This window comes from Panthera leo, chromosome F3 (genome assembly GCF_018350215.1).
Source record: "Panthera leo isolate Ple1 chromosome F3, P.leo_Ple1_pat1.1, whole genome shotgun sequence".
Classification (NCBI taxonomy): Eukaryota; Metazoa; Chordata; class Mammalia; order Carnivora; family Felidae; genus Panthera; species Panthera leo.
The window spans coordinates 48352867-48424955 of NC_056696.1; the positions used below are offsets into that span (position 1 = coordinate 48352867).

Here is a 72089-nt window from a genome sequence, read left to right on the forward strand (position 1 = left end):
TCCCCCCCACTCTCTCAAAATAATTAAATAAACATGAAAAAAAAATCATAGCTTATATCTTTTGAGGGACTCACAGTCTAATGAAAGGATAGGTATATATCTAAATGTAATGTGATAGTGGTTGAACAGTCCCTGTTTAGTCCTGGCATGTGGTCATTCCCTTCTACTTCATCTGACATCAGGGTGGCAAATACATTCATTCCTTTCAGGGTACGAGGCAGGGCTATGAGTATTCTGGGCCATTGAAGAGGTAATTTCCAATGCAGTACAATTAAGAAAGGGCCATCCTGGGGAATGGAAAACCCACACCCAAAGTAATGGAAAGAATGGCTAACTAGTTCTCACCTCAGTGAGAAGTGGTATTCTCTGACGTTTTGAGGAAGGTCTGAAGACTTGGGTCACCTTGTAAGCAACAGCCTTATATGGTAATGGATGGCTCCCTACTTCTCTATATGTAATTGTGCTAACCCTGGTGGGGTTGGAGAGGATGCACAGAAATTAGAAAGCCAACGTGTGCTCTAAAGAAAGGAGGTGGACTAATTGTGTCATCTTGGAACATAATTCTGTGCTACTTCCTTTGGGTCTAGTTTTTAAAATTTCCTCTAAAGTGGTGGTTCTGTGCTGTGGAAACTCTGTGGCTGTCTAGTGTTTCTCAGATAAATAAATGCATAAATAAAACATACTGCATTGCAAAGGAAACCAATTATATTAAAATGTAGGAATCAAAATATTAAAAAAAAAAAAACAGTGATAGAGGAGACTTCCACTTCCTGGAAGATGGAATACATTTTCTTTTCCTTATTCCTCCCACTAAATACAACTAAAAGCCTGGGCATTATATATGCAACAAATTAAAAAAAAAAAAAAAGACTCTGAAAGGTGGAGAGAAGTAGAAAGACCAGGTAGAGACTTTAGATACCAAAGAATGATATGATGGTGAGTTTCCTAGATTGTCTTTTTGCCTTATATTCCAGACCTAGAGCTAAAAAGCTGGCAACCCAGAAATGTCAAGGCATGCAGACAAAAGAGTCCCAACAAAAGTCTTCTTTCTTTATAACCAAAAGACCAGGAAAGGGAAAGCCTATCAAGACAGAAAACCTTTAAACAATATGCACTCCACTCTGGCCAAATGCCATAGGAAAAAAAAAAAAAATCTGTGGCCCCACCCACACCTGTTCTGGCAAAGGCTGAGTGGGGAGTGTAGTGGAGATGTAGTGTGGAGCTGTGACTCCTACCCCTGCCCAGCAGTAATCACAAGCATCTCTCCCCTTCAAGAAGCAACAGAGGCCAAGTGGGAAACTTAGAGTTCTTTTTTTTTTTTTTCAATATATGAAATTTATTGTCAAAATGGTTTCCATACAACACCCAGTGCTCATCCCAAAAGGTGCCCTCCTCAATACCCATCACCCACCCTCCCTTCCCTCCCACGCCCCATCAACCCTCAGTTTATTCTCAGTTTTTAAGTCTCTTATGCTTTGGCTCTCTCCCACTCTAACCTCTTTTTTTTTTTTTTTCCTTCCCCTCCCCCATGGGTTTCTGTTAAGTTTCTCAGGATCCACATAAGAGTGAAACCATATGGTATCTGTCTTTCTCTGTATGGCTTATTTCACTTAGCATCACACTTTCCAGTTCCATCCACGTTGCTACAAAGGGCCATATTTCGTTCTTTCTCATTGCCCTGTAGTACTCCATTGTGTATATAAACCACAATTTCTTTATCCATTCATCAGTTGATGGACATTTAGGCTCTTTCCATAATTTGGCTATTGTTGAGAGTGCTGCTATAAACATTGGGGTACAAGTGCCCCTATGCATCAGTACTCCTGTATCCCTTGCATAAATTCCTAGCAGTGCTATTGCTGGGTCATAGGGTAGGTCTATTTTTAGTTTTCTGAGGAACCTCCATGCTGTTTTCCAGAGTGGCTGCACCAATTTGCATTCCCACCAACAGTGCAAAAGGGTTCCCGTTTCTCCACATCCTCTCCAGCATCTATAGTCTCCTGATTTGTTCATTTTGGCCACTCTGACTGGCGTGAGGTGATATCTGAGTGTGGTTTTGATTTGTATTTCCCTGATGAGGAGCGATGTTGAGCATCTTTTCATGTGCCTGTTGGCCATCCGGATGTCTTCTTTTTTTTTTTTTTTTTTTTTTTCAACGTTTTTTATTTATTTTTGGGACAGAGACAGAGCATGAACGGGGGAGGGGCAGAGAGAGAGGGAGACGCAGAATCGGAAACAGCCTCCAGGCTCCGAGCCATCAGCCCAGAGCATGACGCGGGGCTCGAACTCACGGACCGCGAGATCGTGACCTGGCTGAAGTCGGATGCTTAACCGACTGCGCCACCCAGGCGCCCCCGGATGTCTTCTTTAGAGAAGTGTCTATTCATGTTTTCTGCCCATTTCTTCACTGGGTTATTTGTTTTTCGGGTGTGGAGTTTGGTGAGCTCTTTATAGATTTTGGATACTAGCCCTTTGTCTGATATGTCATTTGCAAATATATTTTCCCATTCCGTTGGTTGCCTTTTAGGTTTGTTGGTTGTTTCCTTTGCTGTGCAGAAGCTTTTTATCTTCATAAGGTGAAACTTAGAGTTCTAACTCACCTAAAATAATAAGGCAGGGCCCCTTCTCCTACTGGAGTAGTGTCAGATGAAGCCAGCTAAAACAGAAAGTTTCAATGCAACCCAGAGTCTAATAACAAGCTATTCAGAATTTCCAGATTTTTATACAAAATCAGTTGTAATCTCAGGGTGCCTAGGTGGCTCAGTCAGTTAAGTGTCCGACTCTTGATTTCGGCTCAGGTCATGATGTTGCCGTTCCTGATTTCGAGCCCCATGTCAGGCTCTGTGCTGACAGTGTGGAACCTGCTTGGGATGCTCCTTCTCTCCCTTTCTCTCTGCCTCTGCTCCACTCACATCCTCTTTCTCTCTCAAAATAAATAACTAAACATTAAAAAAAACCAGGCTGATCTCAGCTCAAATGAAAAAAAAAAAAAAAAAGACGATCAGTAGATGCCAACAAGGAGATGACAGAGATGTTAAAATTATGTGGCAAAGATATTAAAGCAACCTTTATAAAAACACTTCAGTAAGAAATTATGAATGAACTTAAAAAATAAGAAAAGTAGAAAGTTTCAGCAAAGATATCAAAAAGAACCAAATGGAAAAATTAGTACTGAAAATATCCAAACCTAAATAAAAACACTCACTGGATCGGCCCAACAGCAAAATGGCTGAGACAGAGGAAACAATCAGTGGCCTTGAAGATAAAATAGAAATTATCCAATTTGAAAAAATAGAGAAAATGGAGAAAAAAATGAATAGTGCCTTAGGTACCTGTGGGATTATAGCAACAACAACAGAAATTGAACATTTTGTGTCTTAGGGTTCAGAAAGGAGAGGAGAAAGCATGACAGTAAGGCTGGAAAAGTGATGGCTGAAAACTTCCCAATTCAACAAGAGAGCTAAACCTACATAATCAAGAAGGTGAATAAATCACAGAGGATAAACACATAGAAATTGACATCAAAATATATCCTACACAAACTTCTAAAACTAAACGCAAAAACAAAGTCTTGTAAGTAGTGAGAGAGAATGACCCCACCTATAGGGGAAAAGCAATTTGAATGATAACAGATTTATCAGAAATCATGGAGGCCCGAAGGAAGTAGCATGTTATTTTGAAGTGCTGGAAGAAAAGAATTACCAACCCCAATTTCTATATCCAGTGCAAATGTCCTTTAGAAATGAACTGGGAAATCAAGATATTCTCTGATGAATGAAAACTAAGACCGTTTGTCACTGTTAGAAATACTTACAGTTCTTATCTCATGAAAGCAAGGGGAAGATAGGTATACCCATAACCAACTCAAAGCATTAAGTAGCAACAGAGAGTTTTATATTAAAACTCAGGTGTTGGGGACACCTGAGTGGCTCAGTCAGTTGAGCGTCTGACTCTTGATTTCGGCTCAGGTCATGATCTCACAATCATAAGATCAAACCCTGTGTCAGCTCCGTGCGGGGCATGGAGATTGCTTAAGATTCTCTCCCTCTGTCCCTCTCCCACCTATTTCAGCTTTCATAGTAAAATAAATAATTCAATCAAAATGAGCAAAATGACATGAACAAAAGACATGAGCAGACATTTCACCAGAGAGAATATCCAGATGACAAGTAAGCTCATGAAAGTAAGCTCAACATCATTTCCCTTTAGGGAAATGCAAATTAAAACTATAGTGATACCTAGCTGGATGGCTAAAGTAAAAAGTTGTTTTAGCACAGAGTGCTTGTGAAGATGAGAAACAACTGGATCACTCAATGAAAACTTATGTTGACACAGCAACCTGTAAATGAGTGTTTACAGCAGTTTTATTTATAATAGTCAAAACTGGAGGCAATCCAAATGTATTCCAATGGCTAAATGGTTAAACAGATGGTGGTAGATTCACACTATGGAGTAGTACTCAGCAAACAAAGGAGAAACCACTGATATGTGCAACATTTTTGAGGAATCTCCGCATCATTATTCTGGGTGGGAAAGCCAATCCCAAAAGGTTACACACTATAGGATTCCATTTATATGACATTCTAGAAATAACAAAATTGTAGAAATGAAGATATTAGTGGTTGCTAGGGTTTTAGGATGGAGTGGGATGGGAGGGAAGTATATGTGACTATATGAGGGCAATACAAGGGGTCCTTGTGGAGATGGGAATGCTCTGTATCTTGGTTGTATTAATGTCAATATCCCAGTTGTGATATTTTACTATAGTACTGCAAGGTGACACCATTGGGGGAAACTGGGTAGAGAATATACAGTATCTCTCTGTATTGTTTCTTACAATTGTATGCAAGTCAACACTTTCTCAAAATAAAATATTTACTTAAAAAACTGTAATAAAATGGGGCACCTGGGTGCCTCAGTCCACTGAGCGTCAGCTCAGGTCACGATCTTGTGGTTAGTGAGTTCGAGCCACACATCGGGCTTGCTGCTGTCAGTGCAGCCCACTTTGGATCCTCTGTCCCTGCTTCTCCCTGCTTCTCTCTGTCCCTCCCCCACTTGCACTCTCTCAAAAATAAATAAACATTAAAAAACTGTAATAAAATAATATATGTACTTATTCATTAACACTTTAAAAAAGGTATACTGGTAGGTCTAATTACTACTGAAATTTAGAAGTAATGATGAAAGTAAACAATGTTTTAAAATATCTCTTACATTGTGATGTGACATAAAAATATCTGTGCTTTCTATCTGTGACAGAGTGACATGGCTTGCTACTGCTATTGTAGTTTTTTGCTTAGATTCACAATGGAAGGAAATGCTAAATTTATTTGGAAGTTAGTGAAAATAGTGATGTAATGCATGCAATTCTTTCCTATCCAAGGGCATAGATCCCCCTAAAGGTCTGAAGACAGGTTTTGAACCTCTGCTCTAGAGCATATGTTAAGTGTTAAAAAATAATAAGCAAACAAACAAGACACTGATCAAAATATAGAGTTCTCTTCCCTCCACTGGAATGATCCTACATCTTGCCCAAGCAATCAGAATGCTTCTGGCAGAGGAAATGTCTCTACAAGCAAGTACAGAAAAGATTAATTTTGGGGGATAGATATTATGTCAATAAAAATGCTATATTCTCTGAGCTTGGACCTAGTTTGTCGGAATATTGCTAAAATGCACCAGAAGTTCAGAATCATTGGTAATAGGGGATTCATTATGGTGTCTCCCTCAGGAAAATGGCAAAGAAAATTAAAATAAGCAGCATGCCAAGTACACTTGCTTCTTCTGTGGCAAAACCAAGATGGAAAGAGGAACTGTAGGCATGTGGCACTGTGGTTACCAAATGGAAACAGTAGTGGGTGGTACCTGGTCCTACACCACCGGCTCTGCCATCACAATGATGTCTACCATCAGAAGACCGGAAGAATTGAAAGACCAGTAGGAGCTCCACCATCTGAAACATTGCTAACTTATAATAAATGGGTTTCTTTATGTAACAACAACAAAACTATAATGGCGGTGTGAACCAAATAACTTGGGAGATCAGAAGAAGTATTCACTCGGCCTGGGGTTTGTCTGCGAAGTTTTAAAGAAATCAATTTTATCAAGAATTTGAAGAAGGAATAAGGAAATCCCCATCAGCGGAAAGAAGGACATTTCAAGCAAGAAAACAATATGTGCCAAGGCCTGGGGTGTGGAGCCACCTGAGAAGCTTGTTCTGTCAAGGAATGTTGAGATGTCTGCTTTGATGCGTTAGTGGAGAGTGAAGAGCACAATTTAAGAAACTATCAAAGAATGCTGGAAAAGTACTAATAGATCTGGAACTGATTGTATCAATGACACGGGGTTGCTGAACAGGCTTTCTTAGATGGAGAAGTGAAGTGACTTGACTTTAGGAAGGGAAGGGGAGTTAAATTTAGATGCCTCTATGTGCCAGCACAGTGGTAGGTACAATGCCTGCAATGCTTCTTAGATTTCTTAAAACTGTTTATGAAGCTGATATAATTTACAAGGAAAAAAGCAATCTGAGAGAGGTTCAGTGTTGTGCCAAAGGCTGAACGACTAATAAAAACTGTGGAATCGAGTCTGATTATTCTTTTAGCCTCATGCTCTTTCCACTCCTTTCCTCAGGATGAACTGGAGCGGGTCCAGTCTGAAGTTGGGAGAACTTTCAGGAGAAAGTTGTAGTCAGGAATTCAGCTGAGAGGTGGCGAGAGCCTACCCAAAGGCAGACTGTCTTCATGTAGTGTTTTTTGTTTGTTTGCTTTTTGTTTTTTGTTTTTTTTTTTTTTTAGAAAAATGGTGTTACCCTGGAACACTTAAATGCTATTGTTGTTGGTTGTCTTCATGTAAACTTAAGGAGTAGAGTTCTGAGGAGAATTTCTGAGGTTTAGTGACTCAGTAATATGAGTGGGTGAGTTTCTAACTTTCACAAAAAGTGTACATAGTGGCAGGTTTTTGGTCCAGAGGATGGTGTGGGTGATGATGTCAGCAGCATGATAGGGCACTAGCAAAAGAAGCAGGATGCTACCTAAGGAGATAAACCATTAACAATTAATCAGAAGGATGAGAGCCATCTAGAAATCTTAGCCTGGAATGTCAAAATAACATTAGCAAAAAAATTTGGATAAACCTGGTATCTTTAGTGATTTGAGAAATACCTCAATGGACGTGTTATTTTTTAAAACTTAAAAAATACCGAATGTCATATGTTGGTGAAAAAAATTATCCTTTTTATGGATAACTATTATTTTGGAATTAGTAAAAGTTATGGCTTAGCTAAAAAAGTTGTATGGGTCTTATTTAAGAGGATTTGTTGTTGCAAAGCAGAATCAGGCTTTGGTTTAGTTAACCAGTCAGTCAACACAAGTTCAGGGAGCATCTAACAACACTACACAATCCTCCCTGTCTCACCACTTAGTTTATTTCTTTTACAGGCATTTGTCATAATCTAGAAGCATCTTGCTTATTCACTTGTTCATTATATATTGACTCCGGTGGAATGTCAGTTCCACAGAGGCTGGGAACCTCTCTCTTTTATTCAGTGTGGTGTCCCCAGTGCTTTGCACACAGTAGGCACTCAGGAAATTTTTGTTAAATGAAAAATTGGAGGCAGAGATAATAAACTGGTGTGCTGTGGGAACATGAGTTGGTTCTTGAATAGGATATGGGTAGAATAAATGGAGTAGGGGGGCCTGTCCAGACCGGAGGTCAATATGAGTGAAATGATGGTGGCTTTGTGTTATGGGGACTGAGAGCAGAGCAGATGGAATAAACCAATGAGTATGTTAGATTGTTTGGGGAAAAATTTAAAATTGTTAGGGTAGAGATAAATTTCAAGGAATATCCAAAGCTAAGCAGGATTTTAGAGCTGAAAACTTTAAAGTTCCAGTCAATTCCTTACACATGAAATAGTTGAGAGATGACAATCCCCATGTTAACCAGTTAGTTAATGCTGTTAGAACCAGAATCTCGTCTGTGGCCTTCCAATCCAGTGCTCTTTCTATGCTACTTAGGAAATAGAGGGAAATGAAACTGTTTTTTTGTTTTGTTTTGTTTTGTTTCTTTAGAAAAAAAAGCACTAGTGCTAGCAGGGAAGGGGCAGAAAGAGTTGGGGGGAGGGAGAGAATTTTGAGCAGGATCCGCATCCAGTGTGGAGCCCAACTTGGGGGGCTCAATCTCACAACTGAGATCTCATGTGAGATCATGACTTTAGCTGAAATTAAGAGTGGAACACTCAACCGACAAAGCCACCCAGACGCCCTGCAATGAAACTTTTTGAATGGAACACAATACATAGTTAAATAAACTGATGTTTATGAGGGATAATCTGCTTCCATATGTAGGGTGAATTGGAAAGAGGAAATTCTAATTCCAAGAGAACAGGCAATAGACTGAAGCAATATTGGCCTGACACAAAGGAGATAATGATGGTAGAGGAGGAGAAAAGGGCAGATAATCACTGAAAGACAAACAGGCTGAACTAGATTAAATTGTGCTACTTCTAAAATGAACCTTTATGTGATAAAATATTCAACACTTACCCTTAGAATATTTTTGTTCAGGGGCACCTAGCTGGCCCTGTCGGTAGAGTGTGTAACTCTTGATCTTGGGGTTATAAGTTCAAGTCCTATGTTGGGTATAGAGGTTACTTAAAAACAAAATCTTTAAAAAAAAATTTTTTTTTGTTCAATCCCACCTAGAATATTTACATGTTTTGCTTTTAATCTTTGCAGAATGCATTTTGAGTGAAAAAGTGTTTATTTTTTTTTAACAGTTTATACAGATTCAAAAGAAATGTATGTAATTGTCTACATAGTAGCTATGAAAAATCATATGTCAACATAGGCCTTTATTAAATCATATCAACAGTAACTAAAGACTTGTCAAATCAAATATACAAGATTGAGAACTGCCTTCGCCAAAACTTGCTGTTTAGCACTTGAAAGTTTAAAATTTTCCTGTTAATGATAATAACATGATTTCTATTTTGCATTTAAAGCTTATGAATTTCCTTTACACAAGTTATATCCTTTGATCCTCTCTAGGACTTGAGGTTAAGAGATGAGCTGAGTGAGAAAACTGTGGGTCATAGAAGTGACATTTCCACACACAAAATTGTAGGAAGTGGAGTTGCAAATCAAATATCTAAAGCTGTTCCTTGTGTTATTTGCTCATTTAATACTTTCCAGCCTATTTGAACTGATAAAGACAACAATGCATGCAGTCAGGATAAAATCATTTGCGTTCTGGGTTTCATTTTACAGTGACCCATTTTGTGAAATTCCCAAGCGTGTACTGAGTCACAGACTGTCTCTTCAGTGACTTTAGAACACTATACCATTATAAGTTCCTCTCAGCGTTGTGTAACAGACACTGCTGATTGACCACACAGTTTCACCTCCTCCTTTCTAACAAAACCCTAAATTTTTTCAGCTTACCCATCCCATCCCTAGGCATGAGCCCACCCCTAGACTAAAGTGTGGTATTGGATCCTGGTGATTCTATACCCTCTACCAATGCTCATTCAAAAATCCAGCTGTCCGCCAATGGGCACTTGATTTCTTCTCTGGACTGCTACAGGTTGACCTAATTAGACTTAAGCAATCAACTTTTTTCCCTAGAGTTGGAGGGGCAATCTTTTGGTGTCCATTGCTCCTCGTGCTAGTGGCAACCATTTTGTGACCACAATGGAGGCCAGTCTCTTGACAAAACTGAAGTACAGAGGACTGAGTGGAAGGGAATGCTGAGTAACAGCAGGAGCTCTGCTTGCATGAGGACTGGTATCTACCCTATCTTTGAATTAATGTATTTTTCAAGCCAGCTTGAATGGGGCTTTCTAATACTTGCAGACAAAAACCATCCAAGTGATAGATGAAAGCAAGGACAGCATACAGGAGCAATCCACCCAAGCAGAAGCTCCACCCATGACAGAAACCATATATCTTGTCCATTGCTCAGTTGGGTACCTGGATGAATACTGTTAAATACATGAAAGCAACATTCTAATTTGAATAATTCTAATGAGTAAAGGAGTTCTTTCTTTTGAGAAACTGGTTCATTCAAGTCAGGAGTTTCATATTAACTGCGATAGTAGCCTTCCAGTCAACAATATTTGCTGATCTCCATCATGTCTAGAAAATGATACAAAGTAGTGTTAATAGGTAACTGTTAAATAATATTATTATTAAACATCATTTGCTAACACTGTCATAAGCACTTTACATGTATCAATCCACTTAATTTGATAAAAAATAAAAAAAACCTGTGTGTGGTGTAAGAAATGCTCCAATTTCATTCTTCTGCATGTCGCTGTCTAGTTCTTCCAGCACCATTTGCTAAAGAGACTGTCTTTTTTCCATTGGATAATGGAAAAGATTATCTGCTTTGTCAAAGATTAGTTGGCCATACATTTGTGGGTCCAATTCTGGGTTCTCTATTCTATTCCATTGGTCTATGTGTCTGTTTTTGTTTCAATATCATACTCTCTTGATGGTTACAGCTTTGTGTACAGGCTAACGTCTGGGACTGTAATAACTCCAGCTTTGGTTTTCTTTTTCAACATTACTTTGGCTTTTTGCGGTCTTTTGTGGTTCCATACAAATTTTAGGATTGTTTGTTCTAGTTCTGAGAGGAATGCTCGTGCTATTTTAATCGGGATTACATTGAATGTGTAGATTGCTTTGGGTAGTATTGACATTTTAACAATATTTGTTCTTCCAATCCATGAGCATGGAATGCTTTTCCATTTCTTTGTGTCTTCTTCAATTTCTTTCATAAGCTTTCTTTAGTTTTCAGTGTACAGAGCCTTTACGTCTTTGGTTTGGTTTATTCCTAAGTGTTTTATGGTTCTTGGTGGGATTGTAAATGGGATCAATTCCTTGATATCTCTTTGTGTTGCTTCATTATTGGTGTGTAGAAATGTAACCAATTTCTGTACATTGATTTTATATCCTGCGACTTTGCTGAATTCATGTATCAGTTCTTACAGTTTTTTGGTGGAGTCTTTTGGGTTTTCCATATAGAGTGTTATGTCATTTGCAAAAAGTGAAAGTTTGACTTCTTCTTTGACAATTTGGATGCCTTTTATTTCATTTTGTTGTCTGACTGCTGAGGCTAAGGCATGGGAGACCTAAAGGTGAGACAGGAAACCATCAAAATCCTAGAAGAGAAAACAGACAACAACCTCTTTGACCTCGGCTGCAGCAACTTCTTACTTGACACGTCTCCAAAGGCAAGGGAAATAAAAGCAAAAATAAATTATTGGGACCTCATCAAGATAAAAGGCTTCTTCCTAGAAAAGGAAACAAGCAACAAAACTAAAAGGCAACTAAGGGAATGGGAGAAGATATTTGCAAATGATATATTTAAAGAGTTAGTATTCAAAATCTATAAAGAACTTACCAAGCTCAACATCCAAAAATACAGTGAAGAAACGGGCAGAAGACATGAATAGACATTTTTCCAAAGAAGACATCCAAATGGCTAACAAACACACGAAAAGATGTTTAACATCGCTCATCGTGAGGGAAATACAAATGAAAACTACATTGAGATATCACCTCACACTGGTCAGAGTGGCTAAAATTAACAACTCAGGAAACAACGGATGTTGGCGAGGATGTGGAGAAATGGGAACCCTCTTGCATTGTTGGTGGGAATGCAACTTATGTAGTCGCTCTGGGAAACAGTATGGAATTTCCTCAAAAAATTAAAAATTGAATTATTCTTGAAACCAGCAATAGCACTACTAGGAGTTTATCCAAATGATACAGGAGTGCTGATTCATAGGGGCACATGTACCCCAATGTTTACAGCAGTGCTATCAACAATAACCAAATTCTGGAAAGAGCCCAAATGTCCATTGATGGATGAATGGATAAAAAGGATGAGGTATACTACTTGGCAATGAGAAAGATTGAAATCTTGCCATTGACAACAATGTGGATGGAACTGGAAGGTATTATGCTAAGTGAAATAAGTCGGTCAGAGAAAGACAGATATCATATGTTTTCACTCATATGAGGAAGTTGAAAAACTTTCACAGAAGACCATGGGGAAGGGAAAGAAAAAAAATATAGTTACAAACAGAGAGGGAGGCAAACCATAAGAGACTTTTAGATACAGAGAATAAACTGAGGGTGGAAGGGAGTGGGGGCACGGGGGAGCAGGGACAATGGGTGATGGGCACTGAGGAGGGCACTTGTTGGGATGAGCACTGGGTATTTTATGTAAGTGATGGATCATGGGAATCTACTCCTGAAGCCAAGAGCACACTGTATACACTGTATGTTAGCTAACTTGACAATAAATTATATTTTAAAAAACCTGTAAGGGAGTTTATTACTCCTCTGTTTTATAGATGGGAGACAGTGAAGTTAAAAGTTTCTAAGATATGCACATGTTTGGTCACACAGCCTTTAAGAGATGGAGGTAGGGGTTTTGAACTCAGGCAATCCAGCTTGATTGCCTGAATATAGTAAGTAGAAGATACTTTTCCTAATTAAAGGCAACATGGTGGCAAATAATTTTGAGAACCACTGCTATGAAATGTATTTTGAGTATTGGAAAAAAATAAGACAGAAAGTGTAAATTTATTTTGGTTTATGGGCTATCATCTCAGACTCAGCCTTTCCTACAATGCTTTCCAATAAGGAAGCCACTGGCCACATGTGGCTACTGAAATGTGGCTAGTGTGGATTTGAATATGCTGTAAGTGTAAACACACATCAGACTTAATAAGACTTAATTTGAAGACTTAATTTTGAAGACGTAATAAGAAAAAAATATATATATATAACATATTTCTTTAATAATTTATTGTATGGATTATTGCAATATATATGTTGCAATGATGACACCATTCTGAGTATACTGGGTTATATAAAATATATCGTTAAAGTTAACTTCTGTTTCTTTTTATATACTTTAATGTGGCTATAAAATTAAAAATTATATATGTGGCATATTATATTATTTTTTTTACTGGACAGTACTACTTTTCTGATTTTATATTCAATGTTGTTTCTGGGTTCTTTCTACATTCTCTGGATAAAAAAATGACTCAAAGTTTAGAGATACTTCATTAATATTAACATTTTAAACAGTAGATGAATCATTGACTTTAAAAAAAATAGTTTTATGATGACCAAAATTATTAAAAAATTTTTTTAATGTTTATTTATTTTTGAGAGACAGACAGAACGTGAGTAAGGGAGGGGCAGAGAGAGAGGGAGACACAGAATCTGAAACAGGCTCCAGGCTCTGAGCTGTCAGCACAGAGCCCAACGCGGGGCTTGAACTCTTGAACTGCAAGACCATGACCTGAGCTAAAGTCAGATGCTTAACCAACTGAGCCACTCAGGCAGTCATGACCAAAATTATTTTTAAAATTATTGTAATTAACTGTCCTAAAATGTTAATCATGTTATTTGCACCACTTCTGTAGAGTGCTTAGGGTTTGTGAGGTTCTGGAATCTGAAAACAGAAGTAGAAGAAATAAGGGAGGAGTGGAGCTTAAGTCCTGACACTGAGGTTACTATGCTCAATGGCCACTTCTGTAAAATCACTCTGTATGAGAATGCACTGGTTTGTGCCAAATGGAGTCTTAACGTCATAAGCTTCCCTGCAAGAAGGGCAAAGGTCTACTGAGCACCACCTGTTTGTTAAACCAAAGCTTTATGTCTGGTTTTTCTCAAACTTCACCACAGGTCATATAAACTGCATACTTTTCTTAGCTTTTACAATATTGCAGTTTCAAAATGCACTCATCGTAGAAAACTTGTGGTTGCATTCCAAAGCTAAAGACTGAGAGAATGATTTGGGATGGAAGCAGAATGGCCTATGAGACTGGATGCTGCAAATGCATTAAAATAGAAAACAACCAAGAAAACCAAGTTCCTTCTCATCCCAAAGCAGACGGCAGCAAATAGTTTCTTCTCACTTTCCTATTTGGCCCTTCTCTCTTTTTCATTTATTTTGATTTTGATATGACGTCTGTACATGTCTAAGATATACACCAGCTAAATAAACACACAAGCCTCACTCCTAAGGGAAGCTTCCATATAGGTCAGTGTACTTTTTAAACCATATAAATATCAGATTAACTTGAGATTCCAGAAAATCTGATGTTAGGATCTTATCCAAGATCCACATAGTTTAGTTTTTTTTTTTCCTTTAAATTTGCAAGGCAAAAATGTAGAGCCAGACTAAAAAGCTTTCCATACTCCTGAACATTTTTTCTCTTTTTTTGCAAGTGAGTTTAGCAAATTTAAATGAAATCATTTAGATCACTGCATGCATTTTTATGGAAGAGTTTGTGAATCAATCAATTAATTCTTGGGCTAATCAGTTAATCAATCAGTGATCAATGTGGACTATCCTCCATGTTTGGACCCTTAGTAGTTACTCTGAAAATCAAGTAGAATAAACCAAAATGGTCCAGTTATCAACCATTTAGTAGGCAGATAAGATGGACACACCCTTGGCAATCTTGCACGCAGGTGAAACTTGATCTGCGTCTTGAGAAAGGAGTCAAGTTTAACTGAAGGAGAGCAGTTCTAAGCAAGGGCAACAATTTGACCTAATAATGGGAGGAAGATAATATATCTCAGGACCAATAAGAAAATTCAGCACAGATTGCTTCTGGTCAGTGGTGAGAAATAAGACAGGATGGGCAGAAAAAACAAATAGTGGAGAAGATTTAGGCTCAGGTATTGGAGTTTACCTCGATTTTGGGAGATGCCAGAGAGATCTGGTTGTGAGAGTATCATGAAGCCATCAAAGTTCACATGGTAGTCTAGTGAGTACATTCGAAGCAGGACCCAAAACCTGAGGTCTACTCAGATCCGGTTGAGAGAATGATGATCACGGTGTGTAAGTTTGGTTGAGAGTGATGATCACGGTGTGTAAGTTCGGCTGGGATGCCCTGAAGGAAGATTTCATTGAGCCTGATGACTAGGCTGGTTGATGGTCTTACCGAAACCTGTTTTTAAGAAAAATAAAGTGTAGCTTTTAGTTCTGAGCCTGAGCTTTCAGCCTTTCTCTTCCTTTCTTTCTCAGTAGATGACCATTGCTTTTACTCCTTCACATCTTCCTTGCCCAGAGAAACCCTTCGTGAATGGTTGCCAAAAAAACAAATCGACAAAATAGCTTTCAAATATACACCCCCACAAAAAATGTCTGCCTGCAAAAATGTCATAGTGCAACGCAAGATCTGATCTTGCTTTCCCCTTTATTTAAGCTGTTTCTCTCATCCTCAGTATTCGCCCCTTCATCCTTATGAGATCTACTCGTTCTTTAAACCTCATCAAAAATGCCCCTTTCCTTTGTTCCTTGGTTGATTCCAGCTAAAGGTATTTGCATTTTGGTAATGAATCACCAGTCATAGCCCACCTTATGTTTTAACTTTTGTATATTATCTCATGAGATGTTTAATGAGTGCCTCTCAGAGGACAGGCTGTATGTCTTACATGTCTTGATATTTATTCTCTCTATGGTGTAGTGTTCTGCATACAGTTGGTAGTATAATCTGCTATTGTCACATTGAATTATTTATTTGGTGGCTTTGTCCTGGTTTAGGCGTGTGGCATTTCTCGTCTGGGCTATTGGTACTGTCTCCCAGCTCATCTCTCTGCCTCTGATTCATCTTCCAAATTGCCACCCAAGTCATTTTCATACATTTTAATTGAGATGGATATTTATTGCCTCAGGATAAAATCCCAACCTTTAATATTCAAAACCCTGTATCACCTGGTCCTGGGCTATTCTTCTATACCCTTCCTGGGCCTTATCCTCCACAAAGAGTGTGGTCTGGTCATGCTGGATCATGGGCCCCAAATGGTTAATTATCAGGTCTTTGTTTAATCCTAACACCTTAGGCTACCATGTACTTCTTACCCTGAAGGTGATTCTTTTTTTTCATTCTTCGGGTCACAGTAGAAGCTCTTTTGGTTTGTTATTGTCACTTCAGGCAACTCCAAGCTACTCCTTAGCTAGAATGCCAAAAACAAGATAAACCTCATTTCTTTGCCATTGACAACAACACAGAAACTTGTTTTCCAAAGTTGTCAAAAGACATCTAAGCCAACACACAGAAATCTCTGTATAGGTCAAAGCTCACTGTTTAATACTGGCCATGTTCTCCATAAAGTCAGACTACCTCCTTTTTTATCTGGGTTTTTGGGATAACACAGGAAAACAAAGTTAGAAATAGGGTGGTGCCTGATATAGGACGGGGCTTTCCTAGGACAAATGCACAATGCATCCCCGTCTGTAAGAGACTCATTGCCAGCACTGATCAAACATTGTGGTAAAACAAACCAACCCTCTCCCAAAGCCCCATTTCCTATGAAATTTTGAGTGATCGCTTTAAGCCATCTCATTGAAACTCATATATTGCCTCTCTGTGCTCACATGACAGATAATACACAATTTCTTCTATTTTTCCCTCATGAAATTGCTGTAGTTAGAAATGCTCCTGAGGTTAAAATATATGAAAATATGAAATATTATCAAAATAAATAGCCTCTAGATCCAAAATGTATGAACTCTGAGAAACTGGAACATTAAGTAATATTTATTTGTGGAGGTATGTGGCTTCCAATCTTAAATCTATTTCTGTTTGTTCCACACTAGAGAACATTGGAAAATACCACCTGAAAAAAGCCTGTGCTTTTAGCAGCCATGAAAAAGTCAAAACGTTTGTTTTTTGTTACCATAATCTGGCTTCTCCCTCAATTAGAGACGAAAAGTTACAGAGAACATGCTGAGTAAGAGGTCTTTACTTTTTGCCAAGGGAAAAACTCTGCAGGTATTTTCAGACATTTGAGCCAATGGGCCTTTTAAAATCTTGTATTTATTTCCTTGTGTATTGGTAGATACTTCTTGTTTCACCAAAATTTGCTTACAAGACCTTTTAATGCTCCTTCATTTAGTCAATAGTGATTTACTCAACTTCCACTGCGTGCCAGGCAAGGTGCCAAGTGTTGGGATTCAGCAACGAGCAGAAAAAGACACAGCCCTCAAGTTGTGCTATCCACAGTCTGGGGGAGAAGTCAGAGAATTATCAAATAATCATACAAATTAATGAGAACTTTATTAAGACTCTAAATTAGAGAACCTGGTGCTAGGAGAATGCCTAAAAAGGGATCTGACCTCGGTAAGGAGGTCAGGGAGGGTACCCCTGGGGAAGCGACAATTGCACTGACCTATGAATGATGAATAAGAACTAAAATTGCATTCCACACGGAGGGACTATTACGTGCAAAGGTCCTGTGGGACCAGAGGCAGGCATCTGCAAGGGAATAGAAGTAAGCCAGTGTGTCCAGCAGAGAGAGCTGGGGAAACATGGCAAAGACAAAGTTGGAGTGGAAGAAGGGGTCAAACCATGCAAGGGGTTTGGCCATATTAGGGATAATACCTTTAATTCTAATTGTTTGGAAGACCTGTCAAGGGTTTACAAGCAAGAAGACACAAGATCAGGCTTATGTTTTGAAAAAAATTCCCAGAGTTTAAAAGCAGGGGACATGTGGGGGTATGGGTAAGAATGAGGGGAGTTGAGACCATCACAGTCGTGCAGGCATCAGGTGTTGGCATCTTTGATCCGGGTGGCCACGGAAAGCAGGCTAGAACTATATTTGAGGTAAAATAAATAGGACTTGGTGACAAGTTGAATATATGGCATGACTGCTGAGTTTCTCTGTTGGCCAAAACCTTTCCAAATAAAGGCTTGTGCAGATATGACATATTTGCTTAAGAAATGTCTCTTTCAATGACCCTTCACATTTATTTATTCAACAACTATTTACAGAGTACCTATTATGTGTTATCCTGGCTGCTGGTGATGAAGGAGTGGACGAGGTGGTCTTTCATGGAACTAATGTCTGCTGGTACCAGAAACTTTGGCTAAAATGAAAATCAGTGCAAACACCATGAAAACCATATTTAAACTATGGGTGGGGGGGGGCATGTCAATTTTTCTTTTGGCAAATCAGAATGCTTTTTTAGGTACTTTACAATTTCTAAAGCCCCTTACTACCTCACAGGCAGTGGGAAAGACAGGAAGGTATAAATTGAGGAACCAGGGAAGATGAGGACTCCCAAGGTCATGAAGCTATGAGAAATTATTACTTCAGCTCAGGTTTTGCAAATCTAAGATGAGGGCTCTCACACCTTCCCAGAATTAAGGCTGTGATCAAGTAGGTTGGAAGAGAAGCCTACAGAAGTGTATTACTTTTTTAAATAACCATTTGATTAAGTTTAAGAAACAAAAGTGTGCTTGCCTTCATCATTGACAAAGTAACCTAACCAGATTCTTTACTGGCCAGATGAAGGCAGGTGAATCAGGAAGGTCTTGATTTTGTATCAATCATGGAAGTGAGCAATTGCAGGCATGCATCTTGGAAGTTCATGCCAGTACCCTGTGGGGGGGGCACTCAGAACCAAGGGAAATAAAAAAGGCGGGCCTATATTCACCTTCTTTGGATTCTTTTTTTCACTTGAGAAGCTGAGTTATGTGAATAATTCTGGTGTTTTGTGTCCATTACATTATTTCACTTTTGATACTTAGCTGGCCTTTACTAGATACCCATGAAGGGCTTTAAGGTCATGCCTTTTGTTAGCAAGAAGCTTTATTTTTTTTTACAAGATTATATTAGAAAGTTTGATCCCAGGGTGGTTCTGAGGAGGTGGTCTGACTTTTCTTGGTCCACATACTGCTTATTAGGTTTAAAAAAAGAGATAATTGCAGGGAAGACATACTCCTATCACTTCTCATTTCTGAGCACTGTCAATTCTCATTGAACAGGCACATCACCTATGATCTCTCTCTCTCTCTTTACTGGAAAGAAGTGTCCCTTGTATCTGCCATTTTTCCAATTTAACCAACCCCCCAGCTACAAAAACAAAAAACAAAACTGTTACATCTGAGCCAAATATTCAATGACATTAATTATCAAAATTAATTTATTAAAAGTATTCAAAGACCACATCAAAGTTTAGCTGCCTTCAGGACAATTTTTGGCACTCAAAATGGACAATGTAGTTTTCTACACAGCAACACTCATTCTATTACACACACCATTTAACAATTCAAACATAGACCATTTCAGTTTTAGTGTTATATGAGATAACAGTACTGATGATCTGTAGTCATAAGAACTTCAACACCCTTGCACACAGTAAACATTTTAATATTACTTACTCGTAAATAACTAAAACTAAAACCACTATGTGGTAACATGGACTGATTTAGGGAAAGATATACAGCCAGCTAGCTAAGGCCACATAATCCCAGATCTATTGATTTTAAACGCTCTTGGACCAGCAGTATCGTATCATACCTTTTATGAGAACTTTTAGTCTCACATGCCTCTTTCCAGTGTGAGACACACCACATTTAGACCACTTTCTCCCTGTGTTCCTGACATGGCTATGGAAGCCGTCAGAATACAAGCTTCTCCTAGACAGTTACCAGCTTCCTGATTCACTATCTAACTCTGAATCAATAGTTCTGAGTGATGTTTCCTGAACACCCAGGCTAAATTCAAGGTCAGTCTTTTTGGCAGGTCACAGCCTGTCCCCTTAGGAAAAAAATGAAATGTCCTCCACTTTTGTGCTCCCTTTTTCAGCTCATGTAGCATGGGACTCTGTGGTGATCTGTGGCTTTTTACACAAGTCCTGGTAGAATTCCGACTCCAAGAAACGAGGATAAGAGTTGTTCTCCATCAAGCTGTAGACCCTTTTCTGGGCAGTTGTAAAGCAGCCACTTGTAGCCTCTTGTATATTTTGGGCAATCAGAGTTTTGGTTTGAAAGTCTATGTTTATCTGAAATTTAAAAAAAAAAGTGGTTTAATCCATATTCAGAGTTATAGATTGATACCGATTTAATATTTGAAAACAAAAAGGAAAAGCTATAATGTGTGATTAGCCTCACTAGCCAACTAGCCAAGTCATTGAAGAAATTAAATTCACCTAACTGAAAACAAGAATTAAGTGAAAAACATTTTTACTCCCCCCACCCCTTAATTAAATTTTATGTCTTCTGTTTCGGTGCTAAGAATGTTCAAAATACTCTGAAATGAAGAACTTTTTTCCCCTTTACCTCTTTTGGAGCTTCTTTTTCTATGAAATCAGTATATATTTTTCTTGCTTTTGAGGACAGCTTTTGGGGTGACTTGGTTTTTTTGAAGTCTTCACAGGCCAGCCAGAATTCAATATTTTCTTCACAAAATTCAGATTTTAAAAAAGCCCTGAATGCAGCAAGACCATCTGGGGGGGGGGGGGGGGGCAGAGAAGAAAGCACACAGAATGTGAATTGAGTGACCAATTAATCTCTTCTATTTTGTTTCCCAGAACTACCATTCCCCCCCGCCCCGCCCATATTTTATTATTTCTGGATGATAGCAATTTTCTAGATTTCATTCCAGCCTCTAATCCTCAGAATTTAGATCTTTAAAAGCTAAATTTCTAGCAGGCAAAATGCTTAAGTTGGCACACTGCTACAGAAATATAAATAACTTTGCTGTTAATGTAAATATTTATAGGGGAGCCATAAATTCTCTGGGAACTAAACCTCCTGGTAACATTGCATGCAGTGGAAACGCTGATTCAACCTTAAGGAAGAGCCACTGCCAGTACAATCTAGGCTGATTTATGTAAAGTGAATAAACCACACTTGCCCATGGTTCAATAGAAATAAAGGAGAAGGATAGGCCTTAGAGTACTAGTGATTGTAACGTTGAATTCCCCTTGGGCAATCTGCTCTTCTGTCATGTGAGCACCTTTCTAGGCTCTTGTGATACTTGAAGTAGATCAAATTCAACAGGTTAACTTACATTTACTGGCTAGCAGCTCATCAAATGCTTCCGACCACAGTTGTGCTTCCTCAGGGGAAGGCCTGCAAAAGAAGGTTTGCATCAGCTTGTGCACTTCACACTTCCCCTGTCCAGTTCAGCAGCTCGCTATTCACATTGGCAAGTATAAGACTTTCAACTTACTTGATGAAGGTTTGCTGTTTGCTTTTCTTGCCATTTTTGGGCTTCCCAGGAGAGGATGAATTTTGCAAGAAGTAGCTCAAACGGGTCTTCCAATCTTTTAATCTTAAACAAACAAACAAACAAACAAACCTAACATTTGAAATTGCTCCTGCAGCTGAAGGCATTTTTACCAAATAAAGTCACTCAGTAGCGACCAACTAAATATAAGACAAAATAAGACCTCTTCAAGTCGGTCTTACTCATTTAACATTTAAACCTAGCACCTATGCACTGAACACAATTACTTTCATTCATGCATTTGAACATAAATACTACTTTTATAACTGAGGATAAAACTACCTAAAATTACTAGGGTATTTAAATGAATTTAGTTTGCATACTTCAAATGGCAGACGCTATTTCTGGCCCAAAAAGGCAGTAGTTTTTCTGCAGCCTTAATTACAATTCTGAGACATTTCACACTTGATGAAACTGCCTGGAGCCAGCGGGTACTGATTTCCCTCCTACCCTTGGAGCAGGAGGCTCTGGACCACACTAGACGCAGTGAAGTGTGTGTGTGTGTGTGTGTGTGAGAGAGAGAGAGACAGAGAGACAAAGAGAGAGAGACTGAGCCCCCTACTCCCACCACAGCACTCATTTTAAGCAGATGATGCATGCTCCACCGACGTTCCTGAATGATATGCCGTTTAATTTTAAAAAACAAAAACGATTTTAAAACGAAAATATTCAGAACCAGCCGAAATATCTCCATCCCACAAGCTGATCAAAACATACAACGCAAGGTACCAATTCTGGGGATGCGCTTCAGCTGCAGGATTGTCTGATGTTATTTTAAATTCAGGGGACAAAAAGCCAGCTCGCAATTTCTTAGGCGCATCTACCATTGTCTCCGTTTCAAGAATATTTTTTTCAGTTGCTAAACTACCCGAGAGTCCTTCGCTCACGTCACAAAATCGGCACATAACACACAGATTTAACCTTACTTAGCAAATTGACCTTTCCCATACATATATATGGAAAAAAAAATATTTTTTCCTGCAGAGGCAAAGGTTTCATAGTTTCCTATGTCAAAACCGAGCCCGAATGTGTCGCGTTTGCAGCAGACCCGCAGAGCTAGGTCCGCAGCGGGTGGTGGGAGAGAGAAGAAAGCCGTACTCACAGGGTCCGCTTCATTTTCCCCCTCTTCTCCTCGCTCTTGGGGCTGTTGCCTGCGCTCTTGTCCATGGATCCGCAGTCGTGCTGGACAGCCAGGAACATGGCACTTTGCATTCTCCTCCTCCTGCCGGGGACGCCGCTGAGTGCGGCCGGGCGCGCGCCGCCGCGGTTATAGGAGGTGAGGCGAGGGGGCGGGGCCTCACGCCTCCGGTCCCGCCTTCAGCGGGCACCGATTGGCCGGTTGCAGACGGGCAGGGGGCGGGGGCAGCCCCGGCCTGTGGCAGGCCGGGTGGCCCGCGAAGGGTCTCGAAGCGAGGCCTGCTGACGTCTACGGCCCTGGCTTCGTGCGCACTCGGGCCAGACGCGGCGGCTTGCGGGGTTTGGTGTGGGATCAAAGACCTTTCGCAGCGACCTTCGTCTTGCGGTGGCGGCCCCCGGCGACGGCAGGGAGCCAAAGTTGGCTGCGGGCCCGGCGGGGGCGCTCGCCGTCTTCTCCCCTCCCCGCCGCCAGCCTGCTCCTGGCCGCGTTCGGGAGCGAGGATTCCCTGGCTGGCAGGGAAAGTTGCTTGTTGCGAACCAGAGTGCAATTGCCTTATTTCGAATTAAGGTTGTTTTCGCCTCATTTCTTGGTTTGTAAACTGAGGCCGTGGGAGACCCTCACCTATTCCTGTCTGCGACTCTGTTTAGTTTGGGGGGAGGAAACGTTGGAGGAACAGTGACGATTCGAGGGGCAGGTGGTGTGACCTCCTCTGCAGCTTGCCGGGGCGTCTTGAACACTTTTGGCAATGAACAACAAAACAGGGAAGGAACAGGAGAAAGTGACTTTCTGAGACGACAGTTTTTTTTTTTTTTTTTTTTTTTTTTTTACTGGGTGTGCACTTTTGATCACCAAAAGATAACGTGATTGGGATCGTATCTGTCCATGGGGTTGCGAGCTATTTCTCCGGAGTCCTTGGCTGCTTCTCCCAGAGCAGAAATCACAGATCGCTTTATGATGCGATAGAGGGAGGGAAACACCAAGACCTCGCAGCTGTAATGCGCCAGAATCGTTGTACTTTCAGAGTGCAAGGATGCAGGATTTCCTCATGAGTCATTCCTGATTGCTTAGAATTTACCAGAACACTTAATAACTTGCAAGGTGCGGGGGGGGGGGGGGGGGGTTGGGGGGGGTAGAGAGGAGGAGGAGACGTTAGTAGTTTAATAACTTTAATTTGTTAATTCTTCAAAAATCACCTCTACCGTAGCTGGCTTTAAATGTTTTGATTGGGAAGGACAAATAGATAACCTCAACAAAATTATTTGACTTCAGGTAACATTAGCACTGTGCAATGGAATATTCAAATGGTTCCCCAATTAAGCATCTAAGTAGATAATAAGATTAACAGCAATGCATTGATTAGGCTATAGATATTCTCGATACTTTGCGTTAGCACTGCTAAAAGAAAATTGGAACTAGTTTAAACTTCTGAATGTGAGTTGCCAGAAGTTGGAACAACAAGTTTGGCTTGTAGGGTAAAATCTGCAATGATTACCAAAGAGAACAGCTAGGTACTTGATTATGGAAAGGAAAATCATTTAGATTTTAGTAACAAATACTTTAAAGCAGGTTTGTGAAATGTAAGAACGTTATGTTTTTCATGCATGCACTCTTTATCTCTAAAAGAACTTTCCATCTATTTCCATCTATTTTCACTTTCTGATGATTCAATGCTTATTTATTAAATACGTGTAATAAATAGGCATTGGCTTTTTCTTGCCACTCTGAACCTTAATACATCATTCACTTAGAACCTTGGATGGTAGAATTCATTCATAGTGGAATGGCCAGGAGTTCTGACAAAGAGGCAGCAAGGAGACAGAGCTGGACTTGTGTCTGGAGACCTAATTAGAGTCTCAGCTTAACCAATAAATGCTAAGTAACTGTTGGGACTGTCTCATCACACCTCCTTGAGCCCCAGTTTCTCATTTGTGTTAAGAGTAATGTATCTTTCGGGGCGCCTGGGTGGCGCAGTCGGTTAAGCGTCCGACTTCAGCCAGGTCACGATCTCGCGGTCCGTGAGTTCGAGCCCCGCGTCAGGCTCTGTGCTGATGGCTCGGAGCCTGGAGCCTGTTTCCGATTCTGTGTCTCCCTCTCTCTCTGCCCCTCCCCCGTTCATGCCCTGTCTCTCTCTGTTCCAAAAATAAATAAAAAACGTTGGAAAAAAAAAAAAAAAAAAAAAAAAAAAAGAGTAATGTATCTTTCTTGCCAATCTCTTTAGATGTTACCTGACTCTTGTGATGGGCCTTTGTAAATTCTAAAGTACACAAGTTTGGTATTATTAATTTGCATCTGTGTGAAAAAGGAAATATCTAGAAGCATAGCCATTCAAGGTAGAAAAATCATTGAAGGATTAACTCAGAGTTAATTAGGTTATAAATGTGTAATTACTATTAAAGTATCAAAATAATGTCCCAGAGATTTGTAACGTCTGGAGCTCATGACAGATACTTAATAATTTCTCTCTGGATAATAAATAAGGAAAGTAAACAGTTTTCCATTTAAACTTTTCCAGAGATCTCCAAGCCAGGGAAATTAAATCATCTCAATATATTCACAAAAGTGCATATATATGTACCCATGTAAGCAATTGGTCTAAATGTAGACTATTCTAGATGTTTCTGGTATTTATTCACTTTTTTCATAAACCATTTCAGATTGACAACTGATGCTAAGTAGCAGCAAATTATTTTTTTCCTGAGAATTATGAGGTCAATTGATAAATCCGAATGCATATTGATTTATCATTTCTGTATGTCTAGGTAATTTTAAGAGTTAAGGCAATACCTACTGCAGGCTGAGAAACTCTTCAGTCAAAAAGCTGCCATGTTAATGTCTTTTATAAAGGCAGCAGACATTGTAGCCAAACAAAAGCTACAATGTTTGATGACTTCCCTTTGTTGTTTTTTGTTGTTGTTGCAAGTGGCATTTAGGTAAAAGGGATTGCTCAATATTAAGATGACACATATTTTCCATTCTGTGGTGGAGAGAGAAACAATGCAATAGGTTGTAAAGACTGCACAGCAAAACCACCGTTTGTTTTGCTTGAGAATATACATTTTCAATGTTGAATCTACCATGCCCTCTACTGGAGAGGTTCTCTGAACACATTCGTGGTAGAGGTTCTGAGTGTGGTTTTAGAACTTTTTGTATTAAAAAAAAAAATTACAGAAGAAGGCAAACAAAAAAACACAAGTTTCTAGCGATATCAAAAGTAGAATTTGGAAAGCAAGAGTCTTCCCAGCTACAATTCTGCCCCCTCCCCACTGTAAGGGTTAAATCGTAGTGTAGAGCTAATGCTTAGCTTGAAAAATAACAGCTTTGTGTTGACACTGAAGGTTAAGAGATAACAGCCTTGCTTTGCTCTGGTAAACTGTGCCTCATACCCTTGTAAATTAGGCTTCACCAATTAAGGCAACAAAAGTTCAAAGAAAAGAGCATCAGAGGCAGGGTCAAGGAGATCCACTGGTTGCAACTTAGAGGCAGAAAGTCTAAAGTAAACACCTCATTAGGCAACTGTTTCTAACTCATCTGGAACCTGTTTCTTTGTTCTGTTCCCAGGTGATGATAAAACGATGTGATCGGTTATAAAAACTCTGTCCCCCGGCTGTTCGGGGCCGCACTCTTATCAAGAGTGTTGGTCCCGATCGGTCGGCCTTGCCTCTCATTGTAATAAACTTTGTTGTGACTGTCACTGGTGCCCGTAGCATTCTGTTTCAGGAGTTGTGTGGATGCAACACCACCACTGTATGCTATTAATAATAAGAATTGTTAATTATTATTAGCTAAACATTTATACATAAAAACTTTCATACTTAGGCTTTAGAAATTTAAGAAATAAGAGAAATGCTTTAAAAAACCACAGAAGAATAGTTCTGTGTATTACTCCAAGTTTGTTTTTTTTCAGTCAACAAGATACCTTAATTATTAAATTTGTAAAAGGTGTAAACCTGTTGCTTACCTCACAAAATCGTAAATCGGTGGTAAGTTTAAAAGAAAGGGAAAAAGGGGCGCCTGGGTGGCGCAGTCGGTTAAGCGTCCGACTTCAGCCAGGTCACGATCTCGCGGTCCGTGAGTTCGAGCCCCGCGTCAGGCTCTGGGCTGATGGCTCGGAGCCTGGAGCCTGCTTCCGATTCTGTGTCTCCCTCTCTCTCTGCCCCTCCCCCGTTCATGCTCTGTCTCTCTCTGTCCCAAAAATAAATAAAAAACGTTGAAAAAAAAAATTAAAAAAAAAAAAAAAAAAAAGAAAGGGAAAAAACACTAATAAGTTAAATGCTATGTGGCAAAGGGTGTGATGAGTAATTGGAAAAAATGAAAAGTCTTAGCACTGTAATTGTTGCCAGTTTTTGAGGAAGTGTGATACCTGCCTCCCCCCACCCCCCACTCTCCTTTCCTTACTTTTCTTTCTTTCAGAAGAGCAGGGTTTCATTTAACTTTAGTTGGTAAAACAGTCTTTTAACAGAATGAACACACAACCCGACAAGATTCTGTACTTTTCTTCACCCCTAATATGCTCTGAGATTTAAAAATCATGATTAATGTCTTTCTTAGAATGTAATTTGCATACCCAGAAGCTGGTAAGAGTGAAAGTTAGTGTTTTTGTCATGAGGGAATCAGAGTTGAGCCTAATACTTGAATGTGTCATAGAGGAGTTAGTAGTTTCACCAATCTTTGAGTTGATAATTCCAGATAGTGCCCTTCCATGGCTCTGCCTTCAGTTCATCCATGGGATGGAGTATGTCATATTTCAAAAGCAGGTGGGGCCTAATAAGTTTGAAAACCCTTTCTTACTAAAGCAACTAGATTCTCTGTGAAAACCAGCATCAGGAGCATCACGATGTTATTGTTTTGTCCCCCAAAATAAAAATCCTGAAATGTATCGAAATATCTCTAATAGGTTTGTGTAGTTATTAGGCCTATAGGTTAAAGGACCAATTACATGAAGTCTACATTAGGGGATTATTTCTAGGGGATGCTCCCTTCGGTAATGATGGGCTACATGGAATCTCAAGGGAGAGAGGTGATTATAAATACCTTCTTATAAAATTAAGTTACATAGGTACTATATCATCTATAAAGTGAAGAGTTAAAGCTAAAAATTTATTTCCTGGCACTTCTTCTGCTCGGGATTTTAATTTCTGCGCACAGAATTTTGTCAAATCGTTAGAGTGTCGTGTCCCTATTGACTACTTTTTTGAAATTTGGGGATGTTTGTTTCATAATAGATTTCAAAGGTCTGTACATGATACCAATCACCAAGAGTCTGTCTTTGTGTGTGTGTGTGTGTGTGTGTGTGTGTGTGTGTGTGTGTGACAGAGAGAGAGAGAGAGAGAGAGAGAAGGGTGGCGGGGAAGGGCTGCTTTTCATCTAATAAATAACCTCTTTGCATTGGTATTTCCAGTTTACTGACTATCCGCATGTAGAAGTATTAATCAAGGCTAGATGTTGGATTTCAAAGGTCTTTGATCCATGGACTACTTTGTAAGAAACTAAAACCTTGTGGATTTTCTCTACCAAAACACATTTTTGAAACAAAAATTCTCAAATCTTAACAAAATTATTGGAAGAACAATGCTTTCAGAGATACCAGTAGGCCTTGACACAATTGTTATCTTTTAAATATTGAAGTCTTAAATGCTGAGCTAATGGCACTAGACCTCAAAACATTCTCGGCTTCAAAAGATAAAATAATTTTGCTTTTCTTTGCATAGATTATTTTTAGGAGAGCAGGATGGTTGGAGGGTTTTTCCATAACTGGATGCTTACATTTAGCTGCCAGGACCTGGCACTACTTTGGTTATGATCTCAGGCAAATTGCTTAGCTTTCTTGTGCCTAGGCTTCATATCTTTCAGGTGGAAGTCATTATAGCAACAATCCTTTCTAAGGAAGTTAAAACAGTGTGGGGAATGCCCTGAGTGAAGTATTGCAAAGGGGCTGGCCTTCAGCAAAAGTTTTCAGCAGGACTAGTTTTTTCCAAGGTGACTCATTGCCAACTTGTTGCTGCTTTCGTAGCACCCACTATTTGGTGCTTCTCCTAGGGTATCATGTCTCCCGTTAAGGTAGAAGGGTAGAATGAAAAGCTTCTTTGGAGGATGCACTGTGTTAAGGATGGGGGTGGCCTCATGGGGGGAATGTTGTCTCTGTAGTCTTTTCCCTGGGAGAATTGCATCCTGGATCCTGAAGCATGATTACATGGTACTCCTCCTTTTGTGGGGGTGTATTCATTCATTGTGTTCCTTGGTGGTCCCTTTGCACTCTTCCAAATGCCCCCTTGGGAACAGGGATGTAAGGTTACTTTTTGAAATGTCTTAAGCTCTTTCTCAAAAATGTTTTAGAAATGTCCAGCTCTTCACGGGCTAATTGTTTCATCTACTTTGGAAGAATTCTTCACTGCCTTTATAGAGTGAATTCCCTCTGTCTCTCAAATACTTGGTGAAAATTCATTTCTTTTTTTTTTTTTCCTCCGTGCAGTTTAGGAGGAAAGAAAGTTGCCTCAGATGCTTTAGTCTGTCCCTTTCTAACTGGTTGTAGTGAAGCTTTCTCATTCAGAGACCAACAGTCTTCCAGTGCATCAGTTGTTGTATCACCTGTGGTTACTTTAGTCTACATTTGGTTTTGTGTTCTTCAAGAGTTTTTAAATAATTTTTAACATAAACCCAGCTAAGGCCAGCAAAAGTCAATTGGCCTGACCCTGCTTCAGCCTGCCGTAACTAGCTCAGCAACATCAGTCAGTTTCTTCAAAACTCCTTTAGAGTCATCTTGGAAGTTTCCATTTTCTGATATATTTGTACATCCCTTTTCAAGGTTCCACCATCTACGTTGTCTTCTTTATGAACAGCAGGCTGATTTCTCATCTTTGGCAGTGATCCGGCTTTCTTATTCATTTAAAATTTGTCCTGTTTGTGGTAGCATTTTGTTTTTCTACCTCCCCACCCCCCGACTAATAAGTTTGCTCACTCTATTCTTTAGCTTTTTGTGAAAGCAGTTTTGTACCTACTTGAAGATGGGAATTTTCATCTAAAGTGTCATTTTGTGTGTGTGTGTGTGTGCTGTCTGAAGTTGTTCTTCACTTTTCTGATGTACTTTGAAGGGTGTTTTGCTTGTAGCTACTTGAAATTGGACGTATTTTGATGCATCTTCCTCACACTATTTCTCGTAATGTCAACTTGTTCTAAATGTTTGGATCTTCCTTTGCCAAGTCCTTTACTAAAAGTCTGTATTTTAAATCTAAACAAAGAATTGGAGATTTCCAGCTCTTTTTTAATGCCCTCTGGTTTTTCTGTTTCTGATAGTTTGTTCTTGAGTCTAGCTCCCATTAAAATTGATTCAGGTCTTAAAATTCTTTTTTGAATTAAGATAAACTTGTCAGAATTTTGATATCTTTCCTCCAGAAGGGCAGAAACATCAGTGGCTAGTTCTCTGTCTTTCCTTGCATAGGGTAGGCTTTTAATTGTTAAAAATCTGACTAGGACTACAAACCTCCTTCTACTCTCCATCTCTCCTACATGGAGAGCAGGGGGATGTGGGAATAGAGAGATTGGTGGGGGTCTGGGTTTGGTTTAAAGTTCTCTGGCAGGGCTGCCCCTGGCTGCCATAGTGTCTCTAGACCCAGTGCAACACAGAGTACCATGGCCATGAGAAGACTCTCCAAGGTCTAGGGTTCTCTGAGCCACTTCAGGTTGGCAAAACTCTGATGGCCACACAAGTTATAGAGAACACCAATGAGCATTCTTCTTGGAACCAGCCCAGTGTCTGATAACTAGGGCAGACCTTAATAAAGGTGAAGGAGCGGGGACAGATACAGCAAATTATTGGCTAATGTTCCTTCTTCTCTTGACTAAAATTTTCATTCTGGGGCCCCAGAGGCCTTATTTACCCATCCAGGCTACAGAAAACTTTCTTTCTTTTTTTTTAAGATAAACATCTTTTAAAAGTTTATTTATTTATGTTTGAGAGAGAGAGAGAGAGAGAAAGGGAAGGAAAGAGAGAGAGAGAGCAGGGGAAGGGCAGAGAGAGAAGGAGAGAGAGAATCCCAAGAAGACTCTGCACTGAGAGTGCAGGGCTCGAACTTACAAACCATGAGCTTATAACCTGAGCCCAAGTCAAGAGTTGGATGCCTAACTGACTGAGCCATGCTGGCACCCCAAAAACTTCCTATTCTTAGAGCCTGTCCATGTCTGGCTGGCCTTGAATGCATATGGGAAGGGGTGGGGGGAGATTATGGAGGCCCTACAAAGGTTTCAACTTGCTTCACCAATTTCACCTTTAAAAAATAAGGAAGAAATAAGTGGAATTTAAAAAGTTCTCACATCTCAGGAATGTACAATCCAACTATGAATGAAGAAAACATAACTTTTTTCAAACTGTTCTTACATGTGGTAAAATGTGTGATGATGCGGAAGCCCATCAGGGTGCTTCAGTCCAGGATAATCAGCTCTGGAGGTATTAAAAACTGGATGCAGCTTTCTTCACTGAGGCCCATCCATAGGCCATGAGGCACCCAGACCTTGTCTGGCTCAATTAGAAACTCAATCTTACTGACAGTAAATCTGCAGATTGGATGGGGGTCCACTGGTTCTGTCTGGGCTGGGTGTCCCTGATGACTTGGCTAACACTCAACTTGCGAGTTGATAGAGATGTACTCCTATTGTAGTGAACATCAGGTCAGAGAGGGCCAAAAGAATATTCCCAAAATTACTGCTTTCCACTGACCAGGGGAGGAGAAACTTCACAGTACGTGCTGTCCAGTGGAACCACAGCAGCTTGAGTGTTCAAAATGCTGATTCAGCAGAACTCAATGCTGTGTTACTTCAATATTCCAGGAAAGTCTGTTCATATTTATAGACTTTCATTTCCTTCTCCAAAGAACAGGAAATACGTGAATAAATTCATATCCTGAAACTGCTGGGGCTCAAGCTGGTATAAAAACTTTATCTTTGGCAAAATGGAGACCATTTTTTTCTGAGAGAGCTTTTTTTTTTTTTTTTTTTTTTAATTGATCATAGAGTTTCCTTAAATGAATACATCAGGATCAATGCCAGGATGTAAGGAATGGTGCCGTGAGTCATTCCTCCTATTACCTTGCCGAAGGGTGATAAACCTTTAATTCTTGTCCTGAAATACCCCGCAGGAACTAAGAGCTCCAGAATTTCAATAAACTTGAAATTTCTTTTTTTCATCTCTTCTTTTCCACCTCCTGGAGATCCTGGCTATCCTGCCTATTAAGGAGCATCATGATTCATTGGGCTTAGGAATGATTGAAATAAAATCTAAGGAATAACTGGAGGAAGTTGTCTCTGTTTTGCGAAATTGTTACCAGGATGGAGTATCTCTCTTTCCTTAAATATTAAGTATTCAAGATTTATTTTTGTTATATAATATATAAACAGACCTCCTTAACACACTCTTAAAAATAAAACACGTTTATTTATTTATTTTGAGAGAGAAAGTAAGCACATGTACAGACACAACAGACACACACACACACACACACACACACACACACACACACACGAGTGGGGGAGGGGCGGGGAGAGAGAGGAGAGAGAGAGAATTCCAAGCAGGTCCCAAGCTCAATGTGGAGCCAACTTGGGGCTCGATCTCATGAACCATGAGATCATGATCTGAGCCAAAATCAAGAGTCAGAAGCTTAACCAACTGAGCCACCCAGGCACCCCGACAGACTGCTTTTTGATTTGACAGAGAAGTGCTTAAGTACTCAGGAAAGGAGAAAATGTGTTTGTAAGTATGTGTGTGTTGGGAGAGGGGACGGGAAAAGAGAGTTGATGATAGCTATGAGAAGTAAGAAAGATTAGCAAATATGTGAGTTTAAGGTAGTCAGGAGAACCTTATCCAAAGGTCTCTCAGATCTAAGCCAGAAACTTTATGGGGATATCAGATTTACTTTCTGTGTGGGAAGAAGTTGTTTTTCTTGCCCCTTTGAAACATCTGCTCATTTGTCCTTTAAATCTTGAAGTCCCTGAGGTGGCTTCTCTTTGCACACTCACTGCCAGCACCCATGGCTGTAAACTCAAATGTGATCTGTATGCTGGTTAATCCCAGTGCTGTTGTCTCTCCTCATCTCAGACCTTAGTTACTTGTCCACTGGCTTGATTCACTTAGATAACTCAAACGAATTTGTTAAAAATAGCATTTCCCATCTTTGCATGTAAACCTAATTCTTTGCCTTTGTTTTCTATCTCAGTGAACAGTGCTATGTGCACTCAATCGCTTGAGACCAAATGTGGGCGTGGAGGGAGTGGCCACCTTTGAGCTCCACCCTCTCTCCGTCCTGTATTGTATCCATCGGCCTATTAATTTTGCTTCCTAAATGTGTTTTGGAACAATATATTTCTCTTCATTCCCACTTCCGCTTTCCTTGTTATCTATCTTATGGATCCAAGTAAGGCTTCTAACTGATTTCTCATCTTGTAATTGATGAGAAATAATAATAAATTTCCAATAAATTTTCCAATAAATTTTCTGCTTTTTATAGTCAGCATAATTTTACTAAAACACTTGTCTGATCATTACTGCTTTCCTGATTAAAACCACTAAATGGTTTTCCATTCCCCTTAAGATAAGTTCTAAAATCTTTAAATTTCGACCTACAAGATCCTTTTTATTGGCCCTTGAATGCCTTTCCAGCCTTTTATTACCACTGCCTTGGTTTTAATGCTGTTATTCCGCAACTTTTTTAGTTCCTTCTACATGCCATGCTGCTTCTTTACTCCATTGCTTTGCTCATGCTGTTCCCTCTACTTGGATCTTTTTCATTCTCCTCACTTTTCATCCCTTTTCTGTATTATTCATACTTCAAAAGTATCAATTAAATGAACTTTCTCTCCTGGCTGCCACCTACATGCTTTTCCTTCAACACACAAACAGATCTGGGTAAGGTGCTTCTCCATAGTGTTTCCACAGCACCTATTAATTTACTTACCCCAGTGAATGATAAGTGTCTGGTTTCTCATCAGTGTTGCCCACTAGATGACTCCTTCTCTTCTTCTTCTTGTCCTTGTTCTTGTTTTTGTTCTCATTCTTCTCCTCCTCCTTCTTTAAATTATTGTATCCTGGAACATGGAGGATATTCAATAAATATGTGCTGAGGTAATGGATGGACGGAAGCATCAATGAATAAATGAATGATTACACTTCCAGGGAGTCTACCAGCTGTTGTCAGTGTGACTTCTGTCAGAAATTCATATGCTCTTAATACCTGTAATCAAATTCTGATTATAACCTTATAAAATAACTTCTGTATAACACTGGATTTCGTTATATTTATAAATTAATTTTTTATTCTTTCTGTTGCTATTTCTTCCATTTGCTCTTATGAGATAATCTATTTACCTAGTGTAAGTAGAACACTTTTTTTTGTAAAATTAATGTACAGAGATCCAAATTAGGAGGAAAAATTGACAAGGTAGTGATATATAAGATGTTCATTTAAAACATTATGAATGTGTGAATAATCTCATATTTCTTCTAATAAAAATATTTGAACAACACCCACAGGATTAAAAAATTACATGATATTATCATTTGTTCTCACTTCACTATCTTTTGCAATATGTATTTGAATGGAGTCACCTACATACCATTATTTTTTATTGAAGTATAATTGACGTACAGGATTCTATTAGTTTCATGAGTACAACATAGCAATTTGACATTTGTATACATTGTGCACTGATCATTGCAATAGGTCTAGCTACCATTTTTGATATTGAATTGCTTATGTTCTTTATATATTTTGGATATTAACCCCTTATTGGAAATATGATTTGCAAATGTCTTCTCCCATATATCTATTATTTATATATATATGTCTATCTGTATTGCCCTAGACAATTTAATAAAAAAAATCAAATGTAATATAAAACCAGCTTGTTTCAGGGCACCTGGGTGGCTCAGTTAAGCGTCTGACTCTTGGTTTCGGTTCGGGTTGTGACCTCACAGTTCATAAGTTCAAGCCCCGCTGCAGGCTCTGCACTGCCAGATTCTCTCTCTTCTTCAATCTCCGTCCCTCCCCTGTTCATGCTGTCTCTGCCTTTCTCAAAATAAATAAATAAACTTAAAAAAATTCTTCGTCCTTTAAAAAAAATATTTAAAAGTACCTTGTTTCTGAGACTTTTTAGGAATTTTCATTTTGGACCATTATGTAATGGGATTCCTCTTTTTGCTTCTGTTAGGCAAATGGACAAAACGTTGCTTAATGGTTTTAAATCTCATAATTATAGAAAATACTTTTCTTCATATTTTCACTGTTTTTAAGCTCTGAATTCCTGTTCACACATAGACACTATTGCATTATTTGGCTCATAATGTTCAAATTTATTATAACAGTATATAGAACGTATAACATATATAATGATCAAATTAGATAATTGTCTCAGGTTTAAGAAGAGGAAAGCAAACAGGAAAGCCTTACTAAGGATATGGACACATGGGTGGCACTTGAAACAGTTAAAATAGATTTTGGGTTTCTGCCTTCACAATCCTGTTCTGAGCCTATGGATTTACCTTCTTTGCTTCTCCACAGTCCATCAAAAGAAGCAAAATTGTAAAAAAAAAAAAAAAAAAAGAAAAAAAAGAAAAAAGAAAAGAAAGAAAGAAAAAAAGAAAAAAGGAGGAAACAAGAAAACTTCTAAAGGACCACTGGAAAAGAGAGAAAGATACCACTGACACGAGAGAAATGTGGAACTTCAGGAATGTGTGCAACAGAGGAGATCAACTGAAGCAAAACCTGAGGAGACTTGAACAGCAGGTATGTTGGGGCCTCTTGAGAAGTAAGTGGATGATTCCTCATTGTAACCTGACAAGGTTTCCACTATAAACCAGTAGAGGTTTAAACAAGGGTGTGCTTCAGGGACAATAGGTGAGGGTAAAGTGACATTATTTTGGAAACTGTACCAGCGACACACATGGTAAGTTTCCCTAGGTTTTACTTTCCATGGGTATTTTACTAAATGAAGAACTTATAGGCCAAGGAGGAAATAATAAAAGTCAATGACTATTTAGAAATTATTAAAAAGGGATAATTACATATGAAAATCTATGGGATTTTGTCAAAGCCATACACAGAAAATAATTCAAAACTTAAATTTATTTCTTTTTTTAAACATGTTTATTTGTTTTTGAGAGAGAGAGAGAGAGAGAGAGGTGGGGAAGGACAGAGACAGAGTGGGTAGGACACAGAATCTGAAGCAGGCTCCAGGCTCTGTGCTGAGAGCAGAGAATCTGATGCGAGGCTGGAACCCATGAACTGCAGAATAATGACCTAAGCCGAAGTCGGACACTTAACCAACTGAGCCACCCAGGTGCCCTTTAAATTAATTTCTTTTGTTTTTTGATGTTTATTTATTTTTGAGAGAGAGCGTGCATGCGCACGTGTAAATCAGGGAGGGACAGAGAGAGACAGGGAGACACAGAATCCCAAGCGGACTCCAGGCTCTGAGCTGTCAGCATAGACCCCGACATGGGGCTTAAACCCATGAACCATGAGATCGTGACTTGAGCCAAAGTCAGAGGCTTAACCAGCTAAGCCACCCAGGTGCCCCTTAAATTCATCTCTAATACAGTTGACCCTTGAACAATGAGGGGCTTGGGGGTCTCACTCTTTGCAATTGAATATCTGCATATAACTTTTGACTCCCCCGAAACTTAACCACTAATACTGTTGGATGGAAGCCTTACCACTAATATAAACAGTTGATTAACTCATATTTTGTATGTTGTATGTATACTGTATTCTCACACTAGAGTAAGCTAAAGAAAAGAATATGTTAAGAAAATCATAAGGAAGAAAAAACATTTAGAGTACTGTACTGTATTTATTGAAAAACCATCCACGTGTAAGTGGACCTGCTGTAGTTCAAACTCATGTTGTTCAAGGGTCAACCGTAGAAGAAAGATTGAAACTAGATTAACTGATCTGTGTTTGTCACTTAATGGTTATGTGGAATGCTGTGTTAAGAAGGAGTCTGAGGGGCACCTGGGTGGCTCAGTCGGTTGAGCATCTGCCTTTGGCTCAGGTCATGACCTCACTTGTTGCTGTCAGCATGGAGCCCACTTTGGGTCCTCCCTTCTCTTCTCTTCCTACCTTTCCCCCCATTTGTGCTCTCTTTTTATCTCAAAAATAAACATTAAAAAAAAAAAGGATTCTGAAGGTGAATCTGTACTGATCAGGCAGCACTGCTGTTAGTAAGTACTGACTTCAGAATTCCACAGAATTTTTAGAAGAACCGAATAAAACTGTTAGGGGCCAGATAATTCCTATATTGCTCCAAAGCACAGGGTGGTGGGAAGTTTTCTCAATAATTTCCTGAGGCAAGCATAATTCTGATCCCCAAATCTGATGAAGAAAGCACTGAAAAGAAAACTAAAGGAAAATTTCAACTACAAAGATGTAGTTGCCTTAAATAAAATAGTTTAAATAGGTTTACCAGTAAACAGTTTAAAGTAAGCAGAAGCACTCTGTACAGTGAAATACAGAATTCTTGGCACCTACAAGTCAGAAAAGAAGCTCCTTTTAATTTGTGTGAAGCAGAAATTAAAGAACCTGTATTACAATTTACAGATAAAGTGGTGAATCATATCCCGTTAGCTTTGCTACCTGGTGGTATTCACATCTGCGGAATCATCTGTGGTGGTATTGGCCCATTACCACATGGGATGTGTGGAATCACTCGCCTCCACGTTGAAAATCTGAAAACCAGCTAAAAGCTGAAGTAGAACATCCAACACTTGATTGTGAATACTAAACTCTTGCCACTTACGTTTTGAGTTGGTTATCTGTATGTCTGTCTTAGTTCCTCTTGCTTTCATGACAAGAGAACTGTAATTATTCACCTTTGTTGCCACCTACTACAGACTTTTCTGTAAAGCAAGTGCTAAAAAAGTACTTGTTAGTTGAATCTAATCACAGGAGCTATAGTATAGTGAGAAGTTCACTGGTTTTGGGGACAAGGATTTGGTTTCAAGGCCAGGCTGCCACTGATGAACCACTTTTTGTCAGGTTACTTCCATCATGACTCAGCTAGGACATCCCCTTTGGGGAGCTGCCTTGACACCCACTCTCACTAGCGTCCTGAAGGAGCTCATTCATGTGCTCCCACAACCCTGGGCTTCCCTCTTTGGGGGCATTTAGCATTCTCACGTGTCTCCTCTGTGAGACAGTGAGTGCTTGAGTTTAGTTACTATCCTCTTCATCCTTGTATGTGCAGAGACTAGCTCTGGTCAGGCACATAGTAAATGCCAAATAAGTTTGTTACATGGATGAATGATTTAACTTTTCTCTAAGCATTTTCTTTTTGTTTGGAAAATGGGAATATTGATAATACAGGATATCGAGGTTTCTAAGACTCTCCCTTATAAAAAAGTCTGGTCTTGCCTCCTTTAATAATAATAGAAATATGTATTGTTTATTAAGCATCAACTATACAAGCCAAAAACTGACTAGGCACTTTACATATGTTAGCATTGTCTCTTATCCTTACATCCCATGAGACAGGTGCTATTATTCCCATTTTATAGATGTTTGGAGAAATTGCTCCAAATAAATAGCAGTCAAGACTGGCAGAGCTGGGACTTGAATTCTAATTTTGTCTACTTAGAATTTCAAATGTTTTTTATTATAGAATTGATGTCTCTATGGGAAATTCAGTTTGGGTTGTCATGGACAGGTCTCCTCATGGGTACCCTAGCTATGTAATTCTGGTCTGTAAAAGGTTGACCTTGAAAGGTGAGCTAGTAAAACCTAGCCTCTAATACATTGCTTGACACATGTTAATTGCATGCTCAATATCACTATTGAATAGAATAATGGATTAGTTAATTAATGAAAAACCCATGGATGGTATTAGTAATTTATGTAATAAACCAAAAGACCTTGTGTGATTGAAGAGATTTTAAATACCCACAACTTCAGTTCCGATGACAGGTGAATACTCCTGAGAAGACAAAACTGGAATCTGATTCTCATTCAATAGGTGAAAAATTGTGAAGCTGTATACTCATCTAGGTCATTTTATTAAAAATGAAAATTCCAAGATTTCATTCCCAGGATTTGATACACTCTCCTCTTGTGAATGTGGCATAAAATTCTTCATAAATTATGGAGTGTTATATATACTTAATGTATTACTAAGGATTTTTTTTAAAAAATGAAGGTTGGAGAAAGTATCCTTTGAGATCTATTGAATCTCAAGGAACAGAACAGGTCAGAGACCCAATTAAATCGGAAAAGAAAAAGGCTCTTTCATTAGGTGAAGGGAGTGTTTCTTTTGTCAGTATCTTCTCAGAGCAGGTCCGGTTGATTAAAATTTAACAAATAGATGGTTTTGTTATTTCAGGGTTGAGACATCCTTCGGTTACCTCAGGTGATAGCAGTCTATTGTCACGATGTCCTCGGAGTCTGCAAAAAGAGCCAGGAAACTGAGCAAGGCCACAGTGTCCCAGATCAGCAAGGGAGCCCAAGGTAATTCTACTTGTCATGCTGGTAACTCAGCACCTCTTTCTTTGCTTTCCCTCTGTAGATTTTTTCCTACCTCACCATTGATTACTTCTTCCATCTCTCCTTGTTTATGCCAAATGGCTTCTGCTTATTGCCTTGTATCTTTAAAAATACAAATAAGCAACATTTATGGAAGCTTACTGTATGCCAAGAACAATTTCATTTTTATACTCACGGCAACCTTTTGAGGTAGGAATAGGGTGTTCTCCTTTCCTGACCATTCATTATCCTGGTTTCTGCATTTAGTACACAGGGATGCAAAAGCCATCAGGATAGGACAACATCCACTAATGGATTGAGAGCCAATACGTTTTCTACTCGTGACTGCCTCCCTGCTTAATATCAGTCCTGGTAATTAACTATCACTAATATCCAGGGCAAGTGTAATGCAAAGCTTACCAGAAATATTCACAACAGATGCAGGGTTTCATGAAGTTGACGTCAACAGGAAAGACATTGATAAATGAGGGTCTGAGAGTATGACAAGTTAACAGAGAAGAGAAAATTGACAAGGTCTGTGTTAATTTTGCTACGTGAGAACTGGTTTTGCTATTCTGCTATTCTGAGATATATTTTGAAAATGTTTGGTATGTGCACTGTTATATAATGAGTGTAGGCACTAACATAGGTCAGATTTTTATCCTTTTTGGGTCCCCCAGGGTTTTGTGGAATAAGAATTAGGCTCCTGGAACATAATGCTAGTGATTTTTGACTGATATATGCTCAGGGGGTTAGGGAAAGATGAATAACTACTTGGAGTCCTTAAAAACTGAAGGTCATCTAAGATTTATAAATGATAGACGCTATGACGAATTCTTCATAGGCCCAAGTTTTTACTTTAGTTTTTACTTTAAAGTCCTGGCTAATAGCATCTTAGTTTTATGAAGGATATTACAACTTGAGAGTGTTTTTCACATGCCTTATCTCATTTCATGGTCGTAAAAGTATATGAAGTAGAGAAGGGAAATAATGTTACTCTGTGTTAAAGGTGAGGACACTGAGATTTGTCTGATCTCAAGTAGTTAGTGACAGTCTAGTAGGAGAATAGTTTTCCTGACTCCTGGCTCAGTGCTTTTCCTAGTCCCCAGACTAGTTCCTAGACTAAGGAAGGGACAAAGAAAGGAAGAAAGAACGATATCGAACAATTACTAAACACCAACCACATGATTAATATGCTCTTTAAGAAAGTAAATTTTCAATTTGCATAATATATTTTCAGAATAGATGCTTTAAATTCATCTTATCAGTCCCTGTATGAGGAAGATCAACATCATCTCTATTTGATAAATGAAGAAATTCTAGAAAATCAAACAACGTAGATGCCCTGGAAAAATCAGTTGGCAAATTAAATAGAATAGTCATGTGTCTATAATCACGCAGTTACTAGAATAAATAACAAAAGTGGAATTACCCAGACCAATTACCCCTTTTTACCCAGGGAAGCTTTTAAATTTTATCTGATTTTCACATCTTTTTCAGCAATCTGTTTTATAGCAATTTCTTTTCCTTTTAAAAGTTGGTTTGTTAACTATGATAAGTCATATAGGTCAGTTCAATTTTTATACTTTTCTCTCTGAGAAAAATAATACTTAGTCCTAAGCATTTACTTAAAAAAACATAAATTAAAAAACAAAACAAAACAAGACAATACCAGCCAGGAGAGACTTCATCTTGGGCAATTGATAGCTGGTCATGCACTCACTGCTTCTCCTGTTCAAAATCAATGATCTATTTTACTTGTAATCCTAGTTTAGGCTGAAGGAATTCTCGGATGGGAAAGAACAATGATCAAAATTTTTGTGAGTCTACGTTTCTGGCTGTTGCCCTTTATTATTCTTTACATTTAAGTATTTAGAAAGAGTAGTTTCTGCAGCAAGGCTTGCAACTGGAAGTAACTGGAAGTAACCTGTGAATCTCTCCTAGGCAATTCTTTGAAGTGGAAAAGTCCTGAAGTTTGGACTGATGTTATCCTATTACCCAGTTCACATTTAAACCAAATTTATTGACTGAAACATTTAGCTTATGAACCTCTTTTAGTAAGTTCCTGAAATAACCTAAAGCTTTTTTTAGACACATGTCCTTGCTCTGAGTGCTTATCAGAATGGCATTTTTGTGACTCCTGGCACATTAAGCTTTTCTGACTTTCCTGACTGGGTAAGTGAAGAAAAGATTCAGGATGAAGGGAAAAAAAAATTGTCTCTGAAGGTAATTGGATCTAAGTCTAAGGCATAATAAAAGATATTGAAATGCGAAATCTGACTTTAAAACAGAAAAGTATCTGTGACTTGCTGAGACCTTTATCAAGAGGCAGGGAGAACAGGCCATCAGTCCCTGAGAGTTTCTTTGGGATTGAAGTTCCCGTTTTGTTAGGAAAAGCACATGCAGGGGAAAAAAAATCCCTTCTGCTGAATAGGAAATAAGGGCTTGGTTTCCTCCCAAATTATTTTCTTTTCCCTCTCCCTGAAATTACTAATGGTTATAGTGTATCTATGTAATGGCCTGGGAGATAGGGTGGCGTTTAGGAGAGACATGGGGAAGACTCCAAAACCTCACGGTGACATTGTTTTTGACAGTTAAATTCTGAATTAGTACTTAACAGATAAGAGCAGCTATATCGCTTTAAAGAACTGGTTGTCAATTGAGGTTAGTTTTGTGCTCAGGGGATATTTGGCAATGCCTGTGGACATTTTTGGTTGGCTTAACTGTTCTTAACTGTTCTTAGCTGTTCTTCCTCCCCCAAACCTTGCTTGTACTCTACTTCTCCCTACCCCCAACCAAACGTCTTTTCACTTAGTCTTATTGCAGTGAACTATGTCAAAACCATGAAGCAAAGTGTTATCATGCATTGCAAAGGTAAATATTAACAGGAAACACAGGAGGGTGTGTGTGTTCTACCAGCATTAGTGCATAGAGGTCAGTGATGCTGCTAAACATCTAACAGTGCACAGGAGAGCGCTTCACAATAAAGAATGATCGGTTTAGATGTCTCAACAGTGCTGAAGGTGGGAAACTGTTTAAAAAAAATAAAAAAAAATTTAATGTTTATTCATTTCTGAGAGAGACAGAGAGAGACAGAGACAGAGACAGAGAGACAGAGCACAAACTGGGGAGGGGCAGAGAGAGAGGGAGACACAGAATGTGAAGCAGGCTCCAGGCTCTGAGCTGTCGGCACAGAGCCTGACGCAGACCAGACCACGAGATCTCATGGACCAGAGCATGAGATCATGACTTGAGCTGAAGTCAGACACTTAACCGACTAAACCACCCAGGTGTCCCAAGAAACTCTGTTTTAAAAGAACAACTGTCTTTCCAGCTAGTGAATGTTGAGTATAAAGGATTAAAAGTGTTCATATATCATTTAAAAAATGTGTCAATTAGAATAATGCAATTGAGAACATTTCAGGAAAAATTGTAAAAAAATATAAAGACAAAGTTTGCCAACGATTATCCAAGTGTTGCTCAGGGAAACTTTCACTCATTCATTCAACAAATATTATTAAATGCCCACAGCAAGCCAGACCATGTTCTAGGTGTTCAACATAAATTATGGAGCTATTTGGGGATTCTTTCCTTATTAAGGAAATGGACCCATAAGGCCATTAGATCAAATGTTATTAAACATTCAAATCATAAAATTAACCGCTCTGCCCCTCATTCTGAGCCTGTCCCACCAAGCTCATCTGAAAATTTTGTTTCTGTGAAGCATGTGTCCAAAGAAATTGTATTATTTAGACCACATTCCTCTATGTGAAGTTGTCCACTGATATTAGTCACTTGTATGCTTGGTTTACATAAATTAACATTCCTGCGTTTTATCATTCTGGGACATTGGTGAGATAGTTTCTAGGTCCTACAGTAATTTACTGAAGTGCTGTAACATTGTGGACCCTGAATGAGTGGTCATCTTGTTTTGTCTGGGTTCTTACTGTTGCTCAATGTGTACCTTAATTGAGGGTGGCTCAGTTGGTTAAGCATCTGACCGGCTCAGGTCATGCTCTCATGGTTTGGGAGTTCAGCCCCACATCAGGCTCTCTCCTATCAGCACAAAGTCAGCTTCAGATCTTAGGTCCCCCTTTCTCTCTGCCCCTCCCCCACTTGTTCTCTTTCTCTCAAAATAAATAAATAAACTTTAACCAAAAACATGTACTTTATTTTATTTATTTATTTACTTTTAATTTTTTTAAATGTTTTTGTAATGTTTATTTATTTATTTATTTTTTTAATATATGAAATTTATTGTCAAATTGGTTTCCATACAACACCCAGTGCTCATCCCGAAAGATGCCCTCTTTAATACGCATCACCTCCCCTCCCCTCCCTCCCACCCCCCATCAACCCTCAGTTTGTTCTCAGTTTTTAAGAGTCTCTTATGCTTTGGCTTTCTCCCACTCTAACCTCTTTTTTTTTTTTTTTTTTTCCCTTCCCCTCGCCCATGGGTTTCTGTTAAGTTTCTCAGGATCCACATAAGAGTGAAAACATATGGTATCTGTCTTTCTCTGTATGGCTTATTTCACTTAGCATCACACTCTCCAATTCCATCCATGTTACTACAAAGGGCCATATTTCATTCTTTCTCATTGCCATGTAAAAAACATGTACTTTAATTGAACTTATAGCAGTAAATTATTTTAAGGGCTAGGAAAATAGGTTAAAACATTAAACTTATTCTTGGTGCTTACAACTTCCTTTACTGAGATGTTGTTAGCATTATTTTGTTTGTTGACTGAGATTTGTATAGACTATTGTAATCATAAATTCAATAATTTTTATATAAAGAGATATTAACCAGCTCCAAATAATGCCCTTTAATTGACCCCCTGCAGCATTTATTGTTGGAATACTTACTTTTGAGCTACTCTCATTTTGACTTTCATTATCATTTAAATTCATTTGTATTCAAGTTACAACCCAAACAGAATGTACAGTCTGAAGGTGTAAACAGGAGTCTGTAACTTCTTGGAAACTTGGAGGCACCTTACATAGTGTGAGTACTCCTGGTACTACTAGTCAGTGATATTGCCTGCTGTTTACCCAGCATGCACTAGGCATCAGGGGCTTTGTAGCAGTTCTCTTGTTAATAGTGTGTGTTCAGATTTATTATGTGTTATGAAGTGTAAGTGAAATGATCCAGAATAGAGTTTAAAAAATGCTAATATTCTTTACTATAAAATGAATAAGACTCTAAATCTCTATTTTATAATGTGTGGCAGCCTATTTTTTTCTTTTTCATCTTCAGATATCCTCATGGACCCCAGGGTTACCTACTTAGTCTGATGAAGTTGTCCCAAATTTCTATCTCCTAAAGATTGGGAGTGGGCCGAACGGTATCATTTTGAGCACTCTTACACATGTTGCTGCTCTGGGAGTCCCTTCTGAAGCCTTGGTGGTCTGGGCAGATGGAGCAAATCCCTTTCACTAACATTGCTGCCAACCCACACAACCTACCCTGCTCCTCAGGGGCTGAATCAGGGCTAAAAGTCATCAGCTGTAATCTGTGCTCAGAATCTGTGCTCTCTTACTAGTTTCCCATAAAAAGGAGGACAATCTTGCTGTAAGACCTCAACACCCAGCCCAGTAATCCACAGGATACTACCCAAGGTCTTGCCCCACTGGCAACTACACCAGAAATAGCCTTTCATGGTAGGTTTTGTTTATCTCTCTCTGGTGATCCTACATTAGAGGTAGAAATATTTACTGCATCTCCTTACCATCAACTGAGACCTGGAAAAGTTGGCTCTCCCTAGGCTTTTTTATCCCAGTGTTTGGAAGAACTCAGCTTATTTGTAACTTTTCCTTTGTAAAGGGTCTGAAAAACAGAGAATGCTCGCTGATGGTCATCTTTCAGATTTAACCAGTTTGTTAGGGTAAGAGCTTAGTTCACTGCACATGTGTCTTGTTTAATATTCCACAGGACCAAGGAACTAACTAGAAGTACAAAGTGAAGATCTACCAAGCTCATCCTGGCTTATTAACATCCTGGTAACTGTTAATAAGCCTTGATTTTAAAGCAGAATAATATGTCTGGGACAAATACTAAAGTGGATAGGACATCAGGACAACAGTGACGAACCTGGACCAGCCAGGCAAACTAGGATGTGAACTTATTCTGAGAAAGGTCTTGATCACAACCAGAAAAGAGAAAAAAGGTCAATATTGCTGAAATGTATTGAGCAATGAGAGAGAGCTGCATAGGATGAGATCACGTAGGTAGAGGTGAGACAGTGCAGGGGCTTCTAGGCCATGGTGAACATTTTTTATTTTGTTTTAGGTGTGATGAAAAGTCACCAGGAGATTTTTACCAGGAAAGAAACGTGATATGATTTGCATTTTTATTTAATTTTTTTTTTTTTATTTTAGAGAGAAAGTGTGAGTGGGGAAGAGGCACTAAGGGAGAGGGAGAGAGAGAATCTCAAGCAGGCTTCATGCTCAGAATGGAGCCCGATGTTGGGCTCAAGCCCAGCACCCTGGGATCATGACCTGAACTAAAACTCAAGAGTCAGATGCTCAGTGGACTGAGCCACTCAGGCATCCCATGATTTGCATTTTTAAAGGTCCATTCTTGTTTTTTATGGAGTATAGAATATTTGGTGCAAGAATGATAGATGGACAAACAGGAGGAGATTTTAGTAGCATGCGTGAAAGACATTGATGGCTTGGACCACTATGATAAAGAATGGAAAGAAATGGTTAGAGTAGGATATGTTTTTAAAGTTAAGACTTCTGATGGGTTTAATTTGGGATATGAGAAAAAAAAGAAGAAAACTATTAGGCTTCTGGCTTGAGCAACTGGGTAGGCTGTATATCGTGTATTAATAAGGGGAACATGGTAGAAGAACCTATATGGGGGAAAATCAAGAGTTCAGGTTTGAACATGTTAAGATGGAAATGAATGCCTTTTAGACAGAGAGTTGAGGGGAGAGGTCAGAGGTGGAAATAGATATTTGTAAGAATGAAGTGCATGAGGTGGTATTTAAAGATGTGAATGAGCTGAGAAATAGCAGCTGGTTAGCCAGGAAGAACACCAGACAATGTGGTGCCACAAAAGGAGAAGATGTTTCAAGGAGAAGGGGTTGTAAAATAGCTGAGTGCTTGAGATAAGGGAAAAGAAGTGACATCAGTTAGGACGTGTTGGGGGTTTTGGTGATCTTGCTTAGCACAGTTCCTGTAGAACGGTGGTGACAAACTCCAGTTAGATCAGATTGATGAGAAGCTAGGAAGCAAGGAAATGGAGAGAATGACTTTAGACATCAATCTGGAGAATTATTTCTGGGGAAAGAAGCAAAAAAAAAAAAAAAAAAAGGGGAGGAGTTGTAGCTGCAAGGAGATGTGATCAGGGAACATAATTCTCTCTCTTCCTCTCCTTATCCATTTGTCTGTCCGTCCGTCCATCCATCCATCCATCCATCCATTATTTATAATTATCAATTTGAGAGAGGAGGAGGTTATTTGTATGCCTTAAGTCCTTGAAAAGATGTGATCCAAAGCACAAGTGGAGAAGCATACAGGTGCAGGAATATCTCATCTATTAGAAGGAGAGGCACAAAGGTAGACTTTACAGGTAGAAGTGGTATATTTGATGGTCTTAGAAAGATGAGGAAATTCCCATCTCAGTCCTTGCTTGTACTTGCTTAATGAAGTATGAATCAGATGATAATGAGACAAGTGGGCAGGGCATTGCAGATTTGAAGGAAGAAAAAAGGTGTGAAATAGTAATTTGGGAAAATGGGAAAACAAATAGTCCAAGGAAGTATAGTGAAATATTCACCAGTGTTTAGTGCCCATTTGGGACTGGAAGTCACGAATTGTAGCTGGATCGTATAACAATTTTCTTCAGCCACATTCAGCTGTTTTAGAGTTAGACACAGAACAGGCAGACTGCTATAGCCAAAAGGGTCAGAATTTTGCCAAGTACTACAGAGGGAGGAAGGTGTAAAAGAGGGGTGGACACTTCAAGGGGGTGGGCAGTGGGATCGGTTTACCACAGCGGAGGCAGAATATTCTAGAACTGACATTATTTAGAATTGCCAGCAGAGAGTGATAATAAACAGCAGATGGGCTTTTTAGTTTGCTTTCTTATTATTTTAAAATTCTCTTTAGGCAGTGTATCCCTGTGTATCTTATCACTGTCACTGCAAACCTTCTCAGGGCCACCGCAAGAGAGTTAAGGATAATTACAAAGGCTGGAAAGAAGGATTATGTTATTATATTATTATTATAAAGACCCTTTTCACAAATGGCCAACATTCATGGGTTCTGGGGATTAAGACATGGGCATGTCATTTTTCGGGGATACCCTTCAATTTTCACATTTTATTTATTCAGATATCCATTGAAATGCTACCTCCTCAGATGAAATTTTTTCTATTTTATCTTCTTCATACCCTTGTACCTGAAATTTTCTTTTTTTAATGTTTATTTATTTATTTTGAGAGAGAGAGAGAGAGAGAGCAAGAGAGAAAGAAAGCACGAGTGAGTGGGTAGGGGAGGAGCAGAGAGGGAGGAAGAGAGAGAATCCCAAGCAGGCTCCATGTTGTCAGCACAGAGCTCGATGCAGGGCTTGATCTCACAAACGTGAAATCATGACCTGAGCCAAAATCAAGAGTTGGATGCTTAACCAACCGAGCCACCCAGGTACCTCTGTACCTGAAGTTTTCTTAATAACTTGCTAATGTGTTCTTGATTCCCATTTTAAAAAAATGTATCTCTGCGGTAAGGGGCTCTGCCATATTTGTTGCTGTATTCAGGTTGATAGTCTCATAATACACACTGATAAAAGCTTTATCACTTGTTTCTAGCTGGTTGGTATTTATTCTAGTTGTCTATGTAATGTTGTACTAGTGGCTAGATATTTTAAATATCACTCCTGGATTCTAGGAGTATCCTACCTAGTTTTTAGGACAGTGGCTGACGCACAGTAGACTTTCAATAAATAATTGTGTTAGGAGATGGTACAGATTAACACAGATGAAGATAGAGATTAATGCAGAGGCCACGTCCCAGGGAGATTTCTATGGCATGAAAGGAGTTTGGACTTTATCCTGAAAAATGATTGAGATTCATCCCACCATTTTAAGTAGGAAAATAATAGAATTATATTTGCATTTAAAACATAAAATTCAAAAGAATTACCATTAGATATTTTAGAAAAGGAATTACAGTTAGATATTTTAGAACCTCTGTTGAACCCCTGAAATGATATTCAGAGGGATGGAAAGGTGCAGAGAAATATGCCTTTTTCTATTGAGGTAGGTAAATGCTAATAAACTACACAAACCAAACTTTTCTTCATTTCTCAAGAAATACTCCCATCACTTTGTGTGTGCATGCAATGCATTGGTGTGTGTGTGTGTGTGTGTGTGTGTGTGTGTGTGTGTGTGTTTATGTGTGCATGCATGCATTTGACTATGTTTTTAATGTAATTTTTTGTCAAATTGGCTAACATACAGCGTGTAAAGTGTGCTCTAGGTTTTTGGGGTAGATTTCCGTGGTTCATCGCTTACATACAACACCCAGTGCTCATCCCAACAAGTGTCTCTCTCAATACCCATCACCCATTTTCCCCTCTCCCCCACCCCCCTGACTCTAGCTAATTTCATGGGAGAAAAATATCATCATCCATTGGTTTGATATTGGGGTATATCTCACAGTCTGAAGAGTAAGTGGTCAACTAGTTTATGGAAAGGTAAAGATTGGGGGCAGCTCAAAGGCTTAGCAACAAAGGCTTATGGACATTTTCTACAGAATGTGGCCATTATTGGGACTTTGGTGCCAATGATCTTCAGTCTTTGTGTCTTTCAATCTAAATTTTGTAATGGTTTAGGCTGAGGTTTTCCTTAAATCTTTTTTTATCTTAGCTTTGACCTGTAGTGGATGTAGAAGCTGCTGATATTTTGAAATATATATTCTTCTTCTCTCATAGAAATATTTTTTTAGCTGGATGTCTGAATTTACAAAATAAAGACTATATTCCCTAACCCCTCCTGCATAGATAAGGCCTTGTTTCTAAGTTTTAATCAACAAGATGTAAGCAGAAATGCATGTGGTGGTTGTTAGGAACTTTCTTCAGTTAATAGCTCCTTTTTGGACACTTCCTGGAATGGAGATAGGGAGGCTGGAGATCTATTGGACATCTTGGACCATAAGGATGACAGCCACACACCGGGGATGGCACTGAAGAACTGAAGGGAATCTGATTTAATGAAGACTTTGGTAGAACTGCCATACTGAACTCTACCTGCAGGCTTTTACGTGAGATATATGTATATTTATATTCACACATATATATGAGTATATTCATATATTTAATATATATAAAGTCTCACTTAAGCTGTTGTTTTTTGGATACTGTTACTCATAAATATATCTAATTATAACTCCTATATAAGGATTTATTATAGTTTACAGTACACTTAGAGTTTCCTTTGTGTTTCAAGGGCAGTTAAACTTTTAAAAATTATTTTATAATTGTTTTTAAAGTTTCATTTTAATTCCGGTAGAGTTAACATACAGTGTTATATTAGTTGCAGATGTATAACCTTTTGGATTTGTTATACGATGCAGAGATTGTAACATTTGCTCTGCCTTCTTGATATGGAAGCCCTTTGCTTATCTGTACACTTTTTCTTATTAATTATAAGAACTCTTTACATATTAAGAAAATTAGTTTCTTGTTTATCACATTACTAATATTTCCCAGTATTTGCTTTTTGCATGTTTTCTTATTGTTTAATTTTTTTCTTCTATATAGTTGCTTTACTATTTAAATACTCTTATTTATTGGTTTCTTCCTTCTTACAACTTTGAGATTTTATGTCATTCTCCAAAAGCCCTTTTCCACACATAGATGATAGAAATGTTTGTTCATATTTTTCTCTGGTACATTTATAGTTTTATGTAAAAATTTAAATCTTTAATCCGCTTGGAATTCACTTTTATATAAGGAACAAGATAGTTACAGCTTTCTTCTGCTAAATGACTAGCCAATTATCCCGATATCATTTATTGAATAAATACCATTTATTGAATAAAATCAGGGGTCTTGGGATTGACACATATGGAAATAGCAAAATAGGAACTTATTCTTTACCTATTGAAGCTTAAAATGTCTTTTAAAATTAATTCATTATATAACATATAAAGCTTTACAATACTGGTCCGATAAACACTGTGGGGATACAGAGGAAAGCATAATTGACTTCCTGAGGAAATCCTTGAAGCCTTTTGTGATGGTTTAAAAATATGTCTATAGGGGCACCTGGGTGGCTCAGTGATTAAGCATCCGACCTCAGCTCAAGTCATTATCTCACTCATGATTTGTGAGTTTGAGCCCTGTGTTGGACTCTCTGTTGACAGCTCAGAGCCTGGAGACTACTTTAAATTGTGTCTCTTTTTCTCTCTGCCCCTCCTCTGCTCAAGCTCTGTCTCTCTGTCTCTCTCTCTCTCTCTCTCTCTCTCAAAAATAAATACAAAAAAATTAAGATAAAAATATGTCTATAAATTCTTTGACAGTCCTCCATGCACAACATGGAAGTTTTTCTTGAGTGTTATCAGGACTTAGTGAAATACTTCCAATGAATAGAATGTGGCAGAATAGATAGTATCTCTTGTAAAAGATACTGTAGTTTCCTCCTTGCTCTTTCTCTCTCTGATTTCTCACTCTAGGCCAGCTGTCATTAGGACACTTTAGCAGCCTTATGGAGAGGTTTGTGTTATGAGGAACTGAGGTATCCTGCCAACAGTCAACAAGGAGCTTGTGCCAATAGCCATGTGAGTGAACCATCTTGGAAGTGGATTCTCCAGCCTGGTCAAGACTTCAGATCATTACAGCCCCAGCCAACATCCTGACTGCATGACATTTCCTTTGCTGGAACTACCAGCTAAATTGTGAGATAACAGATGTTTGTTGTTTTAAAATGGCTATGTTTTAGAGTAACTCACTATATAGGAACAGGTACCCAAAACACTTTTAGAAGGAATATAATTTGAATTGGTCCTTGAAGGACCAATAAGAGAATTTATTTTTATTTTTTTAATAGAGAATTTGGGGAAAGGCATTCTAAGCATAATAGTTGGCATATGTGAAGTCATAGAAAAGTCCTGATGTATTCAAAATGTTCAAAAGTCTAATGGATTCAATGGGAGAATACTGTAGAATGCTATACACAGTGGGGGACTGCATGAATTGAGATTAAAGCTTGTGAAAGGTCTTTTGAAAAGCAAAGGAAGGAAGTTTAGCTTTTGTCTTTATGGTTGTGCAGAAGGAACAACAGGGTTTAATTTAGTATGACCCAATGATATTTGTTTTGGAGAGCAATAAGTCTTAAGGTATAGCTGGATAGGTAGACATTCTGAAAATAATGCTCTCATGAGAGGTGATGAGTTGGATTTACTGCTCCAGTAGTAGAGATAGAGGAAAAGTATAATTTAAGATGCTTTTGGAGTGGAATCAATAGGATTTGAAGCCCGAGAGTCAAATTACACAATTGAATCAAATACAATTGGTTACATATTTCTGACAGCTGTTGATACTCTACAGCATGTGATAGGCATGTATTAATTTACTTCAATGAAGGATGAAATTTGTGAAGAAAAGAAAATGGGGAAGATACAAAACATTATACTTAGACAATACTATTAAATTCTACCTTCGCATGAAAACTCCAGGAAGCCATCAGCAAGAGATTTTCAGCACAATCCCGCCAGTGCTATTCAGTATCGGGAGACATTTTGTTACCCAGAATGTGAGAGTCAAGCGAGAAAGTTGGAACAAGTTGTTCTGCTCTGAGATAACAAAAGTGTGGAGGAGAATGCTTGGGAAACATTTGGTTCAGTATCAGTCAGGAACATTGAGACTGTTCTGTTGGTTATTTTGTTTGTATTTGTTCTCTCAGGAGCCCCCCTTTAAAAACTCTTACAAAAAGAAATGTGTTTCTCTTCATTTCAGGAGTTCTAAATGGGGGATTGTTTGGGGCTGGAGAAGGATCACTGAGGCCCCTACACATTCACCCCTCCTCCCCATGCCCCACTAGGCCCTAAGCCTCTAAGAGCACATCAGCTCTGGAGGGGAGAGGGATAGGGATGTGAGCTGGTTTGAAAATTCTCCCTTGGTGATTGTGGTGTCTGGGTGGCTCAGTCAGTTGAGCATCTGACTTCGGCTTAGGTCATGATCTCACGGCTGGTGAGTTGGAGCCCTGTGTTGGGCTCTGTGCTGACAGCTCATAGCCTGGAGCCTGCTTTGGATTCTGCGTTTCTCTCTCTCTCTCTCTCTCTCTCTCTCTCTCTCTCCACCTCCCCACTCGAGCTCTGTCTCTCTCTCTCTCAAAAATAAATAAACATTTGTAAAAAATTAAAAGGAAAAAGAAAATTCTCCCTTGGTGATTTTAATATGCCTTTTTTCGCCTTCTACTATCCCACCCGGCACTCCATCTTGAAAATCACTGTTCTAATGCAAACAGTTAAGCACAGGTTTCCCATGCTGAAAAAAGTATGCAATTAAAATCTTGAGGAATTCGTGCTGTGAGAAGGTGCCAAACTGGAAAACGTTATCTTATGTACATCTGAATATAAGCATCACAGATTTTCCTGGGGCCTTAGCGCTGTTTTAAATAGGCTTTATATTTCTTTAGGAATACATCAAGGCGTTGGGAAAGCACACATATTTTTGGTTGTTCTGGGAGACCTCAATGTGCTTCCCTTACAACCACTTAGGCTTCACTGAGGCGGTGCAGAACTGAATGACTTGGATTCCGAACATACTGACTCATGCAGCTAAGTGAGACGTATTAGTAATTAACTTACGTGTTTGCATTCACAGATAGCCCAATAGTTTTAGCCCAGCTGGAGAGTTATGCCAACATTTTTTCTTGTTCTATTGATTGTACTTGATAAGGTTCTGCTTTATCCACATTTCTTCTTGAAACTGAATTATGTTACTTTTAATACGCAAATCTAAGACACTATTATCTAACCACACACACACACACACACACACACACACACACACACACAACAACTGATTTCTGGTACTTCTTGTATGTAGTGGTCTCAAATGAGCAAATGACATTGAGGTTTTCTCAATATGACTAATAGAAGAAACGTAGATACAATTAATCAATTCTCTTTCTGTTTTGTTTTATTTTGTTTCCTGTAGATGCACATTGCCAGTGTCTCTTTTACATTCAATGGATTTAAATACTAGTTTGTGATGTGTTACCTTTTAAGACCCCAATCTCTCATACCATGCTTTCTATAATGCAGTGAATGAGAGGTCTTAAGAATACACTGAAGAATACCCTTGTCTAACTCAGCAAAGAGTTTGTTTAAGTAACAATACGCAAAGCTTACATAGAAATAAGTACCTTTGTGGTAGATGGGTTGAAATGTGGAATTCAAAGAGACAAAGATTGAAGGTGCTGTGTTGGTCGGGGCGGGGAGGGGGGCGGTGGTAGGCTATGCCTCAATACAAACCAACCCAGAAATCTCAACGTGCATCCTTCAGGATGCCTAGTGGGTTTCGGGGGCAGCTCACCTTAAGCGATGACTCAAGACTCCATCTTGACTGTGATCTCAGCACTGGTTTTCCATATTCACTGAGGCAGGGGATGAAAACCTGTGCAGTATTCCTCTGGGGAGTTTTTCTGCCTCAGCCCGGAAGTGATACACATTAATTCTGCTCACAATTTGTGGCCTGAACTAGTAATATAGCACACCTATCTCTAGCAGGACTGGAATCATGAAGACGTACATGGAGATTAGGTGAGAATTGCACATCTGTGCCACAGATGTTATATCATTATGGCTGTGATAAAAGTATAAAGTAATGGAACCTTTGTGGAGTCAAAACTTAGTTGTATTTTGTTGAGTTTGCTTTTGTCTTTATATACGATTTTTTATTTAAAAAAAAACATTTTTTTTTTAACATTTATTTACTTTTGAGACAGAGAGAGACAGAGGATGAACGGGGGAGGGTCAGAGAGAGAGACGGAGATACAGAATCTGAAACAGGCTCCAGGCTCTGAGCTGTCAGCACAAAGCCCGACGCGGGGCTCGAACTCACGAGCTGTGAGATCATGACCTGAGCCGAAGTCGGCCGCTTAACCGGCTGAGCCACCCAGGCACCCCATATATATGATTTTTTAAATAGTATGGTACGGTCACATGTGTGGGTCACACAAACAGTGAATGCTCCCTGGGTAAAGGTGCTGGTTGTTTTGTGACGTTTAATCCTCCTAAGATCTCACATCTGTTGGAATTTTTATATCTTTTTGACTTCTGGTTGTCTTGCATCCAGGTAATTGATATATTTTTAAATGATATGTACACCTATATACTGTGGCATCTAAAACATAGCAGAATACTTACTAGCATTTTCAGATAACTTTATCCTAAAAAAGAAAAACATTTTTAATCTGGTAGAAAGAGGTAACTTTTTCAAAGTCACAGGAAGTAAGAGGGAGATTATTGAAATTGAAAGTATTTTGATTCCCCCCTTTTTTCCTGCCAGCTACAGTCCTGTTGTTTTTTGTTGTTGTTTGTTTTTGTTTTTGTTTTTGCTCTTCTTCTCAGCAAATTCCAAAAAACTTCATCTGTGGTCATCATCTCCAATGTTTCTCTCCTTACCTTTCATATTGTCTTAAATCCACTACAACTTTTATCCTTGCCACTCCTCCAAAACTGCTCTGCTCAACATTGCCAATAGTCCAGTGGTTGAATCCACTCATCATTTCTCAGTCCTCATGTTGCTTTACCTAACTGCAGAGTATAATGCAAGTGATTAGTCTCATCTCCTTGAAATATTTTATTGTCCTTGGTGTCTAGGACATGAGCTTTCTTGATGTATTCATACCTCATGGCCATGATTTCTCAGGTTTGTTTATCACTTTTCTCTCCAACCTGTTAGCCTCAGAATGTGTCTTTAATCTCTACTCACTCCTTTCCTTTAGTGATACCTTTGAACACATGCTATCAATTCCCAAATATTTATCTCCCTCCCAAACCTCTTTCTAGACTTTTATGTCCAACTTCCTACCCAACATCTTCTTTGAAGTGTCTAAAAGGCATCTTATATCAAATACAGTCAACACTAAGCAGCACCTCCAAACCCTCATCTCCTCCCAGACAAATCTTTATCTCTACTGATGGCAACTCTATCCTTCCAATTGCTCACACCAAAAATTTGGCACCATTCTTGATGCCTGTCTCCCAAGACTCTTCAGCTAGCAAGTAACTGCTGAGACTCAAATCCAGTTCTCTCCAGCACTAAAGCCTGTGCCAAATATTGAAAACTCACCTTCAGTCTAGCTTGAATATTAGCCTAAAAATGAGTCATCTGGCCAACCACTAGAGTATATGTATATGCAAACCACTAGAACATATATCTATATGTATCTATATAAGTATATAGATACATATACAAGTATTCCAAAGATTTTCTGAGATGACTGAGTTGTAACTCAAAATTATTATATTGTCCTTAATACATCACACTTCACAGCTGGTAAAAGAAATCTGTTCTGAAGTTTTGTGAGCACACTGACATAAGGACATTTTATCAAAGGTTTACTAGGGCCTTCTTTCTTCTCTGTCTTTAGGTAAAGTCACCAGGCACAAAACATTGCCCAGAATTCAGATGAGCAGATTTTCCATGCTCTTTTTATTTTTTTAAAAGTTTATTTATTTATTTTGAGAGTGAGAAAGAGAGCACATGGGTGGGGGAAAGGCAGAGAGAGAGAGAGAGAGAGAGAGAGAGAATCTCAAGCAGGCTTGAACCCATGAACTGTGAGATCATGACCTGAGCTGAAATCAAGAGTCAGATGCTTAACCAACTGAGCCACCCAGGCGCCCCTGATTTTCCAATGCTCTTACCAGAAGTAACAGCCAAAGACATCCTCTTATCTTCCTTATTCTGACCTCATCTTTTTTCACGTTGTTTTCCAAGTTTGGCATTTGTCAACAGATTTATGAAACCGCGGGAAGACACCAATGACCCCATTCCATTCTTTCTTGCCTCTGGAATTCTTGAACACAAGCATTATCAGATTGTCTCAAAGATGTTATCTGTCTAAATTGTTTTGGTTCTTTGCCCTCAATGTTTTTATTACACATACTCTACATGATGTCAGGACCTATCATTTTCAGAAAAGGGCTTGGAGAAGCCACTTACTTTACTGAGCATAAACATCATGTACAAGCATTATAATGGGTCAGTTCCTTTAATGGAAACTACTTCCAGAATGTTTAATGGCCTCCCCAAAGTTTTTGCAGTTTTCTGGTTTTAAATCCCAATATTTAGCCTCCCCTTTAGGTTTTGGGGAGATAATGGCCTATATCTTTTAGGGATGGCAGCAGGATATTGGGAGAATAAGTTTAATGAACAGTCATTTTCATGACTCAGGGTTATTTTTATATAATGTATTGCAAAGACTGGAAATATTCATGTTATGATTTTTTTTTTTTAAAACATCTAACAATTTCTCCTTAGCTCCCTCTTTAGCATGTTTTGAATTTGTTCATTCACCTTCCTTGTTCTGGGAACAATACTCTGTTAAGGCAACAGTGGGTGGTTGCTGTTCCTTACTTTCCTATATAAGGAAGGAATCCAATCCAACAATCCCTTAGAGCTACTGCAAAATGAAAACCAATCATAAGAACCTGTATCTGCACACTCTCTTCTTAAATTCTCCCATCACACTGCCTACTGTCATGGTCACTCCCAGCTACTTACAGTTTCTAAAACATGGGATAAACTCCTACCAACAACTTGGGTTAAGAAAGTGAACAAGCCCAACTTTTTTAGGGTACATTTGTCACACATTAAGTCTGTAGGCCACCAGAACTGCTAAATAATCTGTGACTGTCCAACCAGCCCCTAAACCTTCTTGAATCCTCCATAGGACCAAATTCAAAATTGTGGAGCATTGCTTCCTGTTTTGGGTCTCATAACTTTCCATTGTCCTCACTTGCATCCTCATCAAGGTCCTTACTGGAAGCATCTCTCTCATTCATTCCTCTCCCTCAGCTTGCTTTCACATGCTGCCCACACTGCAGTGTGGCGTCAGGCAGAGAACTTGCTCCGAACCAGTTGGGTGAAGCTGTTAGAAGCTATAGGCCATAGAGAGGCCATTAGCTACCTCTCATATTCCTCATTCTGTGTCTTTAAACACTTGACAATCCAACAATCCTGTTAGACAGAAGGCATCTTCCCTGTCCCACAATCTCCTTTTCTATTTTTCATTATGTCACATTTCTGAGACAGACAGTCCTTGAGAGCTCCCCTTTAGTATATCTTTGCACTTCAGTTTATTATATACTAAGATACTTTTGCTCCTTGTGTTTCATGTTTTTTTTTTTTTTTTTTAAAGTAGGCTTCACACCCAGTGCAGAGCCTAATGTGTGGCTCAAACTCATGATAAGACCTGAGCCCAGATCAAGAGTCAGACGCTCAACTGACAGCCACCCAAGTGCTCCAGCTCCTCATGTTTTGAATTGGCTTGATAAGTACAAGGTCTAAAGATAATGAAGAAAACAGAAGAAAGTTTCAGTCAATCAATGGTCTAAGAACAACAGAGATTCCATTTTATAAAACATAGCAACATGAAGAGAATTCCTAAAGAAAAGTAATTTAGAAAATTTAGACAGTCTAAATTAATATCATGAATAACAAATAAAGTTTAGAACTTGATGAAAGGCTTCTCGATACCACATCCCTTACAATGTGGGACCCAAAGTCTATGGGAGGAAGGTCAGTTCAAATTTGCAATTTTAAGCCTCCAACTGCTTTTTATCTTGGCATTCAACATTGTTAGACAACTCTCATCGCTGAAGTACTCTTGATGAAGAATGTAGGTGGCAAACAGGTTGTAGGCACTGTATGGATCTCACTCAGATCTTTGGCCACTATAGCGCAAGCTAATTTAGCATAGTGTTTGGCATAGTAGGGGCTCAATAAGTATTACCTAATATTAATTTTTAATGTATGTATAGCTCAGACCATCTCCTATCCATAGTCATTAGCTGAGGAAACATAAAAATGATTTAGATAGCTTTTAAAGATATTTTGAATATGCCATATGTTAAGAAGTAAGCTGATTAAAGTGATCTTAAAATTTCCTCTTTGATGAGACTAATGTATTTATGCAAAAAGATGATTGGATGTCTGGCCTCAGCTTCAAGAGTAGTTCCATATAATTTACTGAAAATTGTAATGGTGTTTGGCAGTGTACCATAAATGGTCAATTCATAAATTTAAGCTGATGATTAGGAAAACCACATTGAAAATATTATGAAAGCTTACCCAACGTGGATGTTGTTCTATGAAGCCTTTGGCTGCAGTGTGAACATACATTTATCTTGCTCAAAGGAAAGTACTGAAGAGAAGCTTACCTTACAAACTGATTTGGTTTAAAATGTTTGCTCTCTGTGAAGAAATTCTTGCATAATTCTCCTTAAATCTTATTCTATTGTATATACATTCTTGTTTACGTTTTGCTGAGGGAACTAGAACTTGTTTTCTTGAGGAAAAAAGTCATTAATACTAGTCATCAGAATGTGACTACAAATCTTTATATTAAAACACAGAGTATAATCTTTAGCATTTAGTACAAAATTGCTTTCGCAGTGGTTCCCACTTTCAAAATAAAGGGGAGACAAGCTTTGTCACCAGGGTAGCCTTCCAGCTTAGGTGTCATTCTCTTTTTCTTTTGGACAAAGGAATGAGAATACAAGAAAAAGACCCAGAGAACCATTTACTATATCAACATTGGAGTAAAAGAAGTTTTCTATTACAGGTCCATATTATAATTAAAAGTAGGCTCTGGAAGTCAATGCTTGCTTTCTGAAAAGGCAAACAAAAATGTTCCTGGTACCCTGCCCAATATTCAGAGTCTGGCAATGATCCCTCAGTGTAGCAGCCTAAGATCTCAAGGGTATGACAGGTGCCAGGCCACATTCTTCTTGGCTGAATAGGTATTGGAGTTGGTTAGAGTAGTACCTATTACCACACCAGGAGATAAGAGGCAGGAAGGAAATTACAAATATGCGGAGATTTCCAAGCAATTGGAAATAGTCACGATGCTCTTAAGCTTTGTTTCTAAAGTCCAATAGCACCTGGTATTAGCATAATTTTTATTGTATAGAAAATAGTTCTTCACATGATTACACAAATTATATAACCATGAGATGAAGGCAACATTACTATCATTGTTGTATAGATATGAAAACTGAGACCCAAGTTAATTTTGCAAAGATCTAGCTGCTCTAGGATTTGAACATATCCTTTTGAGGTATAATTAACATAAAATAAAACATTGTATCTTGAGGATAAGCCTTGTAACTTTTTACAAATGTAAATTTTAATCATTGTAACTACCACCAAGATCAAGGGATAGAAAATTTCTAATACCAGGGCACCTGGGTGGCTCAGTGGGTTGTGTCTGACTCTTGATTTTGGCTCAGGTCATGATCTCACAGTTTTGTGAGTTCAAGCCCTGCGTCAAGCTCTGCACTAATAGTACTGAGCCTTCTTGGGATTCTCTCTCACCCTCTCTCTTTGTCCCTCCCCCAATCACACTCTCTCTGTCTCTCTCAAAATAAATAAACTTGTTAAAAAAAAAAAAGAAAGAAAATCTCCAACACCTTAAAAACAATAAAAACTGAGTTCATTTGCCACAAGGAGGACATCTGCAATGAAAAGATAAAAATTAATCATTTATTTGGGTTTAAAGACAATTATTTCTGTGCACAGCTTCCATTGTATTATATGTTAACAGAGTTTGTGCAATAAACTTTGCAAGCCAATTTCAAGTTTGAGATTTTTTTTGTTCTCATCTCCTTAGCCCTTAAGTAGTTTATGGCATATTTGGAAGAAGTAGAAATGTGGTGTTAGATGGTCAGAGGATGGAGAGTTATTGAAAGATATTCATTGAGCTGCTTTTGTTTAGATCAAGTATTTTTTTTTTTTTTGGCCAAAATATTTTGAGAGAGCCAATTTGATCAATATGAGTATTTTTTAAATTGTACCTTTGTGTGATATGACCAGAAGTCTGAGCATGTTGAAATTAAAAAAAAAAAAAAAAAAAAAAAAAAAAAACCTGAGAAAAATGAATAGTACTAATTTGTTCAAAGAAATGCAGGTATTCAGAGAAAAATTGGCTGTGTGGTAGACCACATAGATGCTAATAGAAAGCTGAATTTTCTTCCATTGCGTGAATGTTCTGATTCCAATGGAACAGTAGATTTTGAAGAATTTCAGAGCTTTCCAGTGGAAACAAAGCCATAGTTTTAGAGATGAGTCACAGGACTGGGGTATCGATTATTTTCAAGGTTTTGCAGGTATATTTCTTGAGCTAACCTTAGAAGTTGTCTCAGTTATCAAGTACTTATTCTTCCAAGAGAGGAGGGACAGTGAATTTTTGAATTCCTAGAATTTAAAAGTTCTGAAATGAGTGTATTAATCTGAGAATATCCTTATGCTTTTTGAACATATGACCAAACTGTAGAAATCAGTCCACATGGCTTTCATACTCCCTTTCATGGAATTTCTAAAATCAAAATGAAAGCTAATGCAACTGATATAAATCTTGAGACATGAATGAGATATTCTCCAGTAGAACTCATTTTTTCTACCTCCCCAATCTGCTCACAGGTTTCAAAAATATTTTAGTCTATTAGTGTTTTTATTAAACTGTGAAGAGTATTGGTCTTATAACTGTGTGCTTTTGTAAGCACAAGTTTGATTAAACTTTTAGAACCCTCTTGCATTATTTCTAATAAATGAAAATATCCAAAACGCCAAATGGTTTTGATTGTGTATCTCGCTGTAGAAAACATTTGTCTGCAGTGAATAACTGAGATAAATTTACTTTATAAATTTGATACAATTTAAGTCAGCAAACATTATACAATTCCTTGTCTTCAGCGTATGCTGTTCTAATTAAGAAATGCTACTGAAGGGGATGCCTGGGTGGCTCAGTAGGTTAGGCATCCGACTTCAGATCAGGTCATGATCTCACGGTCTTTGAGTTTGAGCCCTGCATTGGGAGCCTGGAGCATGCTTCAGATTCTGTGTCTCCTTCTCTCTCTGCCCCTCCCCGCTTGTGCTCTGTCTCTCTCTCAAAAATAAATAAATAAAATTAAAAAAAGGAAGAAATGCCACTGAAGATCTTCGAGGAGGGTTCTGCCTTTGAGTCACCTTCAAATGAATAGATCAACATTTATAAATGAAACATGAGTATAATGCTCTGGGTTAGGGAAAACATCCTGTATCCTGTAACTTGAGGATTAACTTTGAGTAACACAAGGGCAATATGAAATTGGAACAAAGCTAGATCAGGAGTGAATCACTCACTTCAGCAGCTGTAGTCAGTGAGCAGAGAAGATAACTTTCTAAATGAATAATAGATACTGCACAGCTCAATCTCAAAGGTAACAATGAGTATGAATGAGTTTGGAGGTGAATCCAAATTTTCATTCTACTCAAGCACAGTGGCATAGCTGCTTCTGAAATGGAGTTTATTTATTTATTTATTTATTTATTTATTTATTTATTTGTTTATATATATGTGCATGTATATATTTCTTGTACTTGAAGACCTACAAACAATGAATATTGTATTTTATTTACTATAAAATTCCTCCAAATATAAATGCTAGGAATTTTTATTTAGACGTCTTTGTTAATTTTTAAAGGCAATTTTCTATGAATCCTAGGACAAGTTGGTCACTATTGAATCCTTTAAAAATCTACCGCATTTCCTTGAGTAGTTTATTTGTTAGAATTCTACATTTGTTCATTCATTCTATAAATGTTTACTGAGTGAACACTTACTATGTGTTTGAATCTATGGCATGTGCCAGAATTGCAATGACAAACCAGGTAAATTTCATCCTGGCAGTTACAGAATTTGGAGTTTGACGTGGTGAGATTTGACGTGCTGCTCTGAGAAATGCTATAGGTTTCAAGAGATGCCTCAGGGCAACCGGTAAAAGTGAGCAGGGTGGGAGGAGGGGAACTGAAGTTTCTGGCTCATCTTTTCTCCAAACTCCAATCAGTTGCCCTTTCTCTGTTTCATCCACTGAGCTGCCTTTGGAAGATTTCAGCTGCATAAAAGATCCTGATGCTAGGCCAGTTTACCATTCACAATCTAATTAGTCCAGCTGCTGTCATCAAGTCCTCCTTTCCCACTCTCTTCAATTTTTTCACTTACTTGCTCAGTAGACATTAGACATCGGGGTTGTGCTGAATGTTACATTGGATTATCAATCATAATGGTTGCACTCAGGATGTTTTTAATCTAGCACTATTTAATACTGATTTCAACTGTTTTAAGACTAGGGCTACTGGGATGACCTCTTACAGCTATTCTGTGAAACCTCTTCCCAAATTCCTGCGCGACTGAAGTTCAATGCACGCTCGTGGGCTGGTAGAGAGACATTTAGGAATGATAGTTGCTGTGTGCTCAAGGAAAGCACGGACTATTTTCACCTTGCCAGTCAGTGGCACTTAACCTTTGTTGCATAGCACCACCTGTTCACACAGAAGGCGTGGCAGTGATTTGCTGAGATTTGGGCCATCAAGATGAAGAACTAAAATAAGCTTCCAGGGATGAACACTTCCTTCTGTATTAATTGCAACTCTGCCCCTTTTCCCAACATTCACTGTAGCAGGTCATTGTGTCACTAGGCAGCCGGACTGAGAACTGCTGATCCGCATCAGCTCACACAGTGATTTGTTTACTGCCCTTGGCTGCTGAGTAAATGGTTGTGGATCCAAACAGAATAGGAACAGCGGTGTTTCCTGTATGGACCACTAAGCTGTGTTTAGAGGTCCTAACGTAGAGGATTGGTGATGTTGACCCTTTACCTAGTGCTTGATTGGGTAGTAAGTAGGGCTAGAATTCCTTTATCCTCATGCAGGGCTGACCTTACTGGTAGAATGACTATGTCATATGAATGAATGGATTTGAAAACATTCTGCTAGAAAGTATCTCTTCCTAAGGACCCTTCTGGTTTTTACAGTCAGCAGCTAACTTCTTTTTCTAATGGTTAAAGCAGGTTGTCTGAAAACATACCTGTTAAAATATAGATCCCTTAGTCCCTGTGCCCTTCCAAGATGTAACTTATCATAATTTGTATCTTAGAGATATTATTTAATTCATCAGATTGACTTCAGTTAATTTACATGGATTTGAGTAACTAGGACTGATTAAAAGAAAGATGTAGAAACATGTTTTCTGAGTACAAAGCCTGCTACATTAAAGATCTAGGATACTGTAAAAGGCAGCCTTGTTCTTTCAGGAGGCTGACACATGGGATTGGAGGTATTAAAAAAAAAACAAACAAAACAAACCTAAAAACCTAATCCCTAAATAATTTTCTCTATAGTTTGTGGCCATTTCTAACTTTTGGTTTTATAATTCCCATCTGTAAAACACTGGTCACTGAAGTTGAGGGCTGTTTTCATTGGTAAAAGATGATAAAATCTTTCATATATCTATGTTTATTTTTTTGTTTTTATTTTTTTTTTAAGTAGGCTTCACACCCAGTGCAGAGCCCAATGTGGGGCTTGAACTCATGACCCTGAGATCAAGACCCGAGCTGAGATCAAGAGTCAGATGCTTACTGAACCACCCACACGCCCCCATACATCTATATTCAGATATGCTTTTATATCACTTTTTTAGGGTGGTCCTGAACCATCTATACTGAAGGAAAAGAAAATAATGAATGCAGGTCAGAGAGAATCCATGAGAATTCTCCACGCTTGCCACTAAACTTTTACTCTAGGATAATAAAGGAATTTCCACCAAGACCAAAATCACTCATTTTTCTAAGTATGTTATCTATATAAGAACATACATGCCATGCTTTAATATTTTTTAGTTAACCACAGACAAAAATAATTAGTTTATATCTGAAATGAAATACATGGAAACCTGTATTAGGTTTTGGATTTGAAATTTTTAAGAGTCCCTGAATTTTAAAACTAAAAACTGTTTTTTAATTTATTTTTATTTTTTATGTTTGAGAAGACATAAAATATCTAAGAATCTTTGGTATGCCCTAAAATCACTTTGGGTTAAGTGTTATGAAACTTAATTTGGTATGCTTATCTAATAATGAGATCTGATGAATAGCTGACTTGTCAGAGTGATGTAATACTGAAGACATTTTTTTTTTTCAAGACCAGACACACAGTTGACTCATTAAGCAATTTCTGTTTACCATTGTATTATCCTCTTCTTAGACCACAGTAGGCCAGATATGTTAAGTATCTTAGGTAAAAATAGATTAATTATTCCATTTTTACATTAAAAGTCAAAGAGCCCTGTACATCTATCTGAAAATGAAATGTGATAGGGTGGAGACATACATATGAAGCGTACTTTAGAAAATCTACATATGCTTTTAAATGAATGTTACTCCAATTACCATGTTGGTTATTATTTTTGAAAGTGTGTTGTCAAGGGGCACCTGGGTGGCTCAGTTGGTTGAGCGTCCTACTTTGGCTCAGGTCATGATCTCACAGTTCATGAGATCGAGCCCCACGTCAGGCTTTGTGCCAACAGCTCAGAGTCTGGAGCCTGCTTCGGATTCTGTGTCTCCCTCTCTCTGCATCTGTCCCACTCATGCTCTGTCTCTGTCTCTCAGAAAATGAATAAACGTTAAAAAAAAATTTTAGAAAGTTTGCTGTCAAAAGCTAAACTCCATAAATTTATGTGAATATTTTTGATAATATGCAGTCAGCAACCTCTAATTACTCCCTGTTGTCTATGAAGTGCAGATTATTTTGCCCCTTATTCAAAGTGCCTCATAATTTGGCCTCTGCTTCCTTTTCCAATATTATATCCTAATAAACCTCAGCCTATACCTTCTACTCTAGTTAGACTGGTTTGGCAAATATGATGTTCTATCCTTCGTCCCTTGGTCCACTCCACCAGACTGCAATACTACCCCAGTCTTCTCTGCCGATTCAGATCCTAACCATCTTTCAGTCCTAGCTGGACTCCTCCCTCATGCTTGAAGTTCCTTTTTATCTGCTCTGTTCTTATCTGCTCTGTTCGTAGCACTTCTGCTGCATTTCCAAGTCCTTAGGATCTTGTCTGTATTGGTCATTTGACACCTAATGACAATAGACAACATTTACTGAGTGCTTATTAAGTGCTGAGCATTGTGCTAAGAGCATTATCTTATTTAATCCTCAAACCTCATGGGAAAGGTACTGTTCTTATCCTCATTTTGCAGATGAGGAAACATCCCAGAGAATTAAAAAAAAAATGTTTTAAATGTATATTTATTTTTGTGTGAGAGAGAGAGACAGAGTGCAAGTGGGGAGGGGCAGAGAGAGAGGGAGACACAGAATTTGAAGCAGGCTCCTGGCTCTGAGCTGTCAGCACAGAGCCCCATGTGGGGCTCAAACTCACAGACCGTGAGATCATGACCTGAGCGAAGTCGGACGCTTAACCGACTGAACTACCCAGGTGTCCCTACATCCCAGAGAATTCGAATGAAGGTCACCAGCTGAAATTGGTGAAACCTGGATTCAAATGCATATTCTTATTCACTCAATAATATTACTTTACATTAATAATTAGCCTTTCATCCATTTTAATCCCCCTCATTGTAAATTCTTTTGGAATTTTGGAGTGTTGCAATGCATATTTTCAATCTTTCTGACACTTCCCTTCTTCTGCACATGGTTTCTAGCATAATGCTTTGTATTTGGTTGAATCTCAATAAATATTTGTTCATTGAAGAGAAACATATAAGGACTACTTTTACCATGGATTTATATTTTGTTTTCTCATATTTTTTTGAAAAGTGTACTTTTTTCTGTAATAAGAAATGACTTATTGAACTACCTCAGTGATACGAGATTTTCAGTCTATGAGTGCCTTAAAAATGTTATCAAATGTTTTACCTCAGAAATATCGAGATATTCTCAACTCTGGGGCACTTTATTGATGTCGTCATATGATAGATTTTGAATGTATACAATAAATTGTAGGCAAAATTCTCTTCACGGCAAAGTATGGTTACCTTATCATAGGCCAGTGAATGTTTGTTGAAAAAAATTAAACTGTTTCCATGGAGAATTAGCAATCTGCACAAGAGAAAAAAGTTTCCACGGAGTCTCCAATATCTTGAATATTTTTCTCGGTCTCTATGGTCATGATTTGATCACTGTAGTGTTGGGACAGAGGAAGGAGTCTGAAACTGAAGGTGATAAGAAAGAAGAAATGAATATTAAAGATGTTCATATACTACAAGTTCATTGTGTTTTTTCATAAAAAGAAAATAAATGTCTAGTTTTTGTTTGATAGAAAAAAAAGAAAAAAAGATGAATGAATAAGACCTGAACCCATAGCGGTGCATCTCTGCCAAAGATATTGAAAATGGGGATAATGTCTGTGTACATCACTATTTTTAGTGTCAATTGCCAAATAAAACCTTGATGTCTTGTTTACTTCGTCTCTTTACAACCTCTTACTATTCATCATTACTGTAGGAACAAAATGTTGTATTTATCTGAAAGTTAAAATGGACATTATCTGTGGTATCACTGAAATATTCTACAATTCCATGTCAGTGTCTCATCACGCATGATTAAGCTTATCTTATTTCCCCAGAGGCCAGTGTGGCCTCTTGTGTTCCAGGGTAACTATCAACAAAAAGTTATAAACAATAGCACAGAACGTTGCCCTGGCAGATAAAATACTCTTCCCTCATGAGTCTGATTTCTAAACCGATTCACCTTGGGGCTTGACTATGAATTGGGTGGGTGGGGAGAACTTTTGCCAAAATGCCTTTCCAAATTAAATGAATACATTAGGCTATTTAGGAGGGTCAGAGAGGTGGGGGAGAGGGGAGGAGAAAGAATTAATTTATAAAAACTATCTTAACAAGATTATTTATACATACACAAACATGATTAATTATTTAATTTCAGCTCTTGAGTTAAAACATTACAGACTCTTAAAGACTCTCATATAACACTTTGCATTGAAAATGCTTTATGGGGGCACCTGGGTGGCTCAGTCAGTTCCAGCCCTCTGTTGGGCTCTGTGCTGATAGCGTGGAGCCTGCTTGGGATTCTCTTTCTCCTTCTCTGCCTCTCTCTGGCTTGCCCTTTCTCTCTCTCTCTCTCTCTCTCTCTGTCTCTCTAAATAAACATTTTTTAAAAAATAAAATGCTTTCTAGGTAGTACTACATTATTTGTGGATGTGCCATTAATTCACACATGGACTACTAACTCTATTCAAATGCCAGATATTCTTGTTGGATTACTTCCAGGTGGTATGCATCATTGTAAATAATTATATAAGTAAAAATTAGCTTATCATCTGGAAAGTGGAGAAAATCGTATTTATATTTATATTTATATTCACCAAGATTGGTCAAGCTCCTAACTTCATCCCTCCTACCCTTAACCATCTCCATTTTCACCATCAGATAGAAAATCTTGATTGTTAGTCTTGCTGGAATGACTAGAAACTTTCTCATTTGAGGACACCAGAGGAAATCCTTACTCGACGATGACAATGCCCCCCAACTTCCCTTTGAAAGACATTATGATAAAGCAAAAATTCAGAATTCATAAATAAAATGAAATCTGATACATGTTCTTACTCAAATGCTCTCCTTTTTAAAATGACATTTTAAAATAATATTCCCTTAGATAGCTCCTCAAAGCTGCTTTTTAAAAAAGAGGATCCACAGATGTTCAACGAATTCTGTTTTTGTTTCCACTGACATGCCATCTGGGAGTAGAAATGGTGTGCCATAATGACTGGTTGTTTCTTAATTCTTGTAGAAGAATGACTTTTCAGATTATCAATACATTTTTCCATTCTTTGAACTAGAGTGACATACATAAGGATTAAATTAATAATTTTCTGTAATTGCTTTTGTTTTAGACAATCATTTCAAGCGTTTTTTGCTAAATATATTTACCACAGTTTTTTTTTTTTGAAATTTGCATTCTCCTTTTATGAAATTCCACTGCAGGGTAATTCAACAAATGTGTGCCTGTTAAAGAGTTGTGACTGTGGGCAGAGTTGTACATTTTAGCTTTGGTATAAATGGTTTTGCTATATTTGGTAAGAAAGATGTAAAAAGAACATTGGACTTTCCCTCATATGATACAGAAAAGAAATGAAAAGTTTAAAAAAATTTAAAAAGAAAAACCATCCAAACGGACTTTTACTGAGTCAGAGGCTACGTGTCAGGGTTTCAGAGCAGTCGAGAGCTCAGTCACACAAGATACCTTGTCTGTGAGGTTAGGCAGTGTCCTTCTCACTTCAAAGCTGATGAAAGTCAAGTGACCCAACAGGTAGGCTGGCAGGAGAGTTGTGTTAAGACTTCATCTGGTGCTTTTATATACTTCGTTCTAGACTCTGCTGTCATTTCTTTTCCCGTGAGTTACGCAAACAAAACTTGCGTATCAACGTGAAAGACTTTGAATTTCTACATTTCTGGCAGTTGAGGTAATCCTTGAGAAAAATGTTAATCAAAGTGCGAGAGTTTGTGATATTCCTAATCAAAGAATAGTAATGAGAGTATATAGGGTATAGGTAGAAAGATATTATTTTGTAGAATAGATTTATTACAGCTGAGTTGGCTGTAAAATATATTTCTATGAAGCCAACCAGTAGGATTTCCCTACTGATTGCTGTTTTTAAGTGAGTGAAATATTTTCACGTATAACATCTCTTGAGATGTAATGAGATAAGAACTGAGCATCTGGTAACATGTTGGTGACAGAGTGGCTAATGTGGCTTTTGTTTACCAGAGCACTAGTTGAAATTTTCTCTGTGAGGTACTGTAGTTCCAACGTGGCAGTTTATTTTGTTGCGGCACTATGTTCCAGTATCTCATTTCAACCATCAACTGCTTCTCTGTTCTTCTTTCCCGTCTCATTTTGTTTATATTACATTTCAGAAATAGTCAAAATTCTCAAGATTTTCTTCTTTGACCACGAGTAGAGTGACAAATAGGCCCAAAGCAAAATCAGATTTTACCAGTAGGTCCTGTGTTGGTCAGGCTAATGACTAACAGAGTGGCGCCCACATGGTGTGTTTGAAGAAGATACTGAGAAATACTCTTTGCTCAGAAAAGAGATCTCACTCACTATTCTGTCATAGTGTCTACATCCCAGAAGTGAGATTTTATTTCTTTGAATCTGGAAGGACCTTTAACTTGTAGTCTGTTCTTGCTGTGGTTCAAGTGCAGTTACTCCTGGAATGAACTCTTGTTTGTTTGTTATTTTACCAATATCGACAACTCTTACCCGGTGGAGATGAATTGAGAACCCTTTGAGACTAAGACATTCTAGGAAAGGGGAAGTAATTGGCTTGAAGGACTATTTTCATGATTCTTTTATGAATATTGCAATTGAAGGTTTTTAATTATATTTTTTTGGATGATGGGGGGAAAAAAAAGCACCCTGGAGGGCTTATAGTTGTTTTTTTAACATGTTGTTAGATATATTTAAAAAAAAAATTTTTTTTTAACGTTTATTTATTTTTGAGACAGAGAGAGACAAAGCATGAACAGGGGAGGGTCAGAGAGAGAGGGAGACACAGAATCTGAAACTGGCTCCAGGCTCTGAGCTGTCAGCACAGGGCCCGACGCGGGGCTCGAACTCACGGACGGCGAGATCGTGACCTGAGCCGAAGTCGGCCGCTTAACCGACTGAGCCACCCAGGCGCCCCGTTAGATATATTTTTTTAAGCAACTACTTTTGCAAGAATGAGAAATGATATGTGGCAGGAAATAAAATGGAATTGGTCAAAATAATTTCAGCCAACTCACAGTTTAAGGTCTTACCCATTTTATTGCTTTTTAAATGTCATGTCATAAAACCAAAGGTTAGAGGTACTCTACGTGGAGTAAATGCTCTAATTAATCTGATTTGGATTTACTTATAGTAAGTGTTGACTAGGGTTGATTTCTTCTGAGGATTTCCTGCTTTGATTTTGTGGTGGAGCCTACTGGGTCAAGAAGCTTAACTAACACTTTTCCAGTGTGTTATAATTCTTTGTATTTCTCTTACTAGTTTCCTTAGTCATTTCCTTGTTGGAAATGAAAAGCATTTGGCAATCATGGAAATAATTTATCTGATCACAATCTGCCTCATGGGCTCAGGTAGAATGAAGGAAAAAGTGACTATGTCATTTTGGGCACTCCACCGATGAAAATTGTTGCGATGTGTACATTAGGAAAATAGTTACCTGAAACAGATTACTCACCTGGGGGAGTCTTTAAACTTATCTGAAGAGTCTATTCTAGGAGATCCAAAATTTAGCAATTGCCTTAAGTTGTCACTTAAGTTGCCACTTCCCTAGTTCTTGATTTACATAGACTACTACCTCTTGGAAAAGTTGATTTTCAGTGGTTTCCCCACCTAAAATGAGCTTTCTCAAAAGTGACTGGAGTTTATTTTTTAAATAAAATTGTTGAGTTTACATTACAGTAATAATTTTTCAATTTTATTGTCACTCGTAGAATGACTCATGACTAATAGTGGAATTTAAGTATCCAACTGAAAAGTCATGTGTGAAATTCTGGCTAAAAAACAGGTTTCCAAAGAAATGCTATAGTGGTAATGGTGATGATCGGGATGGTGCTTGTGTTTGGAAAAACTATATGCAAAAGCAACATTTAAATAATTGACATTTTTGTATACACTTAATTTAGAAAAGAGTTTTCAGATATTATAAAAGTATATCATTTGGATTTAAAATAAAAACTATTTTCGGGGGACCTGAGTGGCTCAGTTGGTTAAGTGCCTGACTCTTGGTCTCAGATGAGGTCTTGGTCTCAGGGCTATGAGTTCAAGCCCCACATTGGGCTTAGCACTGGGGTGAAGCCTACTTAAAAAGTAAATCAATAAAAATAAAAAAATAAAATAAAACTATTTTTAAAAAACCTTAACCTGTTATATATTTAAAAACATGTCTTTATGTAGTTGTTTTAAAGTATATTTATTTGAATGAATGAGTTATAAAGATTTTGAAAAATCTATATTAATTGATATTAATAACTGTATAGCTCTGACATTCTGTTATTTTATAATACTCTTGATTTTAATGTCAATTTCTGGATGATACAGATGTCATTTTTATAACAACTTACAGTTTAAAAAGTTATAGCCAATTATCTTTATAGGTATATCTAATCTGTCTTGTTTCAATTGCAGGAAGCATATAGGATCCAAGTCTAATTTGTTCTTGAGTATAGGGCAAGATTACCTACATGTGAATCTGAGCAATAGCACTTAATATCGGTATGACTTCAGACAATGTAAACTGTAGCTAAGTTTTCTCATCTGTAAGTGGGTTGACAATAGTATCACTTTCACTGGCTTATTGTGAGGAATAAATGTGTTGATTAATGAATTACCCTAAGCTCCTGAGACTGTGCCAGGTACCCAGTAAGAAGGCATTAAACAATTACCATTATTGATTATAAAGAAGATATTGCTGGAGTCATAGAGGTCTGAGTTAAATTCCCAATCCTAGACTTATTAATTAAATGACATTGGACAAGTTAGCAAACCTGTTTGATCTCAGTCTTAACATAAATCTAATGGGATTGCTGTATTAGGTAAGTGTATCTCATGTAACTTATTAGCACATGTTGTGGCACTATTAGATGTATGATAGATGGTAGCTCAAAAAAGAATGTACTTAAAGGCAGACGGTAAAACAGTTGCAGGTAACTGTAAAATACTGGATTAAAAAATCTATATAAAGACACTAGAAGGCATTTAAAGTAAACAGAAATGTGTAACTGGCAGGGTTTTAAAAACCTGTAACTGGAATGTGTAAGAATTGCGTTTACAGCTTATGGTCCCAGGGTGAGACCCAACTCTCACAGATATGGCTGTGGAAATAAATTGCAGCCTTACTAGCTAATGATATCAAGATCAGAGTTTGGGATTGGGAAACAGCTAGAAATTTAAAGGAAAACTTGGACAGCACAAAACTTAGAAGTAAGACAAATTCAGAGCATAAACTGTCCAAATCCATGGTTGGCTGCTGAACTACATACGTACAGACAAGAGGCTTGATGAAAATTAAACAGACGCTAGAAGAAGTCTGAAAAATATAAGTATTTAGATCCAGATCTGTGATTTGGATGCTTTTCTTAACTGAGTGCAATTTTCAACTGTGCACAGCACAGGTGGCAGAAAGCTGAAGCTGGGCGGATTTGAGATATGATGATACGGAACCCCAATGCAGAATAGCAACTGGAAAATAGGGAAGAGTCCCTAGAAGCAAGAAATCACAGAAAGTGAGTCTCATCTCTGCCCCAAGTTTTGGCTTAACAGAGAATTTTGTGGCAACAGGGAGTCTTACAGGGATCTGTAAGAAAGAAGTAAGAAAC

General features: G+C 38.3%; 1 protein-coding gene and 1 long non-coding RNA gene across 2 annotated transcripts in view; both read right to left on the reverse strand.

Moving 5' to 3' along the window:
• Window positions 1-18935: 18935 nt before the first annotated feature.
• Window positions 18936-22318, reverse strand: RGS2 (regulator of G protein signaling 2). The gene is made up of 5 exons (XM_042925489.1): window positions 22156-22318; window positions 20997-21098; window positions 20835-20896; window positions 20102-20268; window positions 18936-19824 (listed from the first exon to the last, which is right to left on the reverse strand). Exons 1-5 carry the CDS (start codon window positions 22263-22265, stop codon window positions 19630-19632), a joined length of 636 nt encoding a protein of 211 aa, XP_042781423.1. The 5' UTR covers window positions 22266-22318; the 3' UTR covers window positions 18936-19629.
• Window positions 22319-65635: 43317 nt separating this feature from the next.
• The window catches only part of LOC122211491, a 14566-nt gene continuing 8112 nt past the window's right edge, over window positions 65636-72089 (reverse strand). Inside the window, exon 2 of the long non-coding RNA XR_006198704.1 lies at window positions 65636-65915. This is a non-coding gene — a long non-coding RNA (uncharacterized LOC122211491). The remainder of the gene's footprint in view (window positions 65916-72089) is intronic.

Bases quoted from the DNA above. Each gene is read 5' to 3' on its own strand.
- RGS2 (XM_042925489.1), bottom strand. From the start codon at position 22,265: ATGCAAAGTGCCATGTTCCTGGCTGTCCAGCACGACTGCGGATCCATG. The intron at 21,099-22,155 runs GTGAGTACGGCT...TGTTTGTTTAAG, and splicing joins GGGAAAATGAAGCGGACCCT to ATTAAAAGATTGGAAGACCC. The intron at 19,825-20,101 runs GTAAAGGGGAAA...TTTAAATTTCAG, and splicing joins AAAAAGAAGCTCCAAAAGAG to ATAAACATAGACTTTCAAAC.